General features: G+C 37.7%; 5 protein-coding genes across 7 annotated transcripts; 2 read left to right on the top strand and 3 right to left on the bottom strand.

The window, feature by feature from the left end:
• The first annotated feature begins 2313 nt into the window (after positions 1-2313).
• On the top strand, positions 2314-5105 carry LOC127957159 (xenotropic and polytropic retrovirus receptor 1 homolog). The gene is made up of 3 exons (XM_052555567.1): positions 2314-2463; positions 3894-4030; positions 4467-5105. The coding sequence occupies exons 1-3, from the start codon at positions 2353-2355 to the stop codon at positions 4723-4725; spliced, it is 507 nt and encodes a 168-aa protein (XP_052411527.1). The 5' UTR covers positions 2314-2352; the 3' UTR covers positions 4726-5105.
• LOC127957158 (nucleus accumbens-associated protein 2-like) lies at positions 5104-10586 on the bottom strand. 3 transcript variants are annotated; one of them, XM_052555565.1, is made up of 6 exons: positions 9396-10583; positions 8174-9018; positions 7901-8077; positions 7661-7766; positions 7326-7423; positions 5104-7028 (listed from the first exon to the last, which is right to left on the bottom strand). In XM_052555565.1, the coding sequence occupies exons 1-6, from the start codon at positions 9494-9496 to the stop codon at positions 6493-6495; spliced, it is 1863 nt and encodes a 620-aa protein (XP_052411525.1). In that variant the 5' UTR covers positions 9497-10583; the 3' UTR covers positions 5104-6492. The 3 variants fall into 3 exon arrangements, with proteins under 3 accessions (XP_052411525.1, XP_052411524.1, XP_052411526.1); XM_052555564.1 differs by having other exon boundaries at positions 7901-9018; positions 9396-10586; XM_052555566.1 differs by having other exon boundaries at positions 7901-9018; positions 9316-10583.
• Positions 10587-11027: 441 nt separating this feature from the next.
• qsox2 (quiescin Q6 sulfhydryl oxidase 2) lies at positions 11028-31902 on the bottom strand. The gene is made up of 12 exons (XM_052557243.1): positions 31529-31902; positions 21697-21797; positions 21043-21091; positions 20813-20918; positions 20544-20634; positions 17928-18073; positions 17689-17832; positions 15143-15272; positions 14897-15019; positions 14599-14749; positions 14178-14366; positions 11028-13025 (listed from the first exon to the last, which is right to left on the bottom strand). Exons 1-12 carry the CDS (start codon positions 31785-31787, stop codon positions 12514-12516), a joined length of 2001 nt encoding a protein of 666 aa, XP_052413203.1. The 5' UTR covers positions 31788-31902; the 3' UTR covers positions 11028-12513.
• Positions 31903-32035: 133 nt separating this feature from the next.
• LOC127958387 (centrosome-associated protein 350) lies at positions 32036-40397 on the bottom strand. Its single transcript, XM_052557242.1, has 8 exons — positions 40060-40397; positions 38713-38993; positions 35742-37372; positions 34018-34176; positions 33639-33875; positions 33412-33552; positions 33135-33260; positions 32036-32999 (listed from the first exon to the last, which is right to left on the bottom strand). Exons 1-8 carry the CDS (start codon positions 40080-40082, stop codon positions 32853-32855), a joined length of 2745 nt encoding a protein of 914 aa, XP_052413202.1. The 5' UTR covers positions 40083-40397; the 3' UTR covers positions 32036-32852.
• Positions 40398-58596: 18199 nt separating this feature from the next.
• On the top strand, positions 58597-61498 carry gpsm1a (G protein signaling modulator 1a). The gene is made up of 3 exons (XM_052557366.1): positions 58597-58954; positions 59472-59851; positions 59975-61498. The coding sequence occupies exons 2-3, from the start codon at positions 59540-59542 to the stop codon at positions 60158-60160; spliced, it is 498 nt and encodes a 165-aa protein (XP_052413326.1). The 5' UTR covers positions 58597-58954; positions 59472-59539; the 3' UTR covers positions 60161-61498.
• The last annotated feature ends 671 nt before the right edge of the window (positions 61499-62169 follow it).

Genomic DNA, 62169 nt, shown 5'->3' with positions numbered 1-62169 from the left:
ATCCCAGAGAGCACTTCTCATACTACCATATTATCGAGGTGAAATCACATATCAGAGCATGTTTAGTAATATTGTGCTTGCTGTGCTGAGGCCTCATATGTTTGCCTGTGTAATGCAGATGGCCGGGGGTCTGACTGTGTGCTGGTGCACCAGTGTATTGGCTAGTCTTCATCCTTCTGTGTTGTCAGTCCCACAGCAGCTCCACCCACTACTTTTTCACAGCTTCCTCCTGTTTCTGCTACTAAACCCTTTCTCCATATTTCACACCCAGGCTCGTCGCTGGCTCATAGTCACAATGGTAAGACATGGCAAAGATAGGACCTGACCTTTTCTTTATTAGTCTGTGTATTTAGTAGTGGGAATTATTAAGTGGCTCTCTCTGCAGTTTACACCGATAAGCCCCGAACAAAAAGGTACCCAAACTGTCCCTAGGGCAGTGTCCCAGCAATCTTTATATTGTATCCTCAATGAATCATCCATTCAGTTGATTCATGCAAAAACACTGATTTATTCATGAACAAAGCACCGCTACTGTGTCTTGTGCAGAGATGCCCTATGATTTATTCTCCCTTGGTTTCATTTGGACAATTTTTGTTGGCAGAGTAAAAACAGAAAGAATAAGAAAAAATAAATAAATAAAATTAAACCATATTAAAAAACACTCTTGCATCTACAAAAACTTTCCTAAAATATGAGTATCTTCATTTCATACTTTGTTTATCAATCTTTTGTAAAAGCAATATCACACTTGCAAGCATGCTGCTAACATTCGTGTGATTTAAAAAAAACTGAAGCATATATTTTTTTAAAACATATATAGTATTTGTATACATATAAAATAGATTTCAGAAAGTTGTAGGTACAAACAGTTCTGTTTTACGGTTACTTTTACTCCAGCTCTATAGCCGACCGGCAGACACGTTAATGTTCATGCTGGAATCTTGTCTGTATTAATTATCAGGGTATATGTATTTTCGCCTAGAGCCTTGCTGTCTTTGCTGTACAAAGTTTTACAGATAATGCACATTTCACCAGCAGTGCTCTCAAGAGAGTGCATTATCATATGCAGCATCCTCATTTATGCATTAAAATGTCTATATTACAGAGTAAGGTCTTGGCAGCTCCTTTTCAGCCAGTGGGCTTTGCAGAATGCTGGCTAGCTGATCAATTCAACAGTCTTAGCCCTCTGTTCCTTGGCTTGAGGGATCTGCTGTGCTTCTATACATATCAGATCAACTGGAGAGATATGTGGTCTGACAGCCCTCTAGCCGCAGGTATCCATCTAATTGCTACTATAATTGTGCCTCCAGTATTATATTATATTATATTATATACTAAAATTGGGACACATATTAAAGTAAAATTAATTTTTAGGGCAGAATTACTTATCAAAGTTTATAGAACTATATGTTTCAAGAAACCTCTTTATATTCCTGTCTTGTTTTAGTTGAGATTTTCTTCTGTCTGTAGTGAGTCCGGACTGTGGATTTTATAGTATGCCTGTAACCTGTCTGATCCAATGCTTTCCACCATGGCTGAGATTTGCACAATGCCTGAGGTGCTTCTGGGACACTGGCCACACGCTACATCTCCTGAATGCAGGAAAATACTTCACTGTGTTTCTTATGGTCACCTTTGCCAGCCTCTACAACATGGCCAGAGGTACACACCAAATGAATGGGTAGAAATATTTTCAGCAAATGTCTTCTGCATTAAACTATTGACTGGCAAAGGTAACACAGCATTTAGTGACAGGAAATTCTGAGATTGTAGATTATATAGTAGCTGTTGTAGCATAATATTTTAAGCATTATTTACAGAGAAAGCTTTACACGTCCTGCACTTACTGTAATCTGTGATCTACACTGATTTGTATTGGTTGGACATACAAGATCATAAAATATCTGATTGCACACTTAGCTTATGAGAATATGTTCTCATATTTCAAACAAATAACTAAGCATATCTAGATCTTTGGTTAATGTAAGGCAAATATCTAGGACCTTGAAATGTGATTATCCTCAATCTAACAGTCTCTCTCTCTCTCTCTCTCTGTGTGTGTGTGTGTGTGTGTCTGTGTGTACTTGCAGTCCCACAAGGGGAAAAATAAAATAAAATATATAATATAGTAAATTATGTTTATCTGTAAGTGTAACTCTGTAAGTGGTAGGTTTAGGGTTAGGGTCATAGAAAATATTGTTTGGTCAGTATACCGTATAATAGAAGTCTATGAAAAGTATCCAGAATTTTCAGAAACAAACGTGTGTGTGTGTGTGTGTGTGTGTGTGTGTGTGTGTCATAGAGAGATCTGCTCTGCTTGTGGAGGGGAGGATATACCTGTATATATGGGCCATGGTTACCTGTACAGGTGTTCTAGTTACAGTGAGCTGGGATTTAAGGATGGATTGGGGATTACTTCGGGGAAATGGCCTGCTAAAAGACGAGCTGGTGTTCTCCCAACAGGTAAAAGTTAGTATACAATGTAACACTGTCTTTTAATATTTTTGTTTAGTTTTTTTGGTTTTGATCTGGAGATTGTCTTTGTTAACATGTTATATAATATACATTGGTCGCCGTGATTTTGCCAAGTAAGACATTGTCCTGGATCAACATCTTTTGTTGATCCTGGATCAACATATATGTCCAAAAATACATACTTAACCCAGTCCCTATACCCCTAAACCTAACCCTACCCATCATTTATTCCCCAAATCTGTGTGAAATGATAGCTGATTAACAAGAGTGTAGAAGCACCTAACCTTGATCGTAAACATAAAACAGATATTTCCTGAAAAGTTATCCCACAATTCTGATTGGTTGATAGAAATGTTGTTCCAGGATCAACAAGGACGTTGATGCAGGAAGATGTTGTACTTAGTGAAATCACGTCCACCAAAATATATTATATATAAAAGGGATGGTCCACCCCAAACCTTTGTTCTTATCTTCACACAAAGCTATAATATATTAGGGGCATATAAAAACATATTTGGAGTTTTGGCCAAATGGGCTGGTTTTGTTACACAGATCTGGCAACCCTGTTGACATCCCCAATTCATATTGACTGTAATAAAATTTAAAAGTGACCATGATGTAATTTAAAAATGAATTTTCTTTTCATGAAAAAATAAATAAAAAGGTTATGGATAGAGTTATGGTGGTTATTAAAATTCACATTTTACACATTTTGGTTAAACTGTTCTTATGCACAAACCATAAATGTCTATGCGATCCAAATGGTACAAAAAAATAGTATATGAGTTCTCAAAATTTCAAATTTATTCATGAAGCAGGCAATATCAATCTGGTTTAGAAAATATTTGGTAGAAGAGATATCACTGTACTAAACCTTTCTGTGCTGTCAACCTTTCAGTAGCATGTAGGTATTATTCTGTCAAATTGACCATACATGACAAATCACAGCTCAAAAGTCACAATCTGTTGTTGGTGATTCAGTCTATGTGGTGGCAGTGACAGTGCAAGCATTTGACATTGGCATCTCATGAAGTTTCAGGCTGATAAGTTGGCATTAAATGAATCACTAGAGGTCAAAATGACCTGCAGAGTGTTGACAATTTAGCAATTTTACCATTATGACGTCATCTACTGACATTTAGCTGCCAGTTTTAAAATTAAAAATTAAATTAAATTTATGCATTTAGCAGACACTTTTATCCAAAGCGACTTAAAGTGCATTCAGGCTATCAATTTTTACCTATCGTGAGTTCCCAGGGATTCGAACCCCCAACTTTGCGCTTGACAGCGCAGTGCTCTACCAATTAAGCTACAGGAACACAATACAATTTTTGTTTTAGCTACTTTCAGTTGAAGGCGGCACTGGACCTGCAACAGCTCTGGAATAGTCTTTCATATTGAGAAATGTGCTCTTTCAGTGGTACTACTATACAGCCATGCTGGCGGATGTGCTGTTGCGGGTCTCCTGGGCTATAAATATCCTCCTGGCTCAGATGAAGGATTCAGCTGCAGCTGCCACAGCAAGTGCCCTGCTGGCACTACTGGAAATCCTCAGGTTAGATTTCAGTCACAAGCTCTAAGCAGCAGCACAGCAAGACAGCAAGTATGTAAACTTGTAATCTGGGATGATCAGCACAAATACATTTTGCTATAATTTAATTTTAAAGTGGCTGCTGACTCATGGGAGAAATATTCCGAATTATATTGTACCTTAAGAAATCTGTTTTGAAACTCTAAAAAAGATTTTTTGAAATGGTAAAAGTAATATTTAAAAAAAGAAAATACTATTTCAGTCTTTCTATTTCAAAGTGTCAAATTTAATTCAATGTGTTAGTTGCTTTTTCATTGTAATTATGAAATGTGCTAGCAATTTCTGAATGAAAATTGTTTTCGGTGTAGGAAACAAATGTTTGGAGGTTATTTGACTATTTATCAGAAGAATTATTGTTTGATGCATTCACTTCTATAATCGTTTCTTTCTGTTCAACCAGACGTTTTATATGGAATCTCTTTCGGCTGGAAAATGAGCAACTGAAAAACGTTGAGAAATGTTGTGCTGTTCGAGATTTCTGCAACATCTGGAGACGTCTGGAAAAGGATCAGGATGTGCTATCTAATCACAAAATCACAACGCGTGCCACAATATGCTGTTTACCTCGCCCAAAACACAGGTTATTTTCTGGACAGCTGCTGAATCTGTTCCATCTTAGCAGTTTTAAAAAGAATTGTTTAATAATTCAAAGGACATAGTCAATGATATCTGAAAAATGAACAATGTTCTTTTGCAGGGTAAAGGAGATAAAACTGCCTGTTAGGGGAACAGATCCTGAGATTCATCCATGCATTTAAGGAAGAAAATATGTCTTTATAACTTCAACAAAATTTTGCTTGAAATATTTGATCATGCAGGTATGCAAATGAAATGTTAGATAAGAAAATTATTATCCTGTTAACAATAATAAATTCTGTAACTATATCTGTTCACTTAGACCTTACTGAGACATTTCACATGCATTGTATTTTCTGCAATAAAGTAAAACTATCTTTTCATGTTTCATTCACGATAAATCAATTTTGTTGTAATCAAGCAAAAGTCATTTTTAACCAACAATAATAGGCATAACCTAATTATCCCTCAAAATAATCCTTTCCTTTATTTAGCTTCCAAAAAACAATCATATAACCACGTTTCAAATGTCCAGACCAGCTGATATGCAAAAAACAGGCAAGCATTTACTATACAGCAGCTTGAGAACAAGAGTAAGATTAAAAAGCTTGAGAGGGAAAACTGAGAGTCCAGGCTACTCTCTAGAGAACTGTTGTTCTCTGTTCAGCTTCCCTTACTGTACTGAACTCAGCAGTCCCACAGTCAGCTTTGTACATAGCAACCCCACTGTCCTGCTGGAGTCAAAGCAGTATAGTTGATTTCTGAAGCATGTAAGTCATGTTATATTAAGGAGAGCCTTTGTCCTTCACTTGTTTTTGCCATGCAGAAGTCCATAATCCATTTGTTTCTGTAATTGGCAAGAGTATTTAGCCAGAAATGCCAGAAATGCCAGAGCTTATGCATCACATGCATTCATAAAACGCACTGCAGCTTGCCTTAATGTACTGGGCTTGTATATGTGCCGGCATTTATGTATGCTAAATGGCTTCTTTAAAGATTCTTAACTTTTTTAGACAGTCGTGCTCAGATGTTTGCATACCCCTTAGGGAATCGGTAAGATAAATCATCTAAAATAAGATCATGAAAATGTAATTTAGTATTGCCCTGAAGAAGCTGCATAAAAGATATTTGTGTAAATAAAAAAAAAAAAAAAAAAAAAAACACACAAAAATCCTAATGAGACGTTTGCATACCTTTGATTCCTAATATTGTGAGTTGCCTCAAGCACACAGTTTTGCATGAATCCCTCAATTGTCCAGAACAGCAAAACTGGATATCAGCATTATATAGCCACTGTAGGGAAGAACTCAAATGTGCAGAGCATGCTGGGAACCAAATAACTTACTGGACCTGGAGGCTTTGTCAAGAACAGCTTAACTGCTCAGGACAAAACAGAAACTTATGCACAAACTATCTCGCAAAAGACCTACAAACAGTCACTGATGCTTGAGAAGGCAATATATGATATTAAAATCCAAGGGTATGTAAACCTTTGAAAATCAGATGTGTGAATTTAATTATTTTGTCTTGTGGAATATATGTTAATATCTCTCAAACAGCTTCATGAGGTGAGTAATAAACTAAAGTGCAGTTGTTATGATCACTTTTTTTAAAAAGAAAGAAACAAACATTTTGTAGGTTCATCAAGAAGTATGTAAACTTGTAATCACAACCGTATTTAACGCAGACGTTTTTCAGTCTATCCTTGAAAAAATGTTGTATGTCCAGTTTCCATGATCATGCAGCTTTAATGTTATGTTCAGTGGCATGGGAGATTGCCTTTACTGATAATGATCCTTTTTGGTGTGAGAAGCTGCAGACCAGTTTTTAATAGTATGAAGTGGAGGAAGTCACTGATCGTCTTTTAGTGGTCTCTGTCTGTTCTGTTCCTCTCTCTGTGATCTGGGGCTGCTGGCTGCATGCTCTTTTTCCCCTTTCTTGCTGGCAGGGTTGAGGGCGAGCACACTGGCCGCTCTCTCGGGACTCTCCGGAAGCCTTTCAACTTCCTGCAGGTTGTCTGGCTCTTTGGCTCGGTTTGGCTCAGTCTTGGCTTCTTCACCTTTTTGGGACTTCTCTTCCATATTGAAGTGAGAACCATTCCTCAGTGTCTCTCTGCAGTCTCCATAGAGATGCTGCTCCAGAGTCAGATTTGATGCTGCCAGGTGTTTGAACTCGGACTCAAAGGGAAAGCCACCGCCTGGTTGGGTAGCTCCTTCCACCTGGCTCAGGACCGCAGTCCCCCTGTACACCTCGATTGCTTCCGGAAGCATGGACTTGATCTTGGGGAGCCAGCGTTTGCGAACTCTACGGGCATTGGTGCACATGTCTGCGGCAATCACATTCATCTCGCTTTCTTTGAAGTTAGGGGCAAAGTTCTGACAGTAAACTTATGAAAAAGCAGAGAGAGAGAAAAAGGGAATATTAATGCTTCAAGTCAACATTGAGCCTATTTCACTTCTACACTGTATTTCCGAATGAAACGCATATTTTCGAATGAAAAAGGGTTAAATACTGGTAAGGTGATTGGATCATGAAAAGATGAAATTGGAGGCAAGGATAGTTTTGATAAAAGATTTTGAAGACTTTACAAAAACAAACCAAGAAATCACGCACACTAAAACCAGAAACATATTAAATAGAGTCATTTTGGCTTATTGTAACAGCATAGCAAAGGGTCACTCACGTTTGACTGTGTTGAGTATGCGACTGTCCAGTGGTTTGCGATTTGGATCACAGTTGGAGGAACGTATTCCAGTCCCACAGCTGTCAGCCAGTGTGTTCCTGCAGTCAAAATACCATAGTCAACCACTGGAGGGCACACACACAATATCTTTCAAAAACACCATGCAGTCCTTTATAGTTAGCAAAAAAAAAAAAACAACAAAAAAAAAACATTTGATTATGAGAAGATTGATTCCATTTCTGCTTGGCTATTTTTACTGCAGAACTGAGCTCTTGGTATTTCAGACATTCTACAGATACACATTACACTTGTTACACATCTGTAATGTTTAAGACCTGTCAAAAAAAGCAGCTAGAAGACGTCTCAGCAAGACTTTGTGTTTGACCCCAGCACAGAGGTGACAGTTCATCAGCTGCCCACGGGTCATGAAGACACCAGATCCTTTTAGAGCACCAACAACAGAGAAACAAGGAGACCTTAGCTCTGAATCAATGACTCAAATGACTCAGTCTGAACTATTAAATAATTCAGATGGACATGGAGTTTCAGACAGGCTGCTATTGTTCAGGCCTCACCTGCAATCAGCTCCAGTCTCTCTCCAGGGTCGCCCTCTGTGTAGAGAGCAGGGTGGCAACGGTAGCCGATCTGGCTGATGAGTCCGGCAGGCAGAGCCTCTCGGTCTCCTCCTAACAGCACACAGAAACGGTTCTCCAAGGACAGAGGCAGGGAGGACACCTCCATCTTCTCTTGCACTGGTAAGACACACAACAGATCACACTCACAGGGATAAATCCGTAGTGTTTTGAGTTGCAATGGAGCAAAAGAGAAGTCCATTAAATGACATTTACTGCCGTAGATCCCGGACGAGCCCCCGAAGATCTTCCCATTTGTCAGGCTCTCATATGAGTCGTCTTCAAAGTCCTCCTCTTCATTTTGGTGTGAAGTTGGGCTGTCTGTGGTCGGGAGGCTAGAGGCACTGGGACTGGCATGATCTCGGGTCGAGTGCTCGTAAGCATGCATCACAGGTATGATCCCGTTTGCACCTCCACTTGTGTAGAAAAGAGTGCCATTCCTTGAAGATCTGCCCCTAGCACCCCTGTCCTCCTCTGAGTGCTTTATCTCCCCGTTCTGAGCACACACCGGGGTCTCCAGCTTCTCTTCCTTGATCCTGCAGACAGTAGTGGGCTGGTCACCTAGTAACAGGGAGGAGTTGTTGTTGTTTGGGCTCGGGGGATCATCCGTGGCAGATGTCTGCGAATCACAGTATGGAGCGCTGGCCTTGAACATGAGGTCCATCCCTCGCTCTACGATGTTCTGGATCTGAAGGTAGCCTGCGGTGTACATGACCATCAGCTGATCGCTGGCACTCACCGTCATCCGGCCCGTGTAGCAGAATGACAGAATCTGCTGGAAGCAGGACGGGGCCACGGACGAGGGCAGCTCAAAGAGCGTCTGGGCACTACCACTGAACAGGTCACGGAAGTAGAGGCTGCTTGCCGCCAAAACAGCACGGTGGGCCTTGAAGGCCTGTCCGTTGACCATGATGGCCACATCGCAGTGCTGGCCCAGCAGCCGCTGTTCGTTAAGGCTGTCCAGAACAGTGCTGCCGAAGTTTGGAATCTCCATGTGCAAGAGCTGAGACATAATGCCCGTTTCAGATCTCTGGAGAAGACAGGATGTTCTCACCAGACATCTAAGAAAGCAGAAAGTCCAAATGAAGGTTGACCAGCTTGATGAGGTAACAAACAGAAAATGACTACATTCAAAAGTCACACAATGTTTATCTGGTGCAGACACAGCAGAAAAAATGCGACAGAAATGCTGCACAGCAACTCCCTTAGTAAACAGCTCTCTTCACCCCAACATTACTAGAGTCTGCATGTTTTGCAACTCAGCATAAGCTTGCCTGGAGTATTCAAAAGAAGCTGAAAAGTGACCCACAAACCCACCCACCCGCCAACCCTCCCTCTCCACCCCGCCACTACCTGACCTCTATAGCAGAATCTTCTGAGATGAGAGAAAGAGAATGCGGCCAGTCTCCTCACAGCAGCTCAGCATGAGGAAAGGTACCTTGAGAAGCAGAGATACGTCTCAATCCGTCCTCTTCCTCCCCGCACAAGACTGAGCCAGCGAGAGGGAAAGCAAGCGTCTGTGTGCAATCGATGCACCATCTACTGTATGTCACAGAAAGGGGGAGAGAGGCTATAGGCACAGACACAGAGACTAGGGAGAGAGGGGGAGGGAGTGAGACTGAAGGAAAGTCATTTAAGGACACAGAGTGAGAGAGAGAGAGAGAGAGAGAGAAGCAGAGTGAGTGAGAGAGACAGAGAAAGAGAGAGAGTCTGATGCGGATAACTGCCCTGCAGAGAGTAAACGTGTTCATGTGCGATGGAGACAAAAGACAGGCAAGACAGAAAGAGAGAGAGACCATTGGCTCACTTTTATTTGAGCGACAACACACGAAGAAAAGACAAGAACAGGAATGTGCACCCCACATGCACCAACCTGAATGCGTGTAGACACATAATCCATCAGAAGCCGTCTCTGCCTTGATCGGCTGCATGTTCAGGATTATTTACATTAAGGGCAAACAAATGGTGTGTGCCAGGAGAGTAGCTCTGCATTGCAGTCCCTGTCACAGGCTGGCATGCTCAGTACAGAGTCTGCATACCCAATCAGATGTGCCAACACAGCATCAGACAGATACTCAAACGATAAAAGAAAGAAAAGAGAGAGACTCAGCCTCAAAGCTGCCCTGAATGTTAGATCAGAACATCAAACCGAGGAGCATTGTAAGGCGGCACGTATTAGATGGATGGCTGAAAGATTGTAGTGTGCAAGTAAGAGTTGAGTACAGAGCAGTGGGGCAGTAAAGCAGCGGCTCTCATCAAAGTGGGGAAGAAGGCGCTACGCTTCTGTCTCTGACTCGCTGCCTTTTAATGCTGAGACGCCAATGGGCTACGGCGTGAGTCAGCGCTATTAGAAATGAACTGCCATGTTCCAGTCTCCTGTCTAATATCAACAGCAAAAAAATTATAATAAATCAATACGGTGCAGAAGACACACACCCTGCGAATGCTGCAAAACTTGATTCCAGCTGTTTGTCTGGTCTCTTTGAAAGCTGTGAAACTGTCAGGCCAGGGGAATAAAGCAAAACTTGACACATTAAGCGGTCTCTTGAAAAAAGTGCCCTTAAACTTTGTTTCCAGTGCGAAATGCACACCATCATTTAGGAAAATGTCCTCTTCCAGTGTGAAAAGATGAACATTGTAAGTTATTTTACATTTGGAAATATAAGTGCCTGTGCAGACATCTGTTAAGTTGACAGCTGGAGCTCTAGTAATATACAGCTTTAGTATGGTCACATGCATGATGTCCCTGGGGAGAACAGACTGCAGTCTGAGCTGGTGGGGAAAGGGATACTCCATACTGCCTCCTAGAGGGCAGACACAGGCTTACAGCAATAGAAAACTTAAATGACCTCCCGGTGTGCTTAGACTTGAAGTTGCAGTTACACTGTGTTCTCAGCACAGTACATCCAACTGTTCTCCTCATAAAAGATAGTTTAAGAGGAACTTTTCAGAAAACTGATCGCTAAATTAAACATTTACATTATACCACAAGTAAGAATATATTATAGTAGTGCTATATAAAACTGAAATATGTATGTGTCTGCATTGTTGGTAGATATGAACTAGCAAATGATGGGAAATACATGTTTTTATTTGAAATATAACTTACAGTGTTCTTCATACAAAATACAACAACTCACCCTGAAGGGACAAACTACATATATACAGAACAACCGCACCCAAAAATAGTCTTTAGATAAAAATATAATTCTTAAAGCACTGGAAACAATAAACGCAAAGCAATTTACAGCCGTTCATTTGGAGCAGCTTAGAAGGCCACCAGTATGGGCACATACTGTCACAACACAGAAGCCGTATTTCATTAAGAATGATTTATAAATATTTAGCCTCAGGTCCACATTAACACTGCTCCATTAGACAATAACAAGCTGAACACATTACAAACCAGTCCGCAAACCAAATGCTGATAATGATATTTCAAGTTTTACAATATCAACATTTTAATTCTAAACATTGAATCAAAATACTGCTGTAGTAATATAGATGTTAAACAATAAACGGTCTGTGATCAGGAATCCTCGGAGTACACTGTAATAATGGTTTTCCTTAAGGTTGAACATGTATGGTGTGTCTTCTATGAGCTCTACAACAGACTGCATTTGTTTTGACATTTTGCAATGCATTTACAGTGACATGGACCGAAAAAAAAGGAGTTAAAAGTATAAAATAATTATTGAAAAAAGTTCCAATTCAAAGGAGCCTCAGTAACCTACAGAAAAAAAACAAGCTAATCAATAAAAGTTTACTCGCTAAATATGCTCAGTATAATGGAGAAGCAAAAAGTCTGACAATTTGACACATTTTTATTTTTTGGAAGAGATTATTGTAGTCGTTATAAATCACTTACTGCTGTGTTGCATCAATACAACCAATTATGAAGCATTTTGACAAGATTTAAAAGGTATAAAACATTTAAAGATTTCAAGCTTAAAATTAACTGTAGCGCTTTTCGTGACTTCACATGCAGACAAAACCGAGGGTTTTTCCACATCTGGTCATTGACAGGCAGTGTTTCGTGTCACTAGCTTCTCAGCTAGGGACCTTGAGCGACAGAATAAATCATATTCCCAAGTGTTTTTTGGACCATCAAACAGAAATATGGGGACAGAGTGACTTTCATAGAGAGTGATATATACCCTGTGAGAAACTTAGGATATTTTATTTCAATAAAAATCTCTAGAAATAATGTAGAATATTCATAAAAATTTACTTTGACCTAGGTTGTTACTTTTACTACAGTAAAATAGCTTCTCCAGCTAAATCAACCTGTCTCTTTGTTTAGGGTTGAGAAATCCCCGCTAACGTGTGCTTGTTCACACAGCTAGACTGATATAGGAGTTAAACTTTCATCAGTAATTAGACAAGTTCTTCATTACAAAACACTTCACGAAAACGTCAACAACAACAAGATCAAAACAAATAAAAGTAATTCAATAAAAGTAGTTCAATAAATTAAAAGTCTCCTTCAACACTTGGCAGGGGTTTCATACTTTACATTCACCTTATTCACAGTTTTCCATCGCTGTATTCTGCTGCTATACGTAAGGCCTGTAGTTTCTAGTTTTCCATCTCTTTGAGCGAAAACGGAAGAAGAAAAACATGAACATGAGGAAGACGCAGGAGAGGGCGTAGAGGACCACACAGAGACTCATGTCCACGCTGGAGAATCCCAGGCCCAGGAACGTCATCCCTGGCCTGGCTTCTATCTGGATGCCGGTTTGTTTCTGTCCTGCATCATTGGTGTCACTCCGCTTCTGATGTTTAGGAGCGCTGTCAGGAGATGGCTTTAGCTTTTGGTTGAGGAGAAGGTGGCTGTTAGGTTTGTTTATGGCTTTGGGTTTGTCGGGAGCAGGAGGGCCTGGTTCTGGTTGGCTGTTGCTGGAGTATTTTGGGGAGATGTTTGAGGCACCATAGTGTTGTCTGAGGAAAGCGAGCACCATCTGTTCGTTCCAGACATGAAGGCCTTCTTGCTCCTCATGGCATGTGGGACAGAGGTCAGGAGTCGGCCACTGAGTCTTGGGAAACATGGGGTCCTCGCTCATTGAACCTGCATAACGAGTGCAATCAGCTATGAGGGTAACGTCTGCTAGCATAGTTATGAGGACTTTACAATTATAGTTTGGACATGAAAATATCATTGATGTTCTTGAATTTCTTCTGGCACATTAATAAAGTCCTTTAATGAATGGCATATTAATGAAGGTTGCTTTCTTTCTTTTTCTTCCTTCCTTGTGTTCTTTTCCTTCCAACTCCTTTTGCTTTTTCCTGCTGTTCTTGCTTTTCCTTCCAGGCCTTATTGCTTTCCCTTCCAGGCCTTATTGCAACTTCCTTTCCTTCCTATTTCCCAAATATGTTTTTTTTTTCTTTTTACTTCTCCACTCTGCTTCCTTGCTTCATATCCTTCTTACTTTCTCCCTTCAACCCCCCCCCCCCATCCTTTCTTCCAGTTCTTTTTCCTTCAATTTCTAATGTCATTCTTTCTTCCATTACCTTTCTTTCTCCCTGGTGCTTTGTTTCTTCCTTACTTCATGTCCTTATATATGCCTTCATGTTTATTTTACTTCATTTTATTTCTTTCCATTCGTTTTCATTTTTCTGTATTTTTATTTCCCTTTTCCAGTCCTTTTATCTTCCTTCCTGTCCTGTCTGTTTGGTTCCTTTCTTGCCACCTGTCTGTTCCCCATAATTCCTTATCTCTTTTCTTTAATCCTCCCAGTTTTCCCTTTCTTCCTGCACTATAGTCAAAATGTTTGGGGTTGGTAAGATTTCTCTATTGTTTTTGAAACAATTCTCTATGCTCATAAAGGCTGCATTTAATTGATCAAAAATACAGTAAAAACAAGAATATTTTGAAATATTATTACTACTTAAAATAACTGTTTTCTATTTGAATATTTGACATTATAATTTATTCCTTTAACGGCAAAGCTGAATTTATCAGTAGTCATTACTCCAGTCTTTAGCATCACATGATCAAGCAGAAATCATTCTAATATGCTGATTTGCTCTAAAAACATTTCTTATTGTTTTTAACATTGAAAACGGTTGCACTGCTTAATATTTTTGAGGAAACCGTGAAACATTTTTCTTTAATGAATAGAAAGTTTAAAAGAACAGAACTAAATGACAACCTTTTCCATTTTAAATGTATTTAATGTTAATGATCAATTTAATGCATCATTGCATTTCTCCGTCTTACCAGTCAATCTTGCATTAACCTGGTTGTGTTTTCTCCATAGCCACAGAACTGCATCATCTACAGACTTGACCTGGTTCAGAGACTCCTGAGCCATTTCCTCAAAATGTTTCCCACACTCCTGGCAACCAAAGAAGGTCCCAATGTAGCGACGCATGGTTTGAAGCACTGCCAAGGGATCATCCTCAAACCCTGAGAGAAAGAAGATGGGTTTAAAATAATTGTAGCAATGCAGAACAGGAACTAATAGAAAACATCTTCCAAATGAATGCTCTACATGCTACAGACCAAACAGCAACATATTAAAATATATTAGAGAATTATTAATAGTGAACATTTAGTCTCAATTTGCTAATCTACAATAGCAATAACAATGGACGAGATCATCTCAAACATGTTTCAGAAGGGATTTCCCTGCTCATACCAGTATTGGCTAGAGCATCGGGTCGGTTGGCAGCTTGCACAGTCAGAACGTGAAAGAGTGTCCAGAGGGAGCAGGGATATCCTCTTAGTGCCACACTACTACCCTGGCATCCAACCCACTGCACTTGCTCACTCAGGTACAGCCCCGAGATCTGAGAATAATACAATCAGAGCACCAACATACTGATTTATGCTCCTGTCACATTCACAAAAACACAACTAGAAGCTCACATGCCATTAGGCAAAAGACTTTGTGAGATGTATTATGTAATAAGTTGTTTAGTGGGTGGGAGTCTTACCCTCATCTTGTTGTTAACTAAGTCCAGGATAGCATCGTAGGGGATCTTCTCCAAAGGTAAACTGACTAGCCATTCTAGCAATGTCTCGAGAAGCTTCACTACAGATTGATGACCTGGAAATAGCTACAATCAAATGGGCCAAGTAAGATATAAACCTGTACATTTCAATGCTCTAACGAAAACAATTCTAGTGTGAAAAGACGGCTCAAGTGCAAGGAAAATGTTGTGTTTGGGTTACAATGGTACCTTGGCGACAACGGTTACAAAGTCCTTGAAAGTTTTTAGTTCTTCTCCTTCTAAGGTCTTGTGAGTAGCCAATTCAACCCTCAGTAGATAATTCAAACCAGATTCCAGATCTGCCATGTATACCTTAGACCTGAAGAAACAATGATATTGGTTACCTCATCTTAAAGTTAAATTAACAGCAATCAAAAAAACCTATGGGGTGTTCATCTTCTAAACCGTTAATCTGCAGAGTGCAGACATGTGGTCTACGTCACTTTTTACAAGAAATTTACTGGGGCTAGGGTTGGTAAAATATTTATTTAATTAGTATTTGTATTATTTTTTACATTTTATTTTAATAAGTATTTTGTGCTCACGGTGTCTGCATTAATCAAAAATAATGTAAAAAAAATTATAGTAAATAATAGTAACACTGAAAAACTATTACAATTTCTTGATTTAATATAACTGTTATAATCTATTTTAATATATATTAAAATGTTATTTATTCCTGTGATAGCAAAGATGTGTTTTCACTAGTTTTCTCGATGCATCAATTACAAACCCTTACGATTCATATGCATCAATCTTGAAACATGATTTTTGAATCGTGAATCACCGATCTCGGACAGTAATCGATTTAAAACGCTAAGAATTGAATGAATCATGATTTCTACAGCGATTCAATGCTTTCAAACATATACACATTAAATTACTACATGCACTAATTATTGGAGACCTTGAACAGTGTTTGTGCCGCATCTCTCCTTCACACGCTCCCCTATTACCTCCCGAGACTGTCACTTGATTGCCCTCGCCCTCCATTCGTCTCTGATGAAGGTGATGTGTGATCTCTCATCAGGACCCATGGCCAGGAATACTAAAGTTAAGGAGTTGTACTTTTCTGTAGTTTTTCAAAGGCTCTCTGCATCTTACCTACGGTGTTACCTGCGAAAGCTATTTATTGCATGGACGGAGCAGAAATGTAAGTGTCTAAATCATACACACAGTTCCACTGAATGATAAATTTGTTTTAACAATGCTGATGAACTGAATGTACAAAAGAAACACAAAATAACCACAGCATAAACAACGACCTTGAAATAAGAGCACAAGGTTTATCTGATAATAAGATGCATGAAAGTAGCATTTGTTGCTTTAGCAAATAGACATCTGGCGCATTTTCTTTCAGAATCATCATTCGCCGATGGAGAGGAAAAGTTAAATACTACAGCGTTTTATTTTATGAAGATAAGATGGAGGTTTTCTAACTGAAAGAGAAGTGATCATTTTGCTCTCATAGATGTGCCAGGCTTTATCTGCAGCTAAACTGAATAAAAAGGAGAATGAAATGATGAAATGTTAAATTCATAAAGAAATAACATTTTTTTTATTTGCAAAAAGCACATTTATTTTCCCCAATACTAAAATTCTATTTTCTTTTGCAATACTTTTTTTTTTGCGTATATATACGGCATTATTTTGATTGCATACAGAGCAAAGGAAATCTGTGTGCGAGCAGATAGATTTGCGCTCGCACATTATTTTAATGTGCTTTCGCGTTACAATAATGTGCCCTCGTTGAAGTTTCTGAATTGCATACAAATAACTTACTGTATAAGCACTGCAGACGGAGTACGTGTGAACCTTGGGCAATAAATATGTTGGGCAAAAAATATAACACCTGAGGCACCGCTACAGTGAGCTCTATGAACAACGCACGGCAAAAAACAGAACAAAATAGACATTTTGTTTGACATCCTTATTTAATGATTATTTTGAGTTTTTTATCTTTTCACAGTGTGAACGTTCTGATCCGTTAACATGTAGGCCTCTCACGATAACAAATTTTGCTGGACGATAAATTGTCCAAGAATTTATCCTGATAAACGATAATATTGTCGTTCTAAGACCAGTTTCAACTAATATAATGATAATGGCATAATAATGCAGGTACATCAATAAACGCATTTTATTTTATGGCAGATTCAGAGCAAGAAATATCAACATGTTGACTTTGTATGGCTTAAAATTAATTAATTTTGTATGTTATATTATGTTTATATGCCAGTTAGGGATGCTCATATTGACCATTTAACCGTTAACCAAACGTAAACTTTTTGACCGATGAAGGGGCCATTCACATATCACGTCTTTTTTTGTGCTCAAGTTCGTTATTTCAAATGCAGTATGCGCGCTCATAATGGAATTATGTGCCGTTTTTTCCAGGCACGTTCGCACCGCATCTAGTTAAAAACATCTCAGCATTTCAGAATGACGCAAGCGCACCAGGTCATGTGAAAAGAACAAACTCAATCAGCTTCCTTTCGGGGTGAAATTCCCTGTTGTTTTTGAAAAATGTAATGCACCCAAACACTGCATTTTAAGAAATGTTTCTTAACAACATGCGCTTAATATTTTTGTGGAAACCATGATACTTTTTTTTTTTTGATGAAGCTCAAATCAACTGCATTTATTTGAAATATAAATCCTTTGATTTTTTTTTATTAAATCTGTCCGTGCTGACAAACCTTTGAACAGTAGTGTAAATATCAATAAAAACCCACTTTTCAAACTCTTTCCATTCCACCTTTGTTCCCTGTCCATTATTCCCAGGCTGAGGACGCTGCAGGGACGAGGTGGACTGTTTTCTGTGTACTCCAGGGAGGAGTTTTAGGAAGGAGGAGAAGAAAAAGCGTAGCCTCTTCTGACTGTTAACAAAAACAAAAAAGCATCAAATGCACATAAACAGGACCTCTTTTTGATAGTTAGACTAGAATGTATTCAGCAGAGACTGTTAACTTACACATTCATGACAGTGTGTGTGCTGTTGGGATAGAAGAGGTATGCTGAGGGAACTGAACTTATCCCTAGTTTCTCCATTAGACGTTTGTCTGAGCTCAGAGCTCTCTTCACTACCAAACCCTCATATGGCATTAGGTCCAAAATTACCTAGTTAAAAAGAGCACAAAACATTAAATTAGAGCATTACAATTCTAGCTGCATCACTAATTATGCCTAAAGGGGTCATTTAGATCATCATATTCTCACCCACTCAGCTTTTGAAACCTGTGTTATTTTCCTTTGTCTAAGGCAACATTTAAAGTCTATCCAATCTAAAACAAAACAAAATCAATCTTAATTTGTATTGTTTTAAGCATTTTATTTATGATTTTGTAAATATAAAAAAATATTACTGAGAGCCACTGGTTTATTCAGTAACAGTAGACTACAACCATCAAGCACAATAAAAGTGTCATGTACGTTCCATTTCAGTCTGTCACTCTTGACGTCATGTCAGTGACAACAAATTGGGTAGACCAATCTCTTTGAGTCTAAACTAAATGAGCCAATGCACATTGGCATGCAATTATTGCATCCAGTTGCAGCGGATCACAGCATGATTATAAGAAGGCAACAGGTGCAATGCATACCAGCTTTTGGCTTCGGAGCCAAGCGACAACATCATTCTGCTCCATCTAAATGGTGTCTTCAAGTGAGCTACTATAAGAGTCCAACGCATTTTGGAACCTTCTGGTGTTGGCGGTACAGCACTTCAGCGGCGGTCGAGCAGGTTGCGTACTTCAGGCTCCACTACCCCCCTGTTGTGCTGCAAGCCGCTAGTTCCCCTGTGCGCCTCAGCACTAAAAGAGTATTTCCCTGAAATGCTAAAAGAGCTGCGTTTTTTGGCTGCAGTCATTACCTGGCGCCGGATGATGGTCACGATAGCTGCCTCACATGTCTGGGCATTAAACACGCTGAGGTGGCTTTTGTGGACAACTCATGTTCCCAATGTGGGAAGATGGACCTGCGGACCAGGTTTCGCTACCTCCAGAGGGGCGGATCTCTGTTGCCTCTGCCGTGATCGAAGGCTTGTCCTGATGGCTGCCAGTCAAGACCTACTTCCGGCAGAAAAAAGCATACCAGCGGTATCCAGCAGGGTTCCTCCCGATGACTGAATGTCTATCACTGCATCGGATGGAGAGCTCTCTGAGGAAGATTCAGCTGTGCTGCCACCCTTGAGGACGGTAGCAATGCCTGAATCGAATCCAGAGATGACAGCTATGCTTTCCCAGGCCGCCGAGAAGGTAGGGCTAAAGTGGAAGCCTCCACCACATACTGAGCCTTCCCGGCTGGATGACTGGTTTCTAGGGGTGGCCCGCGCTGGTTCTCAGTAAATCCAGCAGTTCTAAAAGAACTCTGAACCAAAACCGACTTCAAGCGATGAAGGTCTATGGATCTATGGACTCAGAGATGGGGCACCCTATGGCACCCATGTCCAGACCTCTGGAAACTTTGTCTTGTTCTAGGTGACCTAACCCAAGAAGTAGTTGACACCACCACTTTGGCGAGAGCGCAGTCTATGAGACACGCTTACACCTTGAACTAGAACCTGTTCATTGAGTGGTGTTCTTCTTATCGAGAAGACCCCTGGAGATGCCCGATCCAGGTTGTGCTTTCCATTTTGCAGCCTGGGCTGGAGCGAATGTTGTCTCCCTCCCCCCTTAAAGTCCAGGTTGCTGCGATTGCTGTGTACCATGACTCCGTAAAAGGAAAGTCAGTGGGTAAACATGACCTGACGTGACGTCTCCGTTTCCCTCCTTCATTGAACGAGGGTTACCATACCATAACAGAGACGTTTTCTAAAACAATACAACAGTCATGTTAAACAGGAGAACTTTATTTGCAGACATTTCTGTGTATTTGTGTTTCCTGGTCATTTGCTTGTAGCATCCATTAAAAAAGACTTTAGGTGTGTATACTTTTATAATATCATATTTTTGGAGGTTTACAGTGTATATCTACATTTATGTAATGGTAAAGAGCAGCTTGGACATTGAGCAAAAATTCTCCTTATTTGTTTTTTTTTTACTTTTGTGCTCAGTGGAAGAAGAAAGTCATGCTAATTTGAAATAGTGGTGCATAGATCATGGAAACTGGAAACCAATTGCCATATTCATTTTTCAAAAAGTCTCTTGACATTATTTTTTTTTACATGAATTTGCATTTTTTTCCACTCCTAGCTGCACACCGATTCAGCAGAATAACTATAGTTACCCTTGAATGGACACATTATAGTTAATTTAATATCAATAAAATAAAATGGCACATATATATGAATTTAGCTATGCCTCATCTAAAGTGAGTGCTTACAACAACAAATTGCACACCAGTGCTGTAATGCCATGCTTAAAGCACTGAGAAAAAAACTCAAATCATTCAGCAGGGCTGTAGTGTACGTGTAAATTTGAGCCTGCTTTAATTATATATAAATTAACTGAAAATCGATTGGCTGATAAACATAACATTGACCAATAACAATCAGATCAATATGGAAAGACATGGGTGAGTAAATCACAACATCCGATCTCATACTACTTTGTCCTAAAAAAACAGATCAATTGACAATCACTTTTCATACCTCTCTTCCAATATAAGAGTCTTCATCCTCAACTATAACTGCAGTATAGAACTCAGTTTTCTTCCCCATTAAGGATAGAATCTCCTCAGACCTGTAACAGATGACAAAGTGTCTCTAAATAGAAAACTCCATTTATGTCTAGAATTGAAGCCCTAAACAAACATTCCTACTTTCCCTCTGAAAGCTGGAGATATTAAAAATATTAAAAAGTTAAATTGAATGTGTATGTGAAGATTTAAAATGGGTAGTAATAATGTAGATTTGGGCACCTGACAGGTTCAAGGGGAGGGCAGCCCACAGGCCAGTCATGTTTTGTGTGGTTTTGTACAAAGTTCACCATCAACTGCCTCACTGTCTGAAGCTCTCTGTCAGCCCCTATCAGCGCAGAAATAAAACCAAATCAGAAATTCAAGTTAGTTACACAATATTTACAATCACTGCAACAATAATAATCGACAAAAGCTTAAATTCTAATCAGAGCTAAAATGATTAAACCTACCACGATATGTCTTTCCATAATCATTTGTGGTGTCATGTGCCTTAAAATACTGAAGAGAGAGAGAGAGAGAGAGAGGAAATTATTCCCAAATGAAACCGCTAAAACAATAAAACATGTCCTATACTGTATACGTCAATTTTTACAGTGTCTTAGTTAAGACATTTTTCTGGCAACAAGAAATTTGATAAGGGTGTTGCCAAATTCAAAGACAAAACAATTCCAAAAAGTTTTAGAACTCGGAAACACAGTATAATAGGCTGTCAGCATGCTTATTTAATTAAAAAAGCTAAATAAAAAATAAAAAAATAGTCTAAATAATCCAGTCAGTTTGCCTAATTGTCTGTGAATAGACAACTAGATGACTGGGTGATTCCTATAAATCATACTTAATATATACTGTATGAAAAATTTTTATGTACAGCATTGACCAATTCATAAAAAATGAATTTATTTTTTTTCCATCCCTGAATGAATCAGTTGTTTTAATGGAATGACTGAATGAATCTCATTGACTCACTCATAAAGACTTTCATATTTAAAATTCTATTACATTTCATTTTTATTTTTTCAAATATCGCACAACTCTTGTTATGATTTACTGTATTTAAGTTTAATCTGCTGAAAGAATAAATAAGATCATTAGTATAAACATACCCTGAAGGTGGGGTAGAAGTGGATTCCAAACTCCTTACAGATGTCGAAGTTCTTCTCATGAGCACAATCCAGAACTCCTATCTGAATGGCCTGTGCCCAGTCTATGAGAGTAGAGAGACACATCACACTTTTCAAAAACACAAAACAATGCTAATCTAAAATTAAAGAGAAATTCTGTCATCAAGTACCCCCCCCCCCCCACATTGTTCCAAACCCATAAGACATTTATTTATCATTTAACAACAATTAGAAAATATTTTGAATGAAACCTGAAAGATTTTTTGTCTCTCTCTTTTGTCTCTCTTAAATGCACAGACAGAAACTATTTAAACTGAACAGAGATGACATCACTGAATTCAATGATGAACTGCCTTCAACTGTCATTTTGCATTATTTACACACTGTTTTCCTAATGAATGTTGCTCAGTTGCTTTGACGCAATGTATTTTGTTTAAAGCGCTATATAAATAAAGGTGACTTGACTTGACTCTCTACTGAAAGTCCATTCCACCAGTGCATATCAATAGAGTCATTTAAACCAAATCTTCTAGTCACAGAATTGCTTTATATGATGAATAGATTTCATTTAGGCTTTTATTAAGATATACACATGGATCAATGCTCCATTCATATGGATTAGGCTACTTTTACAATCTCATTCTGAACTTGTTGAAGCGACTTGAAGTCAATGTTTTGATTTAACTATGGAAGCCCATTTCCGCCACAGTTGAGAAAAATATGATTCTGTAAGTCATAATAATGAGAAACTTTCTCATAATTATGACTTAATTTCTCGTAATAATGAGAAACTTTCTTGAAATAATGAAAAATAATGCAGGAACACCACAAATTCAAATCACCTTTATTTATTAAAAGCACAAAGCATTGTTGCTTGTTACCACGACAACCTCTTGTATTTCAGGACAACTCTTAACGTGATAAATGCTAAACGTGGCTTGAAGTACAAAGACAGATTGAACCAAATTCATTACAGATATTAATGAACATCCATATTGTATATACAGGCATTCAGGTGGACCCAAAATATAAATGCAACACAAAACAAAAATGCTTATGCATTTTCTATTAATTGTTTTCTATAGGAAAACGCTAAACGTGCAACTTTGGGTGTTGTTGATCTTGCCTGTATGCATGATCAATAATATTGTATCCTGAATTAGTCATTGTACTTGAAAAAATACTTAAATGTGGTTTAAATGTTCACATGTCCTGCAAGAAGCAGTGTGGGACGCTGAAGCATAGATATCTGTATCTTCCAAAAATAAGGGTTCTCTATATCTGAAGCAATGACCTATCATGCTGGCAGAGTAACTTATTGGTAAATGCTACAAATGAACAAAAGACTACATTCAGATAATCTATCTGAAATCGTTTTTTAATGACAGATGATAGCATTATACATTTTAGGATTACAGAACAAGCAATGTTTGCGGTGGTCTTGCATGGCTTTGACCCACAGATGTCGCAAGTGTGCCATCACTCTTGTGTTATGCATGTGTCAAGTAAGTCTTTGTGTTTGTGTGTGTGTGTGTGGATTAAGTCATTATTATGAGATGTTAAGTCATTATTTCGAGAAAGTTTCTCGTTATTACAAGATGTTAAGATATTATTATGAGAAACTTTCTCATAATAATTGAAAGTGAAAGTGACGTGACATACAGCTAACTATAGTGACCCATACTCAGAATTCGTGCTCTGCATTTAAGCCATCCAAAGTGCACACACACAGCAGTGAACACACACACCCCATGAACACACACCCAGAGCAGTGGGCAGCCATTTATTCTGTGGCGCCCGGGGAGGAGTTGAGGGTTCGGTGCCTTGCTCAAGGGCACCTCAGTCTTGGTATTGCCAGCCGAGACTCGAACCTACAACCCTAGAGTTAGGAGTCAAACTCTCTAACCAGTAAGCCACGACTTCCCCTAATGACAACATCTCGTAATAAAGAAAATTTTTCTTGTAATAATGAAAAAGTTTCTCATAATAATGACTTAACAGCTCATCTGGAATGTTTGAAGCCATAACTATCAGGCAGAGTAACAGTGTTACAAATTAACAAAAGACTACATGCAGATAATGTATTTGAAATCATTATTTAATGACGGATTATAGCATTATAAACTTTGGATTACAGAACAAGCAATGTTTGCGGTGTTCCTGCATGGCTTTGACAAACAGATGTCGCTAGCGTGCCATCACTTGTGTTGTGCATGCGTTGATTAAGATTTGTTTAAAAAAAATTATGTATTAAGTCATTTCAGAACGACAGAACTAACAAATATTGCTACAAGTGTGACTGCATCATATAATAATTGCTGTTAATAAATGTTCATCGTCTGGCTGACTACGTCTTGTATTCATTTTTCTGAAAAATCCTGTTACACGCACACAAACTGACAGTCACCACGTATGAGCTACTACTAAATATTGTAGAAACGTAATTATCTGTAAAGTTGTTTTGTAACGATTTGTATTGTAAAAAGCGCTATAAAAAATAAACTTGAATTGAATTTTCGAAAAAGTTTCATTCTAACGAGAAAGTTTCTGTAATAATGAGAAACTAAGTCAATATTACGATAAGTTTTCTCCTTATTGCAAGAAAGTTTCTCGATATAAGGGGATACAAAGTCATTATTATGAGAACATTTCTCAATATAACGAGATACTAAGTCATAATTATGGGAATGTTTCTCATTATTATGACCTACAGAATCATATTTTTCTCAACTGTGGCGGAAACGGGCTTCCAGACAGTACATAACTGACTTTTAATAGAGTGACAGAAATTTCCCATTCATTAACAATGTTCATCAGTGTTTCAAAGATGAACAAATGTCTAATGGGTCAGGAAAGACATGAGCAAATAAATGACATAATTTTTATTATTTGGGTGAAATATCCCCAAATTAAATCAAGTGATGAAGTACTAAATTACGTCAATACTTGTTTTCTGTTCAATAATGCTGTTTTTATCAGGCCTAAAGTGAAGAGGTAGAAGAACATTTGTAGAGACTTGTGCCCAGTAATATTTGTTGATTTGTGTTGTAAAACACAAGCAGATGTCCACACTGAATGTTTTATCCGAACTGGCACCCAGAACAGATGCCAGATAGCCTAAGTGGAGAGGTAAAAGGACCTCTGGCAGGTAGCCTAAAATTGTTTGATGCATTACATTGAGCTCTGACATCGGAAATGTAGATATTAAACCTCTCACATAAAACTTTGTGAGACGAAATATAGTTGTACTGCCTCAAATCATGATTTCATACTTTTCCACAGCCAGGTGGTTTGTTTTTAATGCAAACTCATAAACCGAACAGCTGTAAAATCTGTGTAAGAAAGATGAAGCAGATGGGGTGTGAAGATGTCAGCTGATATAAAAATGTTTGGATGAGAGAGGAGAGACAGCCGGGGGCATTTTGGCCCTCTATTCTTCACCTGAGAGTGGGACTCTGTGAGTTTTGGGATGTGTGGGGGAATTCACAGCGGGGTCGCATCCTCACAATAGGGCCATCTGACCCTCATTGTGAAGGTAACAGCTGGTAGGCGGCCACTCACGAGCCACGCAGCCGACAGCTTGTGGCAACAAAGGCAGACTGAAAGCATTCAACAGAAGAATTGTCCTCGCAACGTTAGTCATCCAAAGGCCATTATGACCCCTTCCTTCCCAGTCCAATGAAGAGGAAAAGCAAGGCATGGCATTCCAGAACATATATACTGTACCCTGTGATATGATAAATGGCACACGCATTTGTGAGCCAACCTGGTCCACAAAGAATATTAGCTTAAGAACAGGGTAATCATTTTGTACTGTTGTCCCAACATCTGCCTGCACATTGAAAAGCTGGGATTTAGGATACTATTTAAGCCTAGAAAAAATCAGCTTTGAGGATTTTGGGGGAAAATTAAAGCAAAATTTATGCCCAGAATTTAATTCTGTCATCATTTACTTTCCCACTTATCATTCCAAACTCTATTTCTGATGTGAAACATACAGTCAAAGAATATATTTTGAGAAATGTCTTAGTGTTTTTTGGAAGTCAGTGGTAACTGAAACTATTTGGCTACCAACACTCTTCTTTAAATGTTTCACAGAATAAAATGTTTAATAAAACAACATAAATAATGACATAATATTCATTTTTGGGTGATTTTCCCTTTAAGATCACCATTTAAGACCAAAAATGTTTGTTGAAATGAAAACTCATTACAGATGTCGGAAACCAGTGAGAGAGAACCCTGAAACTGTGACACTGAAGGTTAAAAAATCTGACCCTACCTAATTTCACAGCTCTTCCACTTTTAGCATCTTCACGACAAGGTGTTAAATGCATTTGCCCTCATTTAGATTAAATGTGTCAGTCTATACAGTGACCTTTTCATCTTCGTCACCCTTCACTGCACCCAACACAAGAATACCATCAGTCCTTTAGCTCAGAGCACGTCTGGCACGCAGCACTGCTGTCTAAGCATTTTTATTAGCAATCAGGCCGGTCTTGTTGGTCTAAAACTGTCTAAAGAGATAGTGATCATTATTGCCATTATTTATTTGAGGAGCTTTAGGAGTCACATCTTGTCCAGACTCCAGAGAGGGGGGCTTTCCTCATCCAACAAGAGCTGCTTACAGAAAACATAATCTAAACCAGCAAACAGAAAACAAAAGCAACAAAAGGAAATTCTTTGAGTTTATGAGGTCTAAACACAATCAGTGCAGGACAAGTTTGGTAGGATTACATATGCTGAGTTTCTGTTTTCAGATCATGAAAAATACTTAAAAATGCTATTTGTGAATTTGTGATGACATTTAAAGCGGTCTCATGACATTAAAAATTTGGCAGACCAAAAAAAAAATTTTTTAAAGACAAGTTAATGTTACAGTATAGACATTTTGGTGCTTCTTTTTATATACACAACTTGGTCATGCCTGGACTTGAAAAGGTAGAGACATACTGTATCTCTTTAAATATACTTAAAATAATTTGTTTAGTCATTCAGGTAAACAAATAAAAACAAGCTTTGTCAAAACAGATCAGTAAGAAAAATCTGTTCAGTTAGCTGACCTTAAAGCTGCAGTCGGTAACTTTTGATGCTCTAGCGGTTAATAAACAGAACTGCTTGCGTCTTGCGGAAGAACATTGTAGCCGGAACTACTTCTCTCTGTTTATGTCTATGAAGAATCACAAAGGTACTGGGTTACTCCGCCGCGGTACCCCCGAAGCAATCTAAAATAGTCTGAATATAAACACTTATTACAGGTGCACCCTAGTGATTCAGGACAAGCTAAAAACACGGTTTGGAAAATGGATTCATGGTGTACTTGCTTATTATATACATTTTTCTACATTTTGAACACAAACAAAGTTACGGACCGCAGCTCTGATTGGTTGTTTCTTAACTGGAGCGATGCATTTCTGCAAATGGCAATAGGACCACTGGGAGGAGCCAGAGGAGCTTGATTTTTACACAGATTATCTGTCTCATATTCTACTGTCAGGACATAATGACAGGTTTAACAAATATGAAAAAAATATTTTTTTACAAAAGTTACCTACTGCAGCTTTAAGAACTTGATCAAATTTAAGGAGAAATCATTGCATATTTCAGACCAGTTCTGTTAAACAGATCAACTGCTTCATTAAAAAGATCTGACTCAAAAGAATGACCAAACCATGAATTTATCAATCATTGCTATTTCTCTAAGAAACTTATGTTGAATAACTAAATTTAGGCCTTAAAATCTATCATAGGAACACACTACATTCCAAATCTCCTGACGCTATAAAATTGCTTGTCAGCTGCTAAGTTACATTTTTATGCCTTTTAAAAATACAATAAGAAAAGTAAGACAATAATGATAATAATGATTACAACAGCTCTATTAATACATTTATTATAACACTCACACACAGTGTTCAAACTGGGATCTTTCATATTTTCTAATGTTTTAAAATAATTCCGTTCTGCTCAGCAACGCTGCACTTATTTGTACAAAATACACAACTGATTTAAGAAGGGGTCTTAAAAATGGCCAAAAAAAAAATATTTTACTTATTAATTTTAGGTTAAATTGTGCTTTGTCGGTATAGTGTCTGCTAGAATGTAAAAAAAAAAAGTTTAATAAATATTTTTAAACTGTTGTTTTCCAATAGTTTTTTCTTTAAAAAGCTAGACAAAACAGTATATAAACAAATTTTGGCTATTTATGAAATGGTGGGGGAAAAAAATGGCAAAATATATGGGGAAAAAATGAAGGGGGAAAAAAAGTGTTTAGTATTCAGCCCTAGGCCCAGTGTTTAATTTTGTTCGTCTTCTGTCAAGAATGATTTTGGTGTATCACTAACATGGACTATTTTAACAATGTCCTTACTAACTTTTTGGGCTTTGAACATGTCAGTTGCAATGCTGTCTATGCAGGGTCAGAAAGATCTTGAATTTAATCAAAAATATCTTATTTTGTGTTCCAAAGTTGAATGAAGGTCAGAATTTAACAGAATTAAAATTTTGGGGTAAAACTATACCTTTAACCCTAAGAACTAGAACAAACTGATTCATGAACAGATCATTCAGATAAGTTTTGTGAACCAGATCAACTGATTCACTGAAAACATCTTACTCAAAATAAATAAATAAATAAATACAAAAAAAAAATAAACCTTATATTATGGCCTTTTATCACACAAATGTTTGACATAAATATAGTGCACAAGTCACAAGAATGACTAATCCATTTATGGTGCTGATGTGTTATATTTGGAGATTGACAGCTCAGTTATATTAAAGGAGTCATATGATGTCACTAAAAAGAACATTATTTTTTGTATTCGGTGTAATGAAATGTGTTCATGCAGTTAAAGGTAAAAAAAAACCATTATTTTCCACATCCTTCACATTATTGTTTCTCCTCTATGCTCCGCTTTTCTGAAACGCGTTGTTTTTTACAATATGTCTTCATTCTGAAAAGCAAGGTGTGCTCTGATTGGCCAGCTATCCAGTGAGTTATGATTGGCCGAATACCTAATGCGTGTAACAGAAATGTTACGCCACTTGCCATACAGGTTCCGTTCAGAGCACCAGCGCGACAAGACAATAACAATCAAACCCTTTACAAACGAGTCATTTGTTGCATCCAGTAGGGACATAATTCAACCCTCTACATCGCGACTAAATCACTTGCATATGCAACTAAATCTTAATTCTGGCGACTAAATGATGTCTAACATTATATTAATATGAATAAATATGAATATTAATCAATTCCCAGATTTTACTCGCCAATTGGAGGCTAAGTATAAGTTTAGCACAGATATATAATCACTCACGAACAACACTCTCTGACTGAGGGCTTCAGAGTTTCACTCTCCGTCAGGCGATCTGTGATATTTCTCAGTTCATCTCAATGGATGCGCAGCGCACCTGTATTTAATGTACCGTAAACTCTAGTGTGAAGGCGCACAAATCGTTGTTGCTTTCTCTCACACACTCAGAGAGAGAAAGAGAGAGAGAGAGAGAGAGAGAGAGAGAGGGAATTGACGCACTTCATTTAAACAATATTCTTTGTTGTATTTTCCTGTCAAAATAATGGCGTTCCTATGGAAGTCTTTAGCTTTTAAAGGTCCCATGACATGAAGATTTCACTTTATAAGGTTTTTCTAACATTAATACTAGTTCCCCTAGTCTGTCTATGGTCCCCCAGTGGCTAGAAATTTCAATAGGTGTAAACCAAGCCCATGCATCAGTGAATCAAGCCAGTGACTAAATGATCAGCTTCACATTTTTTTCTTAGTAGCATAGCATGAAACAAATCGGTTATTTAAATTGTGATTTAACTACAGAGAGCAATTAAAGAAGCTCCCTTTATACTGATCGGAGCTGTCAATCACACATCGTGAGTATATCTCCATTATAATAAATGATGCTGTTATGCTGCACAACAAAGATCTTACTGTATTCATTTTGATATTGTGTTTGCTGTTAGTTGTTAGTTGTGGTGAAAGGATTTTGTGAGAGAAAATGCGTTGCAATGATGAGATCACTGCATCCACGCGAACAGTCTACTCAATGCTCATCACTGCAGCCTTTCATGTGATGGGAAAGTATCTAAAAAAATAATAATGCTATAATCAACACTTCTACAATTCGTTAATATCAAAAGCTGTAATAGTAAAAAAAAAATAATAATATTTACTCTGATTTACTCTGCGTCTCACAGCGGACACACCCCGAAACACTAAATGACAAAAGCACCACCAGCAGTCCAGTTAAAATGTTCAGTTATGCTAAATGGCTAATGTGCATTCAAACTTGATTATCAAGTTTACTTCTAATTACTAAAGTTCTGTTATTAAACAATACTTGATTGTTATAAAGCTTGACTGACCGATGTTAATAGTGTACTTTCAGATATTTAAAAAAACTGTGCCATTTTACAAATATTTATCAGTCTGGCGAGTAAACTAAAATATTTACTAACCAATGGCGATTCAGTTGGCAAGCTGTCTGTAGAGGGTTGTAATTACTGATAATAATGACTTATACAGTGTTTTTTAGCATTGCATCGCGATGCGAAAACATAAAACCATGTCTGCATTTGTGATCAGAGAAACGACAAACAACAAGCGCTACTCTACACTGCTCAAAACTCCTGTTTGAATCATCAATGGCAAATCTTTTACATATGTAAATGTACTTACAGTGTTACAGCGTTGTTATGCAAATCTTCCCACATGGTGACATAGATATGTGGGGGCCTGTTTAAACGAGGAATTTAGGAGGAAGTGGATGGGTCTAAACTTTTATTAAGAAGATCTCTTTGGGTTTGAGAGTTTAGTATTTGCAACTTTAGGTATCATATCTATTCAAGAACAGCTTGTAACACTCCAAAGAAAAAGACACCTTTAAAAAGTGTGGCCAGAATAACATTCAATGAATGATCTGCTCATGAATCAGTTTGGTAGTAATGACACAATTTTTAGTTTGGAGTAATCTATACCTCTTAGTGTTAAAATAAAGTAATATATATATATATATATATATATATATATATATATATATATATATATATACATAATTTTACTTTATTTTAGTTGTTATATATATAGTTGACAACTAAATGTTTATATACTGTACACTAACTGGAGACATTTCTCCATTGGTGTGTGTGTTGTGGGTGAACATAAAGGCCTTGAGCGCAAGGATAAATATATAAAAGTGTCTGCAACAACCGTGGATTTACAAGAAGGTGTATCAACAAACTAGGGATTAACGTTATCGACTTCCCATGCATGTCCTCCTGTGTACTTAAATCCAAATGCACAAAAACACTGTAAGCCTCATTAGGCAAAACCCATGTGATGATGTCGTGAACAAAACATACAAAACTGATGTGTAAATTAGTTATTGTACAACAAGCCAAAGAGAGATGTTCGTTGGGTGAAAAAGAAAAACTAATTAAACAAAATAAAAAAAATAATTTGACCGATAACTTTCCCAAGTAACGTTATGCAAATTCCATGATATACTTGAACTATGGCAATACCATGATAGTACCATATGTATAAGTGGAGATATGGATATGTCAATCACTCACTGCCATGTAATATATCAGATTAATAGTCCTTTAATATACCATGGTATTACCATCACTTTGCCATTACGTAGTAAGAATGATCATGCCTAAATAACCTCTTTCCATATTATTATTTTGAAAACCTTGTGCCTGAAGAGAACGCCTTATTAAAACGTTTAAGGAAATGTTATTGCATTTCCCCAAGGGAGTAAGTAAACAGGAAGATGGTCATACAAATGCACTTACCCTTCACGTCTCCGGCCAGCGCTTTCCATGTAGGCGAGTACTGCATACAGTGTCCGCACCACGACGAGTAGAACTGAAGCAGCCAGGCGCTGGAGGAGTTCAACACGGTCTGCTTCAGGCTGTCGCTGCTCAGTATAACCACTGGATCCTCCTCAGTGTATAATCGAGCTGACTGAGCCTGTCCGAACAGCAGACCCAAAAGAACACCGAGCTTAACACAAAACGCCACGGCCATTGGAGGTGATGGAAGAAACGCCATGCAATTCGAAGCCACTCACTTAAAACGAATTCTCTACATTCAGACTGATTCTGCTCGCTCTTATAGATGACTACATTTAGTAGGGACGTGAGTCTTCTACAGCATCATCACTGCGCTAACAGGACGCAGGCGCCTATCTTGCGCATCCTATCTGCGTCTGGGCGACGCATATCATGTATGTGGCGCGTTTCCTGAGTAAACAATTCTTCAGTGTATGATGCGCTAATATAAGCAAAATTGTTTAGAAAAACAAACAAACAAACACAACAAGTTTGCTAAGAATGAAATACATTTCATCTTGTTTGTAGTGTAGTTTAATGTACAGAAACACAACTGATTTTTACAAAATTATTAAAATAATGATTTATATGATTAATTATTGAATACAGAGAATAAATCTCACAATAAAATCCATGTAACGTCATCCCACAATCAAAAGGAATATATTGTTTACAGAAAATGAATAAATTAATTTACTTTTGTTTGTTTGTATTTTGATGTAGGCCTATTTGTTCACATTTTCAATAATGTAATAAATCAGTACATGTAGTTTTGAGTTTTTTTTTAATTCCCATTATTCTCCATGATGATTTGAATTATATTCTCATTACTGTAATAAAGTAGCCTATTTTAATTCATTAGAGTAAAAAAAAAATGACTGTGATACATTACTTTTGATTTAAATCAGCAGATATTAGCAGTACAAACAATACTAATATGACATATAAATACTTTAAAATTTAAATAATATCATTTCTAAAGAATAATATCAGGAATTTCAGTAATGAGAATATTTTTTTTTTCTTAACAGTAAATGCAAAAGTGGAAATTATGTGAAAATTGTGTTTAGTTGTCATAAGCATTTCATAATGCAACAAAACTGCTCTAAATGGTCCTAAAACGTTACGTGGGTTTACGTTTTTCAGGCAAAATATAATTTGTGAAATATGACTTGGACATGCTCTTGACAGGATTTGTAAGATTCCCCCCCAAAAGAAAACAACAACATATCAAAGAACATATCAGAGATGCATGTATGAAAACGACAAGATTCTGATTTGTCTTTTAGGTTGAGAAGTGCATATGATTTAGGGCTAATATTGTGTCATCCAAAAGAAGACTGAAAATCTCCTCGGTCAGATGCATTTTCACAGTGTACTGGTCAGCACTGTAGTCAAGCCAAGTTCTCTCCTCATTATGAAGTTCCTGAATCTAGAAATAGATAAAAAGACAAAATCAGGCATTTTTTTTAGTTCTAACATTTACTTCAATCTTAGCTAAAGTTACACCAAGACCACTAATTTCACAAGCAAGCATATTATTATATGAGTGCCTTTACACACACACCAGTATAAAGTCCACTCTGTCTCTCTTGGCGTACCAGTATTTGCACAGTTTTTGGAGCAACTCTGTCATCTGTTGCTCATTTCGCTCTAAATTCAGAATTTTCTGTATCTCTTTTCTCACGGCAGCCTGCAAACAACACACGGTAAATGTTCTTTAAAGTATTTTAATCAAAATTGTAGTTCAACTGACAACAAAATAAAAACAATAACAAAAAATAAAAATAAAAAACTTTGCATGAATATTATTTTAATGGTTCATACAATGCAAATTGTTTTACCTTTAAAAATGTGATTGAAATTTGACTGGATTGCAGAGCTGAGATCACAGATTGATCATCTATATTCTGGGCAGGTTGTTTTGTCCTTAACAGATCACCCCAAATCTCATGAAGTACATCAGATGTTAACTGAAAGATCACCTACAGTGCAAAATAATAATTTTGTTTCTCTCATTAATTTAGCATTTTTATAGTCATTTGTTATGTACACATTCCTATAGACTAACCTGCCGATAACGTTTGCGACTATCATCGTCTAATAAATAGCTTGGTGTTTCATAAAGGTCAAGAGTGTCTTCATTTGTTTGGCCACACAGAATCTCCACTGCAGTGTCCACTAATCTGTACACAATGCCGTCTTCATGGGGTGGCACTTTTATCTTTGGTGGCGTGTCGGGTTGGGCCTGATGCCACTGATCCAAGACACATGGCATTAAATGACCATCATCACCTTTTCTGACTTCCTAAATATCAAAGAGAGAAGTGCAGTAACAGTAAACAAAAATGACATTTTTTCAATGATTCAAATTTCATGCACAGATATTATTTTACACAGGTATTTTATTCTTCACTAAAGCAAATTCTACAGTTGTTTTGATAACTTACAGTATCTGTAGAGTGGTTGTCACGCAATGCTTTAATCCTTTGTCTCTTTCTATTATCCTGAGCACAGTGAACTCCATCTTTATCCAGCTCTTCTGTCAGCTTAGCATCCTCATGATGCCTGTTTTGATGGAGCTCATTATGATGGAGCTCAAAGTCGGTCTGTAAAATACAGTGCTTAGTAACTGCTGTATGTTTTACAATAAAGTTTGTGAAAACAATGAAGAAAATTCTGCCATCATTTAATCATTCTCATGTTTTTAACACCTAGTAAAAAAGTAATATATTTAAAATACATTTATTTCATATTCATATTTGAAGCATTTCTCAAATCTATTAACATATTTACTGACATTTACTGACATATTTTAATGTCACTATTGATAAGGATTGTGTAATCTTTGAATATTATCAGTCTTTAAAAAGTATAAATAGTTCCACTTTAGCAAGATCAAATATTATTCAGTATATATTTATTTGGACTTCAGCACTACTTCCACACAATTAAAGAGCATTAAGTACATAATTATATTATAAGTATACCAGTTTAGTACACTAAAAATACAATTGCAGGCTATTTTTATTAAGTACATAAATATTCAAATGTATTTGTAGTTTACTTAGGATAAAATAAATATGTTTTTATTATAAACATTTTAGTATATTTATTTTTCACTAGGGTATATGTCTCTGTTTTAAAGAATTGTTGATGCTGTTCTTTTCTATTCTATGAAATCATGCAGTGGCCAGGGGCTGTTGAGCTCCAGTAAGGAAAAAAAGCATAATCAGTACATAAGTCTTACACTACATTCTAAGTTTTCTGAAGCTTTCTGTTGAGTTACACATAGTTTGTGTGAGGAACAGACATATCTAGTTTAGTTGACTAACATTGTAGCCCTATACAGTGTATAGTGTAATAGAATGGAATAACAGAATAGAAAAATAAGAAACATATACTGTATAGCGTAGTGCAGTAAAGCGCTGTACAAGGTTTGACGTCAATGAAACACCACTAGTTCTGATAACTGACTGTATCATGAAGTGCCAGTTTTTGTGTTACTTTGTGTAGTTTTTTTTTTAGGATTGACAGCCTCTGGTCATTGAACTTTTTTGTTTTGTTTTTTGTTTTTAAAGAAGACTGCATTTATTTAACAGTCAACAGTAATATTGTGAAATATTATTACAAATTAAATTGTTTTCTAGTTTAATATTGTTAACACTTTAGTATAGGTACCTATTCTCATGATTAATTATTTGTTTATTAACATGCCTATTGTTAACATATTGGCTGTTTATTATTATTATTATTATTATTAAAAAGCATATATTCTGGATGACCATATTCTACATCTCTAATCTAACCCAATACCTAAATTTACCAACTACCCTACTAGCTATTAATAAGCAGCAAATTAGGATTATATATATATATATATATATATATATATATATATATATATATATATATATATATATATATATATATATATATATATATATATATATATATATAATTTATTTATTTTTAAATAGTATTTATGAATGTTTTACTGTCAAAAAAGTGTAACCACTAGTGTACATACTTTCACTATATGCAAAGCATATATGCATTTTGTGTTCCACAGAAAGCAGGTCAAACCGGTTTGGAATGACGTGAGGGTGATTAAATGGTCCCAGAATATTCATTTTTGAGTGAACTATTCCTTTAAGTTCTTGGTGTTACTTACTCTTGGTGAGGACATTTCAAAGGCATGTGAAAGGTTTCTTGCTCCATCTGACATATCTTCCTGAGGTGTGGCGTTTGTAAGTATGGTCTCATCTCTAGGAGGACACTGACTATGTAAATGTCCTCTTTGTCCATCTGCTGACAATGTGACCTTCTGTTGTTTATCTCTCCTTGCCCTAGGCTGCTCCTCATCTGAGAAGAGATCTTCATCCACCCCAGTCTCTACATCACTTCTATGCTCTCTGTGTATGTGAGTGATGTCCTCAGCTCTGACCAGGACACCATGGCTTTTTTCGCAGCTGAAGTACTTCACACCTCTAAAAGTGCCATTGTGGTTTCCAATAGGGGCATCCAATGCAACACCAGCCCAAAAACCATTCGCAAACGCTGTGAGGCCTTTATATTTCAGCACACCTGGTCTGGAGTTACAAACAAGAACTCTGTCTCCAATTTGAAAGAAGGACAATGGATCCGAGATTTCATTTCTTGCATCTTCAGGAAGTGAGAAAGTGTATTCTGAGCAGTCGCTTTCCTCTGGATCCTCACACAGAGCTCCATTAGTATCATCGTTTACCTCCTTTTCCCTCACACTGTTAGAGTCTAGACTCTGAGACTCTTTTCTTCTCAGGGAGAAGTCCACAGGGAGAGGAGGGAGGTTCTCGCTGTTAATTGAGAGATCTTCTACAGAATCAGGTGGAGCTTGAAGCTCCTCCTCACTGGTCCATGTAATAATCTCAAAGGCAGGAGGAGGAGGAGGGCAACCATAGCTGTCAAGACCTAATGTGACTCCTCCTTTAACGGATGGAGGGAGTTCTGCACTTCCATAAGACAAAACCTCATCTACAGGTGAGAGAATTTCTGACAGGGTCGACTCTGCAGTTGCTTGTCTTTCATAACGTGGCAGTGTACAGCGTCCTTCCTGTTTATTGTTCAAATCATCTGGTACCCCAGTGTACTTTTCAGCAAAAATTAAAGAGCAACTATTTGCTTGAGCTGCTTCAATCTTCTCCTCATCAAGACATTCCCTTTCTTCTTCAGACCATGCTAGTGCGTCACTATGAAATGAAATTGCCTCTGACTTCTCATCTATCTCAGACAGACTGACATCACAAGACGGACTGTCCTCAGCCTTTCTTATTTCCACACTTACTGCTTCCAGAATTAAGTTTTCAATAAGTGGATTGTCTGTGACGGTCTCATTTATACACGCCTGAGATTTTTGTTCAGGAAACTCATTGGTTTTATCAGTTTTGGAGTATGAAAGAGATGACCTCCATTGCCCGCTGACATCTCGGTCACAGATATTGTGGTTGTTGTTGAGCGTCAGCACACTGTGCAGTCTCTGATTGTTCTGTATATTTAGAGATGTGGTATCTGGTGTTGAACTGCCATGGACCACGTTTGTCATCTTTATGTCTTCTTGCTCCTTGATTTTAAGAGGTCTCTTCTTAGAGTCCAGTCGGAGATCATCTTTTATTGGGAGTGAATCTGAATGAGGCTCACGGTTGAGTGTGAAATGCTGGATATGTAATACTGGCTTCATTGGCAGTTCAGCTGGATGGTGTGGTCTTTCTCTCTTGAGTGTGCAGGTGTCCTCATAAAGCCCTTGTACCTTGTTCTGAGTGTCTTGTTCTGAAAATGTTATCAAATATTCTCTATTGTCAAAAATCCTGAAGGAATGTTAATGGATGACATAATGTGGAACCAATCCTAACTAATAATAACAATAATTGCAGTTTTTGAAAGAAGTCTCTTCTGGTCACCAAGGTTGCATTTTTTGATCAAAAAAAAAAATAAAAAAAAATAAAAAATATTATTACAGTTTAAAACAACTGTTTTCTGTTTTAACATACTTTAAAATATAATGTATTCCCGTGATGCAAAGCTGATCCTTTACTCAACAATTACTCTAACCTTTTCTTCAGTCTTCGGTGGCACATAATTCTTCAGAAATCATTCTGATATGCTGATTTATTATTTATTATTAAGTGGTGAACGTGATTTCACCAAGTACAACATGTTCCTGGATTAACATCCTTATTGATCCTGGAACAACTTTCCAATCAACCAATCAGAATCGAGGGATACGTTTCCAAGAAATGTCAGTTTTAGGCTTACAATCAGGGTTACATGCTTCTAACCCATTGTTATTTATCTATAACTTCTCTCTAATTTTAAGAATAAATTATAGGTATGGTTAGTTTTAGCGGTAGGGATTGTATTAGGACTAAATTTTTGGACGGTACTGTTGATCCAGGATCAGGAACATGTCTTACTTGGCAAAATCCCCCAAGAAGCACCCAACTCTGGTTGTAAGGCTAAAATTGACATTTCCTGTCAACTTATCCCTCCATTCTGATTGGCTGATTGGTTGATTGGAATCTTGTTCACCATTAAGCATATAAGAATGATTTAAAGAACCAAATGACACTGAGGACTGGAGTAGTGGTTGATGAAAATTCAGTACATTTAATATATTAAGTATATTAAAATAGAAAACTGTAATTGTTTTTCAAATTTTAGCAGATGTGGTGAGATCTTTTTTAATTCTAAGAGAAGCTCTCTTTTATCCCATTAGCACTGGTTCTGATTTTCTGGTTCCTTTTCTTTTTCTTTTTCTTTATTTTCTTTTATTTATTTTTTTTATTTTTTTATTTTACTTTTTTTGACATTGTAATGGTTTTGCATTGTTTATCTGCAGTCATATGCTATAAATGCCACAGTAAATCAGTATGGGCATGGAGTCATTCTGCTCACAGGATGAGTCAGCAGAAATTAGACATAGCCTACTGTAAATCAGCACTCAGTGCACTCAATAGCAACAGAAAGACATCTATCAAAGAGAAAACTACGAAAAGTCAAATCAGACTGTCTGAAATGAAGATGAAGACTGATAATTAAGCGTTCTATTAACAGACACAATGTGTTCATGAAAGCTTAAAAATCCCCAAAACACAGAACCCTTTACCCACCATTAACTTCAGGTCCTGATTTCAAAGCCTTCACAGAGTCACGCTGACATGAAGTGCTTCCACATTCAGTCTTGCTGATTCTCTCTGAACTGATAAGGTGAAGAGAAGCCTGGTTCTGTCGGCTGTATCTGTGAGAGGGACTGGCTGGAGGATTATTTGATTCTGTGACTTGCAGAATATCCTGCTCGACTGGGACGAATTCCACTTGGTTCCTCTTCCTTCCTAAAGTCCACACTTCATCTGATGACAACAGCCTCCTCAAACCTACCTTACCCAACAAGCTGAAGGAAAACAAGCAAAATTATTATTATGTTTTACATCATTTATTAATCTAGTTTCATGTTAAATAAAAAATATAGTACTGTTTATTATTATATAATTTACATTTATAATAGATTGACTAATATTGATTTGAGCAACTTGAAATATTAAAAATGTATTAGTATATGCTTAGAATATACTTAAAAAAAGTAGGATCCAAAAGTTATCATAGTGTGGAGAACCTTTTTTCACGCTGTAAAAAATAAATATTTAACGTTGTAATTAATATTTATTATTAGATTATTAGGTTATAAGCATATAAGCACATGCTATTTTAGTCTACTTCCAAAAAGGTTCTTTTTTAGTACCAATTTGTTCTGTGAAGACTATTTAACATTACAGGGAAAAAGTGGTTTAGGATTTGCTTTGAAACAATTTTCACTCAGAGACTGTTAGTAAATGTAACAAAAAATGAAAGTGTGTTAATTGCTGTTTCTAATTATTTGTTACATTTACTAACAGTCTCTGAGTGAAAATTTTTCAAAGCAAATCCTAAACCACTTTTTCCCCATAATGTTAAATAGTCTTCACAGAACCATCAGTGCTAAAAATGAACCTTTATTTTTGTGTATGTAAACCTAAATGTGAAGCTAGATTAATAAATGCTGTAAGAGTATTCTTAATTGATTAATTCATGATACTTAATAAATTAATGTTAACAAATTGAAGTCATACCCTTATAATTATAACATCAGTACATCTTTATCCCATATGAAGCAAAAGACATTCTCTGAAACATGAGATCTAACAGAATCTCATATTAAATTTTGCAATTTTGTGCAATTACATTAAGTGAGGCCTGAGGCTTTCAGCTCCAAACAGAAGCCTCGGTCTCCATTCATTGTAACTACTTAGGAAAAGTAAATAATGTACTTAAGTAAGTACTGTACTTAATAGGATGTTAATTTTTGAGTAAACTACTGCTTTAGTTTTCTATATTAAATTATATAACGGACACAGAACTAATGCCTACTCATGCATATAGAGAGAGAGAGAGAGTGAGAGAGAGAAATGCCATCCACCTACCCTGACCTGTTCATGACTGGCATACTGCCATCACAAAGGGGCAGAGTCGCGAGCAAGCAGCCAGAGGAACAGTAGACTGTCCTCCTTCAGGTCCCCTTTGACACGCTGCTGCCACTCCCTGAATATCGTGTCAACTTGCAGTTGCAGTCGAGCCGGTGGCTGAGAGAGCAGTCATCCTGCATCTCTGTCTACAGCTATGCCCTCTTTTTATTCTCTTTAACTTCCTCCTGCTTGCTTCTCTCTCTCTCTCTCTCTTTTATCCAGTAACTCTCTCCTCCCATCCAGCCTCCCCCTCCTCTCTCTCACACACTCAATCTATCTATCTATCCCCACTCTATCTCACCGACTTCCTTCCATTCCTCTCTCTCTCCAAGGGTAATTACTCTGAGTGGTGCATTGTAGCAAAGACAGTAAATGCTGTAGATAATAAGCTGATGATAGGCACACACTTCTGCCATGTCTCATCCTCTGCTGTGTGTCATGCAGGGTTTGCCAGACAGTAAGTGGTGCACTGCAGTATTTCCTCTTGAGGTGTTACTCTACATAAATGTGTAGGCACTGTCTCTGCTTACTGTATATGGGAACTAAGCATCCCACTACTCCTCTGTGTAAGTGTATGAAAAAAATGATGGAAGAATAGTGAACACACTTGCCTCCCTTCCTCTCTTGGTGCTTTATCTGTGCTTCTAGAATCTGGCTTTATCCCAGGCTGCATAACACCCTCTTCCTCCTGCAAAACATCAGCATAACAATCAGTACTGCTAGAAATGTGGCATCTGAGCGTTATGGGAAATGATCACATGGCTTTGCACGCTTGTTCAGTTCATCATATTATTGCAGTGAAAACACTGGGAACTGATGCAGTTTGGACTTTGTTAAAGTCAACATGAAATTAAATTATTTAATGCCAAGTGGGATAAAAATAAACTGTAATACACTGAATTTTTTTTTATCATAGAATGATTTTTTTAAGATTAATTAATTATGATTATTTATTTTTCTATTATAGATTAATTAATTCTGTTTGATATCATATTAAATATTATTATATTATATTATATTATATTATATTATATCAAATATTATATAAGATATGTGTTCTTATTTTAAAAGTAAAATTGGTTAATTTTGATACATTTATCAGAAGAATTTCTCAAATATCTCAAGTTTTCCTTCTAATGTAAAAGTATCTTTAAGTATCTTTAGGATTTTTTTTTTTTTTATTTCACCTGTACTGGAAAACTAGACAAAAACACTGAAAAATGATTTAGTGCAGTGTTGTCGAATTGCTCCACTTCTCAAAAACAAACTAAACAAACAAACTAACAAAAATATTTTCTTCTGATGGCACCAATCCCTTTTGCTTTTTCATCCTCTCTCCCCCAAGAACCTTTCATGGAGTACATACATAGTTCATACATTCAATCCACGATCCTTACAATATTTACAAAAAAAGAAACCAAGGCACTTATTATGGTCCAAAAAAGTTAAAAAGCCTTAACTCACATTATGGCCATCCTGACACACTCTGAGGAATGCTGAATGCATCGGAGTGCAGAGTTTTAAACATGTATCTGTTGAGACGGCCATAATGTGAATAATGGCTTTTTAACTTTTTTTGGACTAGAATAAGTGCCTTGGATGTCTTTTCTTTTTTTCTTCTTTTTTTTTTATTTTTATAATTGCTTCAAATTCAACCAAAGAGCACTTTCTGGGACTACTTCACAAGGTCCTTTCAGCAAGTAGTGCTTCAAGATATTTCCTTTAATACTGTTAAATATCATGCTGTATTTGTAATACTTCAAATTATGAAAGTAAATGGCTTACAAATGCTATTTCATATTGACTTTAACCACAGTATCAATGAAGAAAAGAGCAGATTTCTGATTTATGGAATACTATATAACTGGAGGTGTTCTCCCGCTTGGTGATTTCATTTTTTTTTTTTTTTTTTGGCAGAGTCTGTATGTGTAGCACTGGTCTTAAAACAAATAGCCAACTGTTTGATATGAAGAATGTCTCTGTAATGGTGGAGAAGCAACCGTTCTGATCTGTACATGTTTCACCAGTGGTGGATCTCTGCCTATGATAAATACATCAGCATGGATAAAATACATCTACTGTTTGTAATGTCTGTTATGTCTTATGCTGACCAAAGCTACACTTATTTAATAAAAAAAAGTAATATTGTGAAATGTTATTGCTGTTGAAAATTGTATTATGTATTAAAATGCATTTTATTTCTGTGATAGCAAAGCTGAATTTCTTTAGTGTCACATGAAGAAATCGTTATGCTATACAGATTTTAGTCCTTGGGAAATATTCCTTGTTATTATCAGTGTTGAAAAGAGCTGTGCTGTGTAATATTTTTAGAGACCATGATATATATTTTTCAGGATTCGTTAATACAATTAATTAAAACAAAATGTCTTTACATTTACTTTGGATAAAAAAAGTATTGATTTTTCTTTTTATCAATTTAATGCATCCTTGCTAAAAAATATTTTTAATGTATTTAAACTATATATATAAATAAACTATATATATATATATATATATATATATATATATATATATATAAATCAAATGTATTGACCCCAAACTTGAAGAGTCACCTGCTCTTGATGGAATCTGTAAATTACTTCCTCCTGCTTTTGCTTGAGTTCGGTGAAAGCAATTATTTTATCTTGTGCTGTTCCATGACTAATGAAAATATGTGTTATATGACGATGTCAGGTTACAAAATGACTGAATGAAAAAAATAAATAAATAAAAAACGCTGCATAAACAAATTGCATCGGTTCTGAAATTATGAAGAATAACATCTATGACAAATACAATACAGAGTAAAATGCATATTGCACTTCCGGTGCTGGGAGGGTTACTTAAAAAATATACTAAATATTTACTAAAATATTTAAAAATGTAAATGTAAACAGTTAAGTTAATAAATCACCTCAAGGCTACATATGCCAATCGAATAAGAAAAAAAAACAAGAATACACAATGACTTACATGTTTTCTGTAGCCTACTACTGAATCAAAGGTTGAACATGCTCAACTCAAGATCAGAGTGCTGTTGTGAAAGAAGCAATTTGCACATGTGATAATCAGCAGCCTGATGTGATAATAAGGTTCTGCTATTGCTAACACAATGTTTCTTTTCTTATACACTCTGAGTATATTTAGGCTTTCCTTACATCCTGCCAATAATCCTACTTTTTTAACTAAGTGCATCAGTAATCTGATTACATCCTTTTATAATGTAACATTAACAGAATTTTTATTTCTTTCTTTATTTTTTGTATTGTGATAATGTAACATCCCTACAACTCACTTGACGCAATGCTCTAACCAGTCAAGCTCAGCTTGGGTCTTCTCCCAGAGCGCTGTACAGCCGGTCCCTCAGCTCCTCTTCTATCAGGATCTGCTGGCTCTGGACCAGAGAGAGGTGGCTGTACGACTCGCTCAGCTCACTCCACTACAAATCGCATTTATAGAGGAGCCAGACATGAATGTGCGTTCAATACTTTGACATAAACTGGATTTGCATGGCCTTTAGTGCAAATTTACAATTTGTCAGTAGTAAGACAAGTACAATGGTACAGTGACGGAATATTGTATGGTATTTTAATAAACACTGTATGATTATACCACATTCATTTTGCATAGTATTCCAAAGTATTTCAAAGAAAATCATGGTACTTTCACAATGCATGTTAAAACAACAACAACAACAAAAAAATATCATCATGGTAGGGTAAAGGGGAGGGGGGGGGGGGGGTGCATCATTCAGCGTGTTATTAATAGAAGTAATTACAAACACAGACACTTAGGAGTTTAAGTTATTTTAGTTCTCATTAGTAAAAACAAGTGCATGCACACACACACACTTTTCAATAATATAAAATACTAAATCAGATTCTGTTTTTAACATTTTGTTACATATTCATATAATTTATATGCAGGCATATAGATTTATATTTAATTGCCCATATTTTAATGTAATATATTCCATAAAGACAAGACTATGAATTCATATGTAATGAATGGAATGACTTTACTCAAGGTTTTAATTAATAGAAAATATTTATGTCTAACATATATTACTGAATAACCCCATATTAAATATTACATTTTGTGCCAATTCTGTTGCCAACAAATCCCTCTTTATCAAATAGACATTATAAACTTTAATATTCTTCTTATTACAATGTTACAGATCACTGTTTATAAAAACAAAAATAACACAAATTTACCTCACAACATTTCAAATTTCGCATATGTTGATATTCAAATGAAATTAAAATTATATAATCTTATTATATAATCTTGAATATCAACATTTGCGAAATTTTAACTGTTCTGAGGTAAATTTGTGTTAGTTTTGTTTTTATAAACAGAGATCTGTACATATATATATATATCACCAACCCTACCCCTAATCTTAACCCTCACAGGACACTTAGTGCATTTTTACTTTCTCAAAAAAACTCATTCTGCATGATTTATAAGCGTTTTGAAAAATGGGGACATGGGTTATGTCCTCATAAGTCACCCTCTCCTTGTAATACCTGTGTCATACCCATGTCATTATACAGAGTTGTGTCCTGATATGTCACAAAAACAAGAGCGCACACACACACACACACACGCACACACACACACACACACACGCACACACACACACACACACACACACACACATTTTTCTTCTTTAAACTGACACTCTTTCTTGTCTGTGGTTTCTCTCGGTGTCCGTATCCAGAAATGCACGATCACACAAAGTTTCCCTCGATTTGGCTCCACATTTCCCCCGTCTAGCTGATTGTGACTGTCTCAGAGCCCCTTTATGGTCTGTGATTCTCAGCCAGGCTGCCTCATGGTCCATGTGTGTATCTAGAGCACTGACTGTCTTCCTGAGAGCCTCCTCTCTGTGTCTGTGAGTTGCCAGAGCATTCTGAGCCCACTCTGCATCAGCTACACTCACAGGACTGCCAGCTTCAACCAGTGTGCCTGAGTCCTGCTCCACCTGCTCAGCTCTGCTGGTTCAAACATGGCAGATGTGTTAGGAATCCAAGAACTATCAGACTGATGACAGCTGAGAATGAGAGATGCTAGCATGCATACGATCACACATATAAATAGTTCCATCTTTTGCATAGTTGTGCGCGCGCACACACACACACACACACACACACACACACACACACACACACACACACACAAACACACACACACACACACACACACACACACACACACACACACACACACACACACACACACACACACACATATTTAATTTAATAAAACTTTATAAATGTATTTACACTGCTTTACAGCTGAATGTGTCCTTGCTGAATGAAAGTACTGCTTAATTCAAATTTCTTAAAAAAAAAAATTACTTACCCAAACTGTACAGTTCCCACAAAATTATTAATTCACAGCTATTTTTTTTTTTTTTACATTTAGAATAATACGCAATGCTCCTTGAACACCACAACAGCATATTAGAAAGATTTCAAAATGATCAATCTATCATTATCTTTGTCTCTATGTCTTTGTCTTTAAATTCAGTTCATTTGAATTCTACTTAAATTGCAGTTCTACATATTGGTTGCTACCTTAAAATTTAGTTAAGTTTCATTCATTATTAAGGCTGTAGTTTTTATTTATGAATTGCTCAACAAGCTCGGTGTGGTGTTCATGTCCACATACTGTACATTTGGCCACGTAGTGTCTATTTCTGTGCTTTAAATCCTTTGTTAGCTCAATACTGCCCTCTTGAGGTTGAGAAAAGTAGAGCGGGCTCTGCAGTGGACTAGCACTGTCACACTTTGGTTTTGTCTAGGAAAGACAGACAATTGTTCTTCAGTTGTGTCAGCTACATGAACACATCTCTTTTTCTCCGCGGTACTGCCTCCTTTCTGTGTAAGTGCACATTTAGATGTCATTATTGCAACACCATGAAGGTGGTAATCCTAGATGACTAGGTAAGAACATTTGCTTTTTCCTTTTTTTTTTTTTGCCAACATTCATTTACATACCTCGTACTTCTGTTGCTGTTCTCTCTTGGCCCTGTGGAGTACTTGCCTTTGTTTCTTAATTACTTAATGCATATTGCTTTGCTTCCTCTCATACTCTCAATGTGCTTCTTTCCTCATTTGCAAGTCCTTTCTCCTTTTCTCACCTGTCTGGTGATGCACATATTCCTGCAGCTCTTGGATATTATGTCTAGGTTGCCTGATTTAATTTGGCCTTCATTTTTTTTTACCTTCAAGGTTTTGTTGTCTTTGTAATGTTGTAGTTTTTAGTGGAATTTTGCGAGTAATGATTTCTGTGTGCCACTGGAACTGCTTTGAGTGGGTATAAAGAAGCTGCATGGCTTATGAATGTTTTTTCCAGATGCTAGAGAATACAAGACTTGTGCCTAACATGTCCAAGGGCTGAAATGCTTCTTTGAAGAATTCTCATCCTTTTTTTATTTGGTTTAAATTAAGGTCTCCATCTGTTAGAGCATTCAAAACAACTAATTGTTGAGAAGCCTTCTTGTTTCAGCAGTTTCTCTGATCTGTAAAGAAAATGCATGCAAGAGAAGTGAACAAATTTAAAAGAATGCAAAGATGCTAAATATGATATAAGCATGCATGAGATGCTGAGTCTGATTCTGTGTGCCCACAAAATGCAACTAAATTGTGGCCAACCCATTAATGCTGACTCTTTCAGCTTGTGAAACAGCACTGCAATGTGAGTTCACAATTAGTTTCATAATCCCTGGGGCACTCCTCTAGGCAGATATGTACGTAGAATGCACTTCTGCATGGTTAGAAAGGAAAATAAGTGCAAAAATTGTAGCTTTTTGGGGGGTACAGTAGCTTATTCTTAACACATTTAAAGGAATAGTTCACCCTCAGGCCGTCCAAGAAGTAGATTTTGCATCTTTATTTACATATATATATATATATATATATATAAATTAAGCATTATAACACTTACTCACCAGTGGATCTTCTGCAGTGATTGGGTGCTGTCAGAATGAGTGTTCAAATAATTTAAAGTATATAATGTACTTTCATTTAATTGTAAATAAAAATGCACCTGAAACATTAAATTCAGTTCGCATTTAGGTACCTCATGTTCTCTAAATATATTAGTGTACTTATTTTTCACAAGAGTTGGTTTAGTAATCTGTACCATTATTCTACTATGAACCTTTTAGGATTAAATAAAGTGCTTTATGATTTCCTTTCAAGGTGGTAGTTTTTTTATTTTGTTTATTATTATTATTATTATTATTTTTTTTTTGTTCCCGAGAGTAGTTTTAATGCTTAATTGAAATGTTCTATTCATTCTATTCATTTAGTAGGCCAAGGTGCCTTGAAAGGTCTGAGATATTTTTATTTTATATTCTAGGTCAGGAAACATTATTTTAAATAATTAGTTTTATCACGGTTCTCACCTCAGAGATGAGATCTTTGGTATTTGGCGTTGGGTGAAAAACAGTTTTTCCTAATATTGTTTTTTCTTACACCCAATCTAACTACTCCACCTGTACCCGGTGACGCTTTTTTCATTCTGGCAGAACAGATTACATCAAATTACAATTATCTTAATCTAACACAGACTTGCATATCATCTTATTGATATATTACCTCTTTGTCTTTTTAATACAAATCCATGATTTGTAATTGCATATACCTTGAAGTTAAGTGACAGACCTGGAGTTCGAATTACTCTCCTCGGTCTCTGTTGCTGGATCTTCATTCGTTGACTGTGTAGGGTTTTGGAAATACATTTTCCTTCAAAAACTTGGCACAAGATAGTGAGTCTAATTCTGGTGAAAGAGTGTCATCTTGTGGATACTTTTGGCAATGACTCATAGTCTTTTTGCAAAGATTTATTTGGATCAATTATATTTCAAGAGTACACGAGGAAAGTACATCCTGGATGTGGCACTGTGGATGAGTCAAACTGACGTGATCCTAACTGGATTGAAAATTAGATTTTAACACTTCATTCAAAACACTTCCTTTCTTTCGTCTTTTGTTTGTCAGATCGTTGTTTGAGGTCCTCCATGCTACATGTCTGTGTATCCTCTGCTCAAGCGTTCATCCTTGTGTCTTCGTTCCTGTTCGTCGTTCTGTGGGTTCATCATCATCTCTCACCAATGCTCTCAACTCACCAACTCACTGATCCGTGCTGCCATTGAGGTCCCTGCGTCATCCACCATCAAACCCATCTGACTGTGTTATAATAAATACCTGTTTACTTGCAACTGCTTCCTGTTCTTATCTCCCCGTGACAGAATGATCTGATCATCATGGAAGCAGCGAGTAACAAATCAACATCACTAGAAGAATTCCCCAACGCCAGTGTTCAGAGGATGGACACCCAGGAACAGAATCTTAATGACACTGGTCGCGCCATCCAGGCATTGCTGACACAGGTGTCCGAGCTCACCCAGCAACTACAACTCCTGCGAGCTCCCACTGCGCCGCTCACGGCGCCCATTATCCCCACACCATCGGAAACCCCCTCCCAGCTGGAACCATGCCTTCCGATTACGGATTGTTACCCTGGTGAGCCCAATTCCGGTAGAACTTTCCTAACACGATGCCCAATGTACTTCTCCCTCCAACCCAGGACTTTCACCAGCGAACGAGCCAAAGTTGTGTTCGTCCTGATGTTGCTCACTGAGTGGGCGGCGTTATGGGGAATGGCGGTGTGGGAGAACTAGGATCTATGCTGTGCCTCATTCCAGACACTAGCCACAGAGATGAAGCGGGTATTCGATCGGGCCGAGAGGCGGATAGGAGGCTGGCTGAACTGCATCAAGGAGAGGGATCAGTGTTGGACTTCTTCATTGAGTTCTGCACCCTAGCGGTAGAGTGTCAATGGAACGAGGAGGCGCAGTGGGACATGCTCCGGCATGGGCTGGCTGACCGCGTCCAGAAGGAAATCTATGCCATGGACCCTTCCGACCTCGCTCAACGGACTCATCGAGCTAGCACTCAGGGTAGATGCAAGACTGGCTCAAGTGGATTGACGTAATCCACCCAATGCTACACCAAGAGACCCTGCTGGTAACCGAGTCAGCGGCGGGAATGCGGCCAGCCCCCTCTATGATCACGAGCCCATGCAGGTAGGGCGAGCTCAGCTTTCCCGGGAGGAGAAGGAAAGGCGGAGATCCCTGGGCCTTTGCCTCTACTGCGAGTGAACCGGTCATCATGTCTACATCTGTACAGTAAAAGGCCAAGCCCGGTAGTAAGTATGAGGCTACTATAGGGTGGGATCTCCTATGAGAAAACCTCATAATCATCATCATCATCATCTACACTCCTTCCGGTAAGACTAAGATGGTCAGCACGATCCCACGACTGTCAAGCACTTTTGGAATCCAGGGCTGAAGGTAATTTCATGGACCATGCACTTGCACACAAGCTTCAGATTCCTCTCAAACCCCTCACTCACTGGATCACTGTTCACACCCTCAATGGTCAAAAACTTCCTGTCATCTCACTCACCACTGAAGACATCACCCTCATCACATCAGGCAACCACACAGAGATCACCTCCTTCTACATCCTCGACTCTCCCCTTGCACCCATAGTTCCTGGACACCCCTGGCTCCTCTGTCACAACCCCAAAGTGGACTGGCAACTTCATTCTATATCATCTTGGAGTAATACGTGTCATGAGTCTTGTCTTGTATCTTCTTGTCCGTCTGTTTCTATGTCTGTGTTTCAGGAGGAAGCAGTGGATTTGTCTAACGTGCCTGCGGAGTACCTCTACCCCGGGGGAAGTGTTCAGTAGGTCTTGTGCTGCTTCTCTCCCTCCGCATCGTCCCTATGACTGTGCCATAGATTTACTGTCAGGTAAGTCTCCGCCTGAGGCAAATTATATTCACTTTCTGTTCCAGAGAGGGAGGCTATGGAGACATATATTTTTGATTCTCTAGCTTCGGGATTCATCTGCTCTTCCTCTTCTCCACCGGGTGCGGGGTTCTTTTTTGTGGGGAAGAAAGATGGGTCTCTGTGACGTTGTATCGATTAACGGGGACTGAACAACATAACGATAAAGAATACTTATCCTGTACCGTTGATGTCTTCAGCCTTCGAGAGGTTGCAGGGAGTGTCGATCTTCATGAAATTGGACTTACATAATGCTTATAATTTGGTCCGGATTAGGGAAGGGGATGAATGGAAGACCGCTTTTAACACCCCCAGAGGTCACTTTGAATGCTTGGTCATGCCCTTCTATCCAACTCCCCATAGGTCTTCCAGGCATTCATCAATGACGTGCTGCACAATCTGGTTGATCAATTAATATGTGTCTACCTGGATGACAGATTTTTTTTCTTCTCTCCAGGAACACGTGCAGCATGTCCGAGTGCTTCAGAGGTTGTTAGAGAATGGGCTTTTTGTCAAGGCGGAGAAATGCGCTTTCCATGCACAGTCTGTTCCCTTTCTTGGATACATCGTGTCGACTGAGGGCATGTGTATGGATCCCGATAAAGTTAAGGCTGTGGTTGAGTGTCCAAGTCCAGATTCCCGTAAGGCCCTACAGAGGTTCCTGGGATTCGCCAACTTCTACCAGCGTTTTATTCGCAACTTCAGCCAACTAGCCGCACCTCTGACCGCCTTGACCTCCCCCAAAACTACGTTCAGGTGGTCCGACACAGCTGAAGCTGTGTTTGCCAAACTGAAGGGTTGCTTCGTTTTGGCCCCCATCCTAAATACCCCTGATCCTTCATGTCAGTTTGTGGTGAAGGTTGACGCGTCAGAGGTGGGGGTGTGTGCAGTGTTATCCCAGCGTTCTCCCTCAGATGACAAGGTGCACCCGTGCGCATTTTTTTTTTTTACCGTTTATCCCCTGCCAAACGTAATTATGATATTGGTAACCGAGAATTGTTGGCAGTCAAGATGGCACTGGAGGAATGTCGCCACTGGTTAGAAGGCTTGGGGGTTCCTTTTATAGTATGGACCGCCAATAAGAATTTAGAATACATTAGAACTGCCAAAAGATTGAACTCCAGGCAGGCTCGGTGGGCACTTTTTTTCGGCCATTTTGACTTTACTCTCTCGTACCGCCCGGGTTCTAAAAACAATAAACCCGATTCATTGTCATGTATTTTTGACCTTTCCGAACGGACGCCTACTCCCGAGTGTATTTTACCTGAGACATTAGTGGTCTCCACACTCACATAGGAGGTTGAATCCATGGTCAAGACGGCCTTAGAAGGGGCAACACCTCCGGCCAGGTGCCCACCAAATTGGTTATTTGTGCTGGAGGATTACGGTCCAACGTCATTCAGTGGGGGCATTGTTCCAATGTGGCTTATCATCCAGGAAATAACCGTACTAAGTTTTTAGTCAAGCAACTGTTCTGGTGGCCACTTATGGCCTGTGACGTTCACAGATTTGTTTTGGCTTGCTCAGTTTGTGCCACTGGTAAGACTTCCAATCGACCCCCTTATGGATTACTCCAACCGCTGCCGGTCCCTTCGAGACCCTGGTCCCATATCGCAATAGATTTTATTACCACCCTCCCAGGGCAACACGGTAGTTTTGACCGTGGTGGACCGGTTCTCGAAGGCAGCCCATTTTATTCTCTTGCCCAAATTACCCACAGCCAAGGTGACAGAGTTGACTATCGTAGATCACGTCTTTCACTTACATGGCCTCCCGACAGACGTGGTTTCCGACAGATTTGTATCCAAATTTTGGTGAGAATTTTGTAGATTGCTAGGAGCGACTGTAAATCTGTCCTCAGGGTTTCATCCCCAGAGCAATGGTCAAACCGAGAGAGCCAACCAAGATTTGGAAAGGGCGTTGCAATGTTTGGCCTCCAAGAATCCTTCCTCCTGGAACCAACAATTGTCTATGGTGGAGTACGCCCACAATACGTTACCTGTATCAGCTATGGCCTATCTCCGTTCGAGTGTAGTTTAGGATACCAGCCATCAATTTTTCCCTGTCTGAAAACCGAAGTTGCGATCCAGAGGTGTCCAGAGGTGTCCAGAGGTGTCACTGAACTTGGACTAGAGCCCGCGAGACTCTACGCCAAGTAGGGGCGCGCACCAGGGCTAAAGCCGACCACCACCGGTCTAAGCCTCCCGCATACGGCGTGGGTCAAAAAGTGTGGCTTTCTACTAAGAACATTCCTCTGCGTTCCGTCTCTAATAAACTTGCCCCCAAATTTATGGGCCTATTTACTGTTACCAAGATCATTAGTCTGGTGGCAGTCCACCTTAAACTTCCTCCAGCATACAGGAGAATTCAACCGGCCTTTCATGTATCTAAAATAAAGCCTGTGTTTCATTCTCCAATTACTCCGCCTGCCCCTTAGGAGGAGGGGTACTGTCACGGTTCACTAATGCACTGGTTCCTGCTCGTCTCAGGTTAAGTCATGGTGATTGTTTCATGTGGGTGTTACCGCTGATCATCATGATCAGCTGCAGCCCATTCCAACGGCCTACTTATAACGCGCTGTCTTTAATCTATTGTTTGTCAGATCTTTGTTTGAGGTCCTCCATGATTCATGTCTGTGTCTCCTCTGCTCAAGCATTCATCCTTGTGTCTTCGTTCCTGTTCGTCGTTCTGTGGATTCATCATCTCTCACCAATGCTCTCAACTCACCAACTCACCGATCCGTGCTGTCATCGAGGTCCATGCATCATCCACCATCAAACTCATCTAACTGTTATAATAAAAACCTGTTTACTTGCAACTGCTTCCTGTCCTTATCTGACACTATCCTGACACTAAAAAAAAATGTAAAAAAAAAATCACCCCCTCACCGTTGTCATGAAAGGCAAAATTAAAGACCAAAACTCTGCCGCTATATTACAGTATAACACACACTAAGTTTGGTCTCAATACGCCAAACCGTTGCAGAAATACAGCCTCAGATCGTAACACTTATTTGCACGTTATATGAGAATGGTTAGACTTATCAACTTGAATTTCATAACTTTTTGCCAGCATGGTCTGAAGATGATCTGAGCCAATTTTGGTGAGACTCAGACAAATAGTCTAGGACTAAAAAAGTTTACATTTTGGTGTTCATTCGACTCAACATGAAACAATGATTCAGAGGATATCTTCTTCTTTGCCTTAGCGTAAACATGAGTGAAACTTTGAACAAGTGGTGGCACTAGCGAGTTTGAATTAGAGAATCCAAACATGCCAGGGTTAATGTTGAGACTGTCCTCTATCAGTATTTCACAACTTTCCTGCAAGCGTTTCTATGGGCTGTCAAAGACTCAAGAGCAAATGAAGAAACAGGAAAAGAAGAATAATAGGAATGCCAATGGATACAATAGTATATAAATTCTGTACAATATGGATACAATATGGATATGGATTCAATATGCACCTTTGGTGATGGCACCTTAATATTCTATGAAGTATAACTAACATTAAAGAATACATTTATGGATGACAGCTGCTGGTTATTTCCATTTCATATGCTTGCAAGTATAGTAGGCTATACTATGTGTTTTATGTAATGTTTTCATTGGCTAATGGTTTTGCCTTTTTATGTATATATTTATTTTAATAGCCTATTTAGGAGAAAATTAGCTCCATAAAGCCATGATATCAGGTATAACACTTTCTCTCTGGCAGTCAGAGTGTGCACTGAAAACTCCATAATCTAGAAAACAGAACATAGCTAGAAAAAGTTCTTTAGCGTATTCAAGGTTATTGTCAATCTCCCATTGTTATGATTTGAATATAGAACCAAAGACAAAATCAGGATATGCTTCAGATTAGCATTTTGTAGTTTCTTAACACAGCTAATTAATTAAGCCTGAGATTATGTAATGCTTTTTTCACTAAAATGCATGATTTGTCTGATAGAATGTAAAACAAAAATACTAAATATTACAAAATAAACAAACTGGGTAAAGTTTCCAAGCATTTAGCTGTGATAATAAAAGGCATCTGATTATGGGGGAACCCAGGTGCACAAGTGCAGGCCTCCTGCTTGCAGTCATGCTGGGTGCTTCAACAATCTTGTGTTCTTGCCCTTACAGCCATTCAATATTTGCACAGAATCTATTTTCATATAATGTCAAGTAATTCTGCCTTTCTAATTTTAGAAACACAAACATAGTATGATCTCAAATAAAAAGTGTGATGCACTTGTTTGCACAGTGTTAAACACATTATCTGTGGAAAGTTTGAATATATTTATGATGCTTTTTTGTATGATAGCTGAATGGACAGCTATGGCTCAATGGCTTTGTTCACAAAGGCTAATGGATTTTCCTATTTGGCAGAGCACTTACCTAATGGAGGTTTGAAAAGCTTCCTTCTGGCAGTGCATTTAAAAAGATGGGAGATGTTTGCTCTCACTCCAGTGGTGTGTCTACAGAGTGTAAAGACCTTGTTGGCTTAATAGCTATATGAAGTTTCACAAATATATATTTTATGAGAGCCAAACCACAGGAAGGGCATTTTTATGCAAGTCTCACTTGGCCAATACAGAACATCTGTAATTTTTTAAAAACATGTTAATGGATATGACAGTGATAGAATATGTGGTTTTGCAGGACATGTGAAGAGAAATACATTTATGCAAGTATTGTTGGAAAGCCTATTTGCCATTACATTGGAAGATAACATGTTTTAATTTAACTGGCTCTGTGAATGGCACTCTATTTGTCCAGTTTCAAGCGACACAGTGTAATTTACTCTACAGGACCTATTGAGTGTGTTAAATTTAATGAACTGATTAACAGCCTAGTAGGTAAAAATCTCATTTCATACTAAAATTATGTTGTGACTTACTTTCCTTAAGTGACAAGTAGTTTATTTTCCTTTATTAGGCTAAGCAAACATTAAATGCATTTGACTGGACTCAGTGCATCTTGAACTTTTGAACGTATTTTCTGTTTGATCTAGCAGCAGGGTGTTCTTATTTAGTATGTCTAGATTAAGTCCTGGCTAGTTTAGTTATATTTAAAAACGATTTTTTTTATTATCATATTTCTTAAAGGTCCCGTTCTTCGTGATCCCATGTTTTAAATTTTAGTGTAATGTTGTTGTTAGAATATAAATAATATCTGTAAAATTCTAAAGCTCAAAGTTCAATGCCAAGTGAGACATCTCCAGCACGTGTGTTCTTTTACTGTCTATGGTTCAGATCAGGATTGGCAGGTTTTCAAAACAAATCCTACCCAGTTGGTTCTCAAAACTAGCCCAATCGCATTTCCAGGAGGGCAGTGTGCGCTCAGCTGGTGTCGAATCACAACACAGAAACCGCTGGCACAATCAGAGCACATTACGTATTTCTGAAGGAGAAACTTTATAGAACAAGGATGTCATCAGCTCGTTTTTATGACAGTGAAAACAGCGGTATACAGATAGGTGAATTGTGTGAAAAATACTGTGTTTTTCACGCGCGAAACATGAACACATGTTATACTGCACACTGTAAACACAATCAAAGCTTCATAAAAAGCACGAAAAACGGGACATTTAATGTGGCATTGTAATTTCAGAGAAAAAGTCAAGGCAAGTTTATTAAATATCATATTTCTTAAACAATGGCAATTCAAAGTGTTTTACATAAAAAAATAAGTAAAATAATCATTAAATAATCTCAACAATAAAAAAATATATAATTTGAAAACCTATGATGTGCTCTTAAAAAACATTATCAAGCTGTGTTCATCCTCTTCCCCAATAAGTGGAAAATCCTCCAAAAATACCTAACTATTCTATTACTTCACCCCCTACTTACTTTGACCATCATAAACCAAGCAAATAAAACTCAGAGGTCTGACTTTCAACTGATTAACCAACAAACTTGTCTTTCCTTGGCCATTCTCTTTACCTCATCCACAGCACTTACTTTAACCTTCTGTTTAAACCTTTAAAATGATAAAAAAAAATTGATTTTAAATGAATTAAAACAATTAAGAATAGAAAATGATTGTACATAGAATACAGTGCAATCAGTTTGGACATTACACAGTGCTAGTTCAGTAAATGCACATCGAAACATGAGTTTTGAGTCTGGATTTAAATGTAATAAATGTTTTAGCACATCTGATCTCTTCTGGAAGCTGGTTCCAACTGGGCGGCATAATAGCTTAAAGGGGACTCCCTTGTTTTGTGTGAACCCTTGGTATTTCTAACTGACTCGACCCTAATGATCTGAGTTGTCTGTTAGGTTTATATTTAGTGAGCATACTGTATCTGCAATGTATTTAGGTCCTAGGCCTTTGATTGATTTATATATGAGTAAAAGTACTTTAAAATCAATCCTGAAAGCAACTGGAAACCAGTGTAAGGACCTGAGGACTGGTGTGATATGCTCAGATTTTCTGGTTCTAGTCAGAAAAAGCATTCTGGATGAGTTGCAGCTGTCTAATGGTCTTCTTGGGAAGGTCAGTGAGGAGACCATTACAATAGTCCACCCTGCTGGTGATAAAGGCATTTGGCGAAAAGATTGGGTAAATCTGTAAAGCTGTTATAGGCAATTTGGTTCTTTCTCAGTATGACTTAGTGGGAGCATATACAGGCTAAACAAGAGTGGAACAAGAATTGAGCCTTGTGGAACGCCGCATGACATGGACGTCCACTTAGACTTATGCTCTCCTAGACTCACATAACAGCCTCTCCCTTCTAAGTATGACCTGAACCAATTGAGAACCATCCCAGAAAGCCTGATCCATTTTCCCAGCCTCTCTGGAAGTATGTTATGATCGAGTGTGTCAGTGGCAGCACTGATATCTTGAAGTACCAGTATAATTTATTATCTTAATAAGCACTGTCTCTATGCTGTGATGTCACCGGAAACCAGACTGAAAATTGTCCAGGTATCTATTTGAGTTTAAGTAGTTGTTCAGCTGACTAAAAAAAAAAAAAAAAAAACACCTTTTCAATAAGCTTGCCTATAAAAGGAATGTTTGATATTGGTCTATAGTTACTCAATATGGTCTTATCAATATAAATTTTTTCAGAAGGGGCTTAATAACTGCAGTTTTCAGGGAGTTTTGAAAAGTCCCAGAAGGAAGAGAGGCATTCACAATTTCTTAAGAGATCTGCTTCTGAACAGTTAAAGGGTTAGTTCAGCCAAAAATGAAAATTATGTTATTTATGACTCACCCTCATGTCGTTCCAAACCCGTAAGACCTCCGTTCATTTTCGGAACACAGTTTAAGATATTTTAGATTTAGTCCGAGAGCTTTCTGTCCCTCCATTGAAAGTGTGTGTACGGTATACTGTCCATGTCCAGAAAGGTAATAAAAACATCTTCAAAGTAGTACATGTGACATAAGAGGGTCCGTTAGAATTTGTTGAAGCATCGAAAATACACTTTTTTCAACCAAATGACACTTGCTTGCATTGATAGATATCTTTAAATAGAGCAGCTACACCTCCACCTCTCCTAACAGTCCTTCAGTCACTTATAAAAGTAAAGTTTGGAGGGGTTGTTTCATTGAGGACTGCAGCTATCTTCTAGCCATGTTTTGTTTAAAAACATAAATTCCAGGTTGTTTGTGGTGATTAATTCATTGATCACAAATTATAATTTTGTATGCTAAAATGATGGCCTTACTTTTTGTCTCTACAGCAATCTTAGTTTGTTGCATAATAGGCCACAGATTAGATGGGTCAGCCGTACGGCTTGAGAAAGCCTTAGACTTTCTATCATGTGACAAAATTAAAAATAGGGAAACCTACAGGCACACTGGGTTCCCACTTGTTTTGTAAATATTTGTGAATGCTGCTGCTATCGTAGCGGGGACCTGACACATATCACTGAAAGCTGCTGAATAATAATAATAATAATAATAATAATAATAATAATACAGACATAAGTTAAATGCAGGACATTGCTTATGTCTAATATATAATATAATTTATAATCTGTCAATTAACTGCCTACTCCTGCACATGTAATGTAGTGAACTTTATTAGAAAGTAGTGGAGAGCACTGATGAACTGGATCTGTTCTCGTAGCTGCCTGCTGGCTGGCACATGGAGCTGGTCTGGAGGGAATCCCAAGAAAGACTGCTCTATTCCCCCGGAGAATTCTAAATGGAGTGGCATTCATCCATTCATTTCAGACGAAGGGCCCCAGGCAACATTATGTTGCTTTGGTTCATCCCAGAATCATCGGTTATTGCCTCATCCTTATGGTAGCTTCCAAGCAACCCCCTCCTCCTCACACTCCACTGACAGTAGCTCAGCATTGCTTGAAACAAAGACACAAAAATGACAGATACATCAGTAATCTTGGCCACTGTATCCTCGTATAATTGTGCTGTAGTTTTCCTGACTGTGGAAAGAGAGAGGGAACTGATCCCCACAGGAGGCAATGAATGGAACTCAACAATGCAGGAATGCAAGCCAGTGTGTATGTATGTGTGTGAACCAGACAGTGTGTGTTTTTGTTGGTGTGTATATGTCTGTGTTTGAGTGAACAACGGGAGCGAGATTTGGAAGCCGATTTCCAGTTCCTATAGCAACCATGATGTAAGCGGAGAGGGGCAACTGCGCCCCATTTCTCTCTATCTCTCCCCCCTCACTCTCCCTTTCTCTCCCTCTCCCCCTCGAAAAACAGTCAGCCCAGCACACAGGAAACCTGGGTGTGGAAGATAGGGAAGTCATCCTCATTTTCCTGGAATATAAGCAATTCTTTCTTGTATTTATTTTCTTTCTTTTTTTTCAATGTTTTTAAGATTTGCAAGCCATTCAGTAACATGTACGTTTCAAACTTGGGAGAGAAAGGTCTGCTTGTCATGTCTGCCAAGAAAATCATTTAGTGCCAGAGGCTGTGGCAATTGGTTTATGGCTGTTCTCAGATGAAGTCCCTGTAGAGAGCGCCTTTGTGAACTTTATTGCTTTTGGATTTTTTTGAGAAGGATAAAACTGTAAGTCATTTTTCAACTTTGTCACATGTAAAATATGTCATGCTTAAATATTTCTAGTAAAATATCTCAAATGTTTTATGTGATGTTACATATTATATTTACTAAAAGCTAATTTTCTTTATTAGAAACAAAGATGATTTAATGTTATTATTTTGTGCTATTCTAACACCAAATTTAAAATTTGATAAAAAATTGTTAGCTCATTCAAACTTTGCTGGTTTGCAGTTTATACATCATGCTAACTCTAAAATAAGCTATTATCCTGAATATATTTCACACCTAACTTTTCAGGCTCACAGAAGTAAGTCTGCTTTAATAAAACTTGACAAGTTTAAATGTTTAATAATCTAAATGTAGTTTTTAGTTAATGTTTGTATCATTCTGGGAACACAAAAACATTGTTAGTTCTTATAATGACATTCAGTTTCAAGTTTTCATGTTTCAGTGTGCTTCAAAATCAAGGATTTCATTAATCATTGGAAGAGTGTATAATATTTTGCTCTGTATTCTTTTTAAGGGTAAGTCACAGTTACCTCTAATGAGGTCTGCCCTTTCACTGTGCTCAGAGACCCCAGAAGCAGCGGCATGGAGAACCGGCGCTGCCAGGACCCTAAACAGCCAAATGCCCAGGCCAAAGAGGCCTCATCTGGGCCCCAGTCCTCCATGCCCCAGTCTCCTTTACTGTCTGGAGCCTCCTCCCTCATCTCCCTTACCCAGACAGAGGAGTTCTTTGACCTGATAGCCAGTTCCCAAAGCCGCAGACTGGATGACCAGAGAGCCAGTATAGGGGACCGTCTGGGCATCAGGATAGGACAGAACAATGTGGGACACTTGTGTGAGGCATGTAGTCCACAGGAACCTAGTGATGAGTTTTTCAACATGCTTATAAAGTATCAGGTAACACAACAGCAACTGAAATTCGATATCAGATGTGTGATGTACAAATGTGATTGACACTTACGTTCTTCAGATGTCCTCTGTTTGCATGTTGTGAACTTTCTCACTTTTCTCCCTCTCCAGTCCTCCAGAATCAATGACCAGAGATGCTCTTTGCCACCAGCATCAGACCCAGATGAAGACTTCTTCAGCCTTATTCAGAGGGTGCAATCCAAACGCATGGATGAACAACGGGTTTCTTTTCCTTCTGATGAAAAGGATGAAACAGAATTAAATTATAAGTCCAAAACCTCTGAGGGCTCAAGCTAGAGACTGTGGCACTTCTGATACGACTTCTACAAAGTCTTCTGCAAACTCTGACTCTCTGGCTACACATTTTAAAGATCTTCCAAGGCTGGGGTTAGGGGGCAGTTATATAGTTTTATTTTAATTAGTAGGATTATATCATGTTGAATTGTTTCATATTTTTACAGTCACCCTGAGGTGAATCCAGACCCAACAGATGTGATTCTGAGGAAATGGAAACACTCACATGTTTGTATGTTCCAACAAGTGTTCTTTCACAAAAATCTTTTGTGCAGATTTCAAGCAAAGCAACACCATGGAAAACGATAAACATGATGCTTTCCAAGGATAATATTACTAACTTTTGTCACACAACACAATATAGATCAGTGTGACAGACAACGGCAGCACATAATCTCCAAACAGGTGTATGTTCATTTAACTCAAGTGGAAAGTGTGTTTCAGCACACACTGAATATGAATTAACTGATACCCAGCAGATGGGAGCAATTGTATTTGGCATGACACCGAAGTTGTATGGCTCAGTTCATGTGGTTGTCTAATTCTGCTGATACCGTGAGTAATATAAGTAATACTAATAGTAATAGACTTCTTTCAGAAGACTTCAAGGGTTAGTTCACCCAAAAATGAAAATTCCTGTGTTTTACTCACCCTCAAAGCATCCTAGGTGTATGTAGTGTTCTTCTTTCAGAAGAATCCAATGGGAGTTATATTACAAATTGTCCTGGCCCCTCCATGCCTTTCATTGGGGTTAAGTGGGTGTTGGTTGTCAACAGTTCAGAAGACGTGAAATAAAGTGTGCGCATCCGTAATAAAACGTCCTTCCCACAGGGGTGAATAAAGGCCCCCTGTAGCAAATCCATGAATTTTTGTAAGATAAATATCCATATTTCAAATGTAATAAACACTTTTCTATCACTTCTGCCATCTGACATATGCAGAAGCCGTTCTGTCAGATGATGTAATACATTGGCATAATACATTGGCTTAGTGATGAGGGTGAAGACGCCGTTCATGACTTAGAAGCGCAAAATGAGCAGTTTGTAAAGAAATTTGTCAGAGGATTTTGATATAAGCCAACAGGAGACTGGTTTGTTTCCTTTGCTCCAATAAACAAACTTGCAAGACTAGCTATTCTCAGAGGCATGCGCACAGAGCCCTACGTCCTACGTCATTTGCCTGCACGTCTTTCACGTACAACAGTCAGCTGAAGCGAGAAATAAGTGTTTATTACATTTGAAATATGGATATTTATCTTAGAAAAATGCATGGATTCGCTACAGGAGGCCTTTATTCACCCCCCGGAGCTGTGTGAGACACATTTTATTACAGATGCATGCACTTTATCGAAGAGGTGAAATAAAGTGCATGCATCTGTAATAAAATGTGTCTCACACAGCTCCGGGGGGTGAATAAAGGCCTCCTGTAGCGAATCCATGCATTTTTCTAAGATAAATATCCATATTTCAAATGTAATAAACACTTATTTCTATATATATATACACAGATTGGATTCATCTTAAGGAAAAAGGGGTACATAAACACAGGCTAATTTTCATTTTGGGTGTACTAATCATTTAAGAAAGGCTAAATCCATCTTGAACATTAAAAAGTGCATAATTGTTAGTCTGTGAAAAGTGGATAGACTCATTTCAAGGTGCACTGTTTAACATGGCTTTTTGTTTCATTGGAATAAAAGTAATGTTTTAGTATGATTTTAGTTTGTCTTTAATATTTTTATTTTCAGTGGGGATGAGAGTATGTTTTCCTTGCAATATTTTATGAATATGCATTTTATGAAAAATTAAAAAAAAATCATCTTTCAGTCACCCTCAAGTTGTTCCAAACCTGTATGAATATAACACCTTATTTTAATTTGTCCTTTTTACACATACATGGAATTTCTAATATAATAACAATTAATTATGCATAATTACATGTAACCCTAAGACAAAACCTTATCCTAACCCTAAACTAGTAATATTACTCAGTACTTAACTGTATAATTACAC

This window comes from Carassius gibelio, chromosome B5 (assembly GCF_023724105.1).
Source record: "Carassius gibelio isolate Cgi1373 ecotype wild population from Czech Republic chromosome B5, carGib1.2-hapl.c, whole genome shotgun sequence".
In the NCBI taxonomy this organism is placed as follows: domain Eukaryota; kingdom Metazoa; phylum Chordata; class Actinopteri; order Cypriniformes; family Cyprinidae; genus Carassius; species Carassius gibelio.
This window is presented reverse-complemented; position numbering and strand designations above follow the sequence as displayed.

What these genes read in the sequence shown, in the direction of transcription:
- LOC127957159 (XM_052555567.1), top strand. Translation starts at nt 2,353, where the DNA reads ATGGTTACCTGTACAGGTGTTCTAGTTACAGTGAGCTGGGATTTAAGG. An exon ending in AGCTGGTGTTCTCCCAACAG is followed by an intron (nt 2,464 to 3,893) that starts GTAAAAGTTAGT and finishes GTGCTCTTTCAG; the next exon opens with TGGTACTACTATACAGCCAT. An exon ending in GCACTACTGGAAATCCTCAG is followed by an intron (nt 4,031 to 4,466) that starts GTTAGATTTCAG and finishes CTGTTCAACCAG; the next exon opens with ACGTTTTATATGGAATCTCT.
- LOC127957158 (XM_052555564.1), bottom strand. Translation starts at nt 9,496, where the DNA reads ATGGTGCATCGATTGCACACAGACGCTTGCTTTCCCTCTCGCTGGCTC. An exon ending in ACGTATCTCTGCTTCTCAAG is followed by an intron (nt 9,019 to 9,395) that starts GTACCTTTCCTC and finishes CTGCTTTCTTAG; the next exon opens with ATGTCTGGTGAGAACATCCT. An exon ending in CTAGCTGCTTTTTTTGACAG is followed by an intron (nt 7,424 to 7,660) that starts GTCTTAAACATT and finishes TTTTGACTGCAG; the next exon opens with GAACACACTGGCTGACAGCT.
- qsox2 (XM_052557243.1), bottom strand. Translation starts at nt 31,787, where the DNA reads ATGGCGTTTCTTCCATCACCTCCAATGGCCGTGGCGTTTTGTGTTAAG. An exon ending in ACTCTTATATTGGAAGAGAG is followed by an intron (nt 18,074 to 20,543) that starts GTATGAAAAGTG and finishes CTTTTTAACTAG; the next exon opens with GTAATTTTGGACCTAATGCC. An exon ending in TTGTAACCGTTGTCGCCAAG is followed by an intron (nt 15,020 to 15,142) that starts GTACCATTGTAA and finishes ATTTGATTGTAG; the next exon opens with CTATTTCCAGGTCATCAATC.
- LOC127958387 (XM_052557242.1), bottom strand. Translation starts at nt 40,082, where the DNA reads ATGCCAGTCATGAACAGGTCAGG. An exon ending in ATCAGGACCTGAAGTTAATG is followed by an intron (nt 37,373 to 38,712) that starts GTGGGTAAAGGG and finishes TAACATTTTCAG; the next exon opens with AACAAGACACTCAGAACAAG. An exon ending in TTTCAATCACATTTTTAAAG is followed by an intron (nt 33,261 to 33,411) that starts GTAAAACAATTT and finishes TGTTGTTTGCAG; the next exon opens with GCTGCCGTGAGAAAAGAGAT.
- gpsm1a (XM_052557366.1), top strand. Translation starts at nt 59,540, where the DNA reads ATGGAGAACCGGCGCTGCCAGGACCCTAAACAGCCAAATGCCCAGGCC. An exon ending in ACATGCTTATAAAGTATCAG is followed by an intron (nt 59,852 to 59,974) that starts GTAACACAACAG and finishes CTCCCTCTCCAG; the next exon opens with TCCTCCAGAATCAATGACCA.